Below are 72089 nucleotides of genomic sequence, written 5' to 3'. Positions count from 1 at the left end.
GAAAAGGTGTCCTCACTCCTTAAGGTTTACCACAAATGCTGAGTTGACACTTCGTTTTTTACAAACATCACGTTTTATAAACATCATGCTTTTACATATCCAATTTTAATGCTTTTCAACAAACTCAAGATAGACATATGCATTACATCTCATGAATTCATTATTAAACATATTTTGCTACATAATTTCAAATGTTAGCATCGGAAAGAATCTGCACAGGGTACGACTAATGACTAAAAATCATCTCGATAGACGAAACTATTTCAGCAGCAACATCCCTTATAATTGACTCAGTTGACTAGAAGTCAATGAATACAAGGGGCGTGACATACTTTGCCCAGTCAATCTGGGGCAATCAAGTCAAGATTCCGAGAATCTTTCAAAGATGCCAAAACAATCAAAGGTATTTGAAGCTACTTCCCGATCAGTCAAGGGCATCATCCTAAGCTTGTGATTACTACGGGCATGTCGCCCATAGTACGCATCTCATAAAGTCCTCGCGAGGCGAATCTTTCCAAAGTCCCTACGAGCAGGGGCAAATCTATGCAAGTCCAGTTTGACATCGTGATCAATACTCAGCGGTGTGTCCTAATCAATATAAAGAATGACAAGAGCTATAAATCATTGGGGGAAATATTCAAAGCATTCATGTCTCCCCACAGAGCCGGTTTCACTAGAACATATCCCCACAGAGTAATCATTAAGAAGATATCTTCAAATGCTCTCGTCCCGACAAAGACATGGCTCCCCAACAGAATTTACATCTTCAACACTACCGGTTCTCCAACGCTTTGCTCTTCTCCAACATGGCTTACTAATGTCTTTTATCTCCAGTCAGGATACATCAAGATCAATCATTCAAATGGCTATCCCCAAGCAGAAATCGTAAATCCCCAGCTGAGCATCTTCAAAACAAGAACAAACAATAAAATCACAAAGACATAGAGATTTATTTTCTCAATCAAGACAACATAAATCATATTCACATATCATATGTCATAAACATATTGCATACATTACCTTATAATAATTCATACATAACATGCAAGTTTCTCATTTATTTTGAGAGGCTCGTCGCATAAAGCATACACCATGACATTGCATAAAAGACTAACTTTACATTTTTCAAGATACGAGTACAAGCAGATGAACAAAATCTCCAATTTTCAAAGTCTAATTCAGTTACTACGAACGGTGCTGACACGACAAGAGATCTAATTCTACCATCACGAACAGTGTAGACACGATCATCTTTCCAGGATCTAATTCAGCTACTACGAACGGTATTGACACGGTCAATGCTAGAAGATCTAATTCATTTACCACGAACGGTGATGACACGGTCATTCTCAAAGATCTAATTCAGTTACTACGAATGGTACTGACACGATCAACTCTCAGAGATCTAATTCCATCATCATGAACAGTGCTGACATGATCAATAATCCCAAATAAAATTCTATCATCACGAACGGTGTAGAGACGATCATCCTTCAATGATCTAATTCGGTTACTACGAACGGTACTGACACGATCAAAGAAAGAGACACACTTAATCATGACACTCAATTCAGAAAAGACCACGATAATGGAATCACTAAAACTGAGTCGCGATAATGGAATCACGACAACTGAGTCACGATAATGGAATCACGACAACTGAGTCACGATAATGGAATCACGACAACGGAGTCACGATAATGGAATCACGACAACTGAGTCACGATAACGGAATCACGACAACTGAGTCACGATAATGGAATCACGACAACTGAGTCACGATGATGGAATCACGACAACGGAGTCACGATAATGGAATCACGACAACTGAGTCACGATAATGGAATCACGACAACTGAGTCACGATAATGGAATCACGACAACTGAGTCACGATGATGGAATCACGACAACTGAGTCACGATAATGGAATCACGACAACGGAGTAACGATAATGGAATCACGACAACTGAGCCACGATAATGGAATCATGACAACGGAGTCACGATAATGGAATCACGACAACTGAGTCACAATGATGGAATCACGACAACTGAGTCACGATAATGGAATCACGACAACTGAGTCATGATAATGGAATCCCGACAACTGAGTCACCTTAATGGAATCACAATAGTAGATCCATGACAATGGAGTCATGACAATTGAGTCACATATCTAATCCCGGTATTCAGTTCAGAAATAACCATGGCAATCGAGTCACGACAATACGACAACAGAGTCATGACAATAGATTCACTACAATTAATTCACTTCACACTCCCAACGTCCATATGGCATCTATAAGCCCATCTCCGACACGCGCCTTTCAATACTTCAAGCTCAGATATAGTCTAACATACGACTTATCTTGAATTTCGTATTTATCCAGATCAGATGGCACCTTTAAGCCCGTCTCATACATCTTTTCCAACACTTGGACAACATCTTCAAGCCCGTCTCCGGTAAAGGTCCCTGCTTCAGCCAGGGCAAATTCTTGGGTATTCTAGTGTTCAATCCTCTTCTACCTTCAGATTCTGACAGGCACACGAGCTAATCTACATCCTCAGGTATAAGAAGATTGAACAGGGGCAGCTGTCATACCCCAAAATTTGCCCACCACATTTCATACTCAAGCTCATTTGAATATCAAAGTCTCAATACTTGACTGAATATACACTCTCCTAAACAACGGCCCTCCAACTAGGGTTTTGCCTTTTTCAAAGAAAAGTCAGGTTTTGATACTTCCAGTGGACTCCATGACCTCTCATATGATTCAAAGTACCCTCATGCCAAGTTCCAAGCCTCGATTCAAAATATTGCTCACTCAATGGCCCAAACAATCAATAATCGACTAGTTGACCTAAAAGTCAAACTATGGTCAAATCACAGTAAAAGTTCCTGGTTTTTGGTAACCATCCTAACTTTTAAGTATCATTCATCATTTGATCAATATTTGATCAATATTTGATCAATATTTGATCATGATTCATCAAGAAAATTTCCAAAATCATCAAAAACCTAAGTTGCTAAATTAGAGTTTTTAGGTGAAAGTCAACCCAACTTTGACCAGCCATAACTTTCACATGGAACATCATAAATTTCCCATCCAAAGCTCACTTTGAAGGAAATTGAATACTCTACAATTTGGTCTCTCACAAGCTAAGTCCAGAAATGCACCATTTGAGAGATATGACACAAAACATTACAGGTCCTTCTAGAAGGTCGCAAAAAGCTGTTTTTTGTCAGGAGCTATATCATCAAGATAAAACCTCCGAATGAAAAAAGTGTTCCAAAGTGGCTCAAAGAGGACATCTTGGGATTTCCAAAAAGTCTTAGATCATCTCCATATGATCAATATTGATTGAGTTATAGCTTACGCAAATTGGTCGATTTTCAAGAAAAAACATAAAAACCAAAAAGCATAGTTTTATGTTTTTAGGTTAATGGGCCTAGAACTTTGATGCCAAACATGTTTATGACCCAAGATATGATCCCTAAAACCCATCCACAAGCTTTCATCATTTTATTTTATTTTTATTTGAATTTTATGCAATTAAAAGGAAAATAAATGAAATAAAAAGTGAATTAAATGGATCAATACCTATAGCTTTTGCTTTGGATCATATTAAAGGCCCATGTATGCATCCATAAGACTCCAAATTCGTGGCCTAGGGTTATGGAGAGAATATTTGCTAAAATTAGAAAGAATTAACATGTTTCTTTTCAATTATTTTTCCTCTCCTAATGACCTAATATCCAAGCCCACAAATAAACCTAATTCGTTCTCATATATATGCACAAGACTTCAGTAAGGAAGGGGACGAAAAAGAGGAGAAGAAACACTAGGGTTTCCAAACTTCCAAAGTCAAAGAAAATAGGGAACAACCAAAAGTAACTCTCCAGTCACTTTCATTCAGATCTAAGGATTGATTCATCTTCTTCAACCTTCCAGCAACTGCCTCAAGTTCTTAAGCAAGGAAAATTGTGCCCAGGTTCGTCCCCACGAAATTACACCGTTGTGTAATTTTCTTGATTCTCAAACCTTCATATTCGGCCATATAAATTATTTTAATGCATATATTGGTGTTCATAATGATGTTTGTGAATGTTTGGAACTATCGAGCATGAGATTTAACGCAGGTACGAGTCGACGCCATTGTTAGGGAAAGTGTAAGCTTTGCCTCGGGTTCATCATTCCAAGCCTTTCCAGCACAAACGAACACCGTTATTGGATTCAGGAGATCATGATTGATAGATCTGGGTACTTATACCATGCTGCATCACGTGTTTTCGTTAGTTTTGATTTTTTGCAGAAACCAAAGGAAATTCCGCAGGAAAATGCGAAGCTAAATGCGCAGCAACCAAGGAGGAAGATGATGAATAGTGGATGTTGGAGAGATCACTGTGTGCATGGCACGCATCCCTTCACAGGTCATCTGCTCGTTATCCTTCTGTCTACGTGTCACCATTTAGCTTGCTTGTCAACATTCTTCCCTTCCTCCTATTGGCTCATTCACGGACCAGTGGGACCCGCGCTGACTCCTCCAGCTAAGTGATTTTGTTTTGAATATATTATATTGAAATAAATATTTAATCAAAAAAACTAATCAGCATAGCTGGAAATGGCGTTCTTGAGCATCATTCAAAACCTGGGTTCGATCCCAGGTTAGGCAATTCTATTTTTACAATTTATTTCATTACTTGATCTAACGCAGGCACTCCATGGGCTTCACGGTGCACCCCATCTCTCCGCCACTGGATCATCATGAACCTCCATCTAAACCCACAGAATACAAGCTCATGGTGGACTATCTCAAAACCAACCACACAGGATCATGAGCGCAATTGACTTCTCCTTAACATTGGGCTCAGTATTGGGCTTGCTATTTACAATCCTCTTTCAGACTGCACCCCCAGGTATATGTAAATTCATTTATTTATTTATTTTTATTTTCCTTTTATCCTTTTTGTTTCTTTTTATTAATTTGTTTAAATTACTTTTAATTAAAATCAACCAAGTAAAATCACTAAAAACATTTTAATTACATTTCTTTTGATTAAATATTTTTTATCACTTAAAGTTTAATCTAATTAGGATTATCCTTTTGCTTAACAATTATAAATTAATTAATTAGACAATTAATTTAGACTCAATTTCTTTAATAGTTAAATTAACTTAGTTTTAATGTTTTCAAAAATGTAATTTTCTCTTGATTTCTCTTCTCATCTCCAAACTCCGTTGATTGTCGCATGAGTGTTTATTTCAGTTATTTATTTTTCTTTTTCTTTATTTAAATTCTAGAAACGATGTATAAGGTGCAACATTTTTTGATGTAATAGTAATTAGGGCTTTACTTTCCGCATTTTACTTTCCGCAGACTATGACTACTATTTTATTATCTGTATGTATTTGACTGCGTGGTTAGTAATATTAGGGTACGCATTTCATTTAGTCACATGTGGAATTTCATGATCTTCGAAGAAACAACCGGTTGTTGCGCTTTCTACTGCTGAAGCTGAATATATTGCAGCAATTAGTTGTGATACTCAAATAATATGGATGAGACGAATTTTAAAAGTGATACATCAGAAGCATAATAGTCCTACAAAGATATATTGTGACAACAAGTCAGCTATTTCACTGAGTAAGAATCTGGTTTTCCATGGACGGTCCAAACATATTGATATTCTATTTCATAAGATAAGAGAATTGATAGCTGAGAAAGAAGTGGTGATCGAGTACTGCCCAAATGAAAAACAAATTACAGACATATTTATGAAACCTCTGAAGATACTTGGAGTTAGTTGTGATACAAGTTTGATTTAAGGGAGACAATGTTGGATATTTAAATCAAGTCTAGAAGGATATAGAAAAATACTTGTTGACATTCTTATTGATTAAGAAAGTGATATCATTGGACTAAAAGAAAAAATGAAGAGGTGCCTTAGCAATACTTTCTTAATACATAAGTTTAAACTACCTTTGCTAGTAAGAATTAAGTATAGTTGTACCACCGTATTGTATACCAGTGTCGCCGTATTGCATGTGAGAAACTTATTTAATATCTAAGATTATTTACTTAGTGGTTAAGTGTTAAAAGCCTATATAAAGGCATGTAAACTTGCTTTGTAAAACAATAAGTTCTAGAAATAGAAAAAAAACCGTTGAAATTCCACTTCTTCATATTCTCTCTACTAGTCAAAGATTTGTGCCGTCGCCTGAGTGCATTATTTGTTGTGTAGTATTTTTTTGAACGATAAAAAAAAATGTGACGTAAAGAAGTTTGATCAAATTGCATATGTAAAAAAAAATAACCATTTAAAAAAAAGTTTTACTAATAAAATTTTGATTGTTAATATATATTTCAATATAGTTATAATATAATAAAATTTTGTCGGATTTTGAGAACCCTTAGTTCTCTACTATATAATATCCTTGCTTACACAAAAAAAAATTATAAAATAAATAATTATTATATAAACTCAATTGTGTTAAATAATAATAAAAATCTTGTGAGATGGAAAAAGAAAAAAAATTGACATTTGAAAATAAGAATTTTACCTTCAAATAAAGGTAATAATTTGATAGTGACCCGTAAGATAAAAAAAATTAATTGTTTGATTGACTATGTAGTTAAATAATAGATTAAATAGTATTTTTAATGATAATATTAAAAAAAATATGATAGAGTTACAAAATTTATTCTCACAGGAAATATTCACAAGAGAGAAATAACTTCTACTTCCGATGTATTTATTCCTAGAAAAGGTGGTGGAAAAAAAGGTATGCATGAAATGTGCAAATAATGCACAAGAATATTGTTGAAATTGATGTACATTTTTAGAGTATTCTAGCAAAAATATATGACAAAGTTTAGAGAAAACTAGAATAGTATAAAGTTGCTACATGTTTCTAGAGTATTTCAATAAATCTTAAATTAACTAATAGTCTAGAAAGTTGTATGTCAATGTAATAAAGACAAATAAGAGCCTAGATAATTCTATTCTAGAAACATCCTCAAGCACCTATAAATAGACAAGCATATGTGTAATTGTATTTAAGCCTTTAAACCTTTAAGGTCCAATATCAATAACATTGGAGGCTTCATCATTTTATTACTCTCGTCCTATAATAAGTTGATTACTTACGTGTTGCCTCTTGTTTCGTGTTACTAAATGCTCCAATACTAGCTCTCACACTACTTGCTACTATCTTTCAACTATCTACTGAAGCTTTTTACACCATCCAACTACATTCTAAACTATCACTACTACCTCAAATACCAACATATATATTAAGTGTTAATTAAACATATGTTTCTTAGTGTGAAACTTTTATTACAAAGCAATGTAAAACATAGGCACCTAAGCAATCAAGCTATGTCTACAATCTCTTAAGAAAAGACTATGTTCTTTCAAGTGGATGTCATAGCCTTTCTCTAATAATTGTCCCAAGCTCAAAATATTATTCTTCATGTTAGGCACATAGTAGACATTGGATATGAATATGACTACCATTCTTCAAGCGTATGAGAATTTTACCTTTGTCTTTGATCGGTATCTTCGAGTTATCTCCAAATGAGACATCGCCAGTTGCCGCTTCATTGATCTCTAGAAACATACTTCAATCGCCACACATGTGGTTGCTTGCACCAGTGTCGAGGTACCACTTGTTTCTTTTCTCTTAAACTTGGTTTTGACATGCGAGTAGCAAAGTTTCTTCTTCTCCACCTTTTTCTTCTACAAAGTTAGCTTTCTCTTCAACCTTCTTCGAGAATCTACACTCGGATGCATAGTGACCAATCTTGTTGCAGTTGAAGCACTTGATTTATGATTTTCCGTACCTCGACCACGAATTTCCTCTTCCACGACCTCTTGTCGCTTGTGGATTCCAACTTCTTTCTCCATTGTTGAAGTTGTTTAGAGTAGTTGTTGTAACCTCCTCTTCCTTCTCCTCCACGTCCTCGTCCATGTCCACGATCTTGGTCACTACCTCGTCCTCTTTGGCTCTTGTAGTTTACATAGTTTGCTTCCTTTATATTGAGTTGTAGTAGTTTCTCTATAGCCTCCTTTTGTTTAGTTTTTCTCTTGTTTTTCTTCGTATGCTTGTAAGGAACCCATGAGTTGCTCAATGGTCATGGTCTTTAAATCCTTTTTTTCTTCAATGTCGGTAACAATGAAGTCAAAACTTGGATTTAAAGTGCGAAGTATTTTCTCCATGACTTACACATCATCAACATCTTCACCATTTCTTTTAAGTTGATTGACTACGGCCAATACTCGAGAAAAATAATCAGAAATTAACTCGGACTCCTCCCTAAACAAACGTTCAAAGTCACCTCTAAGAGTTTGAAGAAGAATCTTTTTTACCTGCTCAACTCCTTTGTTGCAAGTTTGAAGCTTGTCCCATGCTTCTTTGGCCGTCGTTGCGTTGGATATCTTCTCAAAAGTATCTTCATCCACCGATTGATAAATGAAGAAGAGAGCTTTCTTGTCTCTCTTTCTTGACTCCTTCAATATATCTTTTGCACCTTGACTTATTGAGGCTTCATCTCGCTCCTTGAAGCCTTTCTCAACGACATCCCACACATCTTGAGATCCTAGTAGCACCTTCATCTTGATACTCCAATTATCATAGTTGTTCTTTGTGAGCATCGACATTTGAAAAGGGAAACCTCCATTTTCCATCTTTTGAGGACCTTGAAGCTCTGGTACCACTTTGTTGGAATTAAGATTGTTTTTGTGTGTAGGATAAGTGTTTAGAAATATTGGAGGCTTGAATAGAAACTTGATAGGTAGGAGAATTCTTTATGAAAGAGAGAACTTTGTATTTTGCTTGATGCAAATGTGTGAGATTACATCTCTATTTATAGTACTCTAAGGAGAACTCTAGACTCACTAATTCTAGAGAGTTCTCCATCCTAGAAATTAAAAGAGAATTCTAGAGAATATTACAATATTAAGAAATATCTAGACATTCCAAACACTACAAAAATTCTCTAGAAACACTACCCAAAATTATCTAAGCCTAAAATAACTAAGCCTAAAATACCAAATAATAAAGAGGCCCAAATCAAGTTTAATATTTCAAAACTCTTAACTGGTTGGCTAGCCCCAACAACAAAACCAACCATTGGAGGAATAAGATTGTTGATGATTTTGTTATTGTTTCTCTTGATTTGAGGACTGAGATGTACAATCAATATCTATTGCCTCGGGTTTCTAATGAAGTGCCGCCTACAAAACCAACCATTGGTGTTTTAGGGGGCTGCCTTTGTTTATCTTATTCTTTGAGGAAAACTGATTTTGTTATATGGCAGATGAAGAAATTTGGAGTTGAAGATTCTTGGACTCAATTTCTTAAAATTAGTTATCGCAATCTTCAAATATATTATGATAACTTTAGTTACTCTAAGAAGCATTATTTTCAATTGATACCGTTGCTTCTTTTTGAAGATCGTGATACACTTATGCTCAGTAGCAATCTTGAATCCCAAGCATTTCTCTATAATTGGAAAGATAATAGAGTACAAAAAAATAAAAGTTACTGCAAGTATAACGAGAGATTTTTACTACATGGTGAACGTTTATTCGCCTTGTTGTTTGAGAAAGAAAAAATTACTTTGGAAGAAGTTGTTGGACTTAAAGGAGAAGTTTTCGGATGGTGAATGGTTGATAGGTGGGGATTTCAATGCAATTAAACATTGTAGTGAAAGAAAAGGGCGTCGTTCGCAAGTGAATGATAGTGAGGTTTCTTTATTTGCTGACTTCATTTGGGAAAGTGGTTTGGTGGATGTTCCTTGCAAAGGAAATAAATTCTCTTGGTATAGCGATGATGGCGGTTCGATGAGTCGGATTGATCGTTTCCTTTTGTCGGATGTGATCGTCGATAGATGGAATGTGATTGGCCAATTGATCGGGGCTAGAGATATCTCGGATCATTGCCCGATATGGCTAGTGTTGGATAGTAACAATTGGGGCCCTAAACCGTTTAAGTTCAACAATGAGTGTTTTTCCTTCAATTATTTTATTTCGTTTGTGGAAAAGGAGTGGAGGGAGATGGCGGTGGAAGGGAGAGGAGATTTCGTCCTAAAAGAGAAGTTTAGAATCTTAAAAGAGAGATTAAGATGGTGGAATAAAGAGGTGTTTGGTAGGGTAGATTTGGAGGTGGAGGATAAAGTGAGACAAATTAACCAAGCCGATGAGTGCTTGGAGCAAGTTAATTTGGATTTTGATCCTAATTTAATTTTTAACTGTAAATAGGCTACAAGGGGCTTTTGGATGTCTTTGAGAATTAAAGAGGGAATGCTTGTTCAAAAATCCAAAGTGAGGTGGATTAATGAAGGAGATTGTAATAGTAGATATTTTCATAATGCCATGAAGGAGAATAGAAGAATGAACCACATTGGTCCTATCTCTTCTCACTCGGGTACTTTACACGATACGGTGGAAGAGGTGAAGGAGGAAGTTTGGAGACATTTTTCGAACAAGTTCGTTGAAGCCGAAAGGGGTAGGTGGGAGGGAGTTGATTTAGATTTTGAAAGTTTAAATATGGAGGATACGTCTTTGCTTGAAGAACCTTTTCTTGAGGAGGAGATAAAAGAAGCGGTGTGGGGGTGTGGGAGTTCCAAGAGCCCGGGTCCCGATGGCTATTCTTTCTTATTTATTAAGAAATGTTGGTTTTTTCTTAAAGGGAATTTTATTCGGTTCTTTGAGAGTTTTTATGCTTTTGAAGGTTTATCAAAGGCGGTCATTTCTTCGTTTTTGACCTTGATTCCTAAAACTCTTAATCCGGTGTCTTTGGATGATTATCGACCTATTTGTTTAGTGGGTTTCCTCATTTCCGCTTTGTTTCTCCTTGCCAAAGCGCTTTCATCCCGGGGAGACAATTGCTCGATGGTGTTTTGGTTGCTAATGAGGTGATAGATTTTGCAAAGAAGGAGGGGAGAAATTGTTTACTTTTCAAAGTTGATTTCGAAAAAGCGGATGATAACGTGGATTTGAATTTTCTTAGATTTCTTTTGGTGAGAATGAGTTTTTGTACGAAGTGGCGGAGATGGATGGAGTTCTTAATTTTTCAAAGTAAGATGTCCGTTTTGGGTAACGGGAGTCTTACTAAAGAGCCTACGGTGTCTTAAAGGTTTGAGACAAGGGGATCCATGATCTCTTTTTCTTTTCGTTTTGGTGACGGAGGGGTTGGCGAGGCTTGTGAAGAAATCAATTAGCAACGGGGATTATGGAGGTTTTGCTTTTAATAAAACATGTAAGGTGGATATTCTTCAATTTGCGGATGACACTCTTTTGGTCGGGGAAGCATCTTGGAAGCAAGTTTGGGCTTTTAAGGCGGTGTTGAAAGCGTTTGAATTAATTTCGGGTCTAGGCATAAATTATCATAAGAGCAAGTTGATTGGTATTAATGCTAATGCTCATTTTGTGGAGGCCGCGGCTTGTGTGCTCTCTTGTAAGATTGAAGATAGCAAGTTCCTTTTTCTCGGCATTCCAGGGGATACAATCCGAGGAAGTATTCTACTTGGTCTCCTCTTTTGAACAAAATTAAGAAACGTCTTTCGGGGTGGAAGAAACGCTTTCTCAATCTTGGTGGAAGAATTACTCTTTTGAAGTCTATCCTTAGTGCTATAGCCATTTTTACCATGTCTTTTTACAAGATGCCTTCGAGGGTGGTTAAGGAGTTATCGAGCATTCAAGATAATTTCTTATGTGGTGGTTTGGAGGAGAAAAGGAAAATTCATTGGTTGAGTTGGAAGAAAGTTTGCCTTCCACGGGAGAATGGAGGATTGGGCATAAAAAATATTGAAGACTTCAATCTTGCTCTCCTTAATAAGTGGAGATGGAAAATTCTTAAAGGTTCGGATTGTTTATGGTACGGTGTGTTGAAAGCTCGGTATGGTCATGTTTCTATGAGTATTTTTCAAGATAGTAAGAGGGGTAAATCTTCTTCCTCTTACTCTTCTTGGTGGAAAGATATTCTCAAAGTTGGTTATAATTCTCTAAAAGATCCTATGGTGGCTCATTGCAACTTTGTTATTGGAAATGGTTTTAACACTCCTTTTTGGAAAGTGAAGTGGGCAGATGACGTTTCATTGAGGGAGAAATATCCGGTGTTATTTTCTCTTTCTAGTTTGAAACTAGTTTCGGTAGCCGGTATGGGTGGGTGGAGGAAAGGGGTTTGGAAGTGGGGGGATTTAGGTGTAAATCTTTCTTCCTTGTCTTTGGAGCATAGGATGGTCTTTAATGCTTTGGAGGTGTTCTTAGGCGGGATTGTGGTGGGAGGTGTGGGTCGTGACTTAGTGGAGTGGAAAGGAGATGAAGGAGGCGAATTTACGGTTGCTTCTTGTTATGGTTTTTATGCTTATTTTCGTACTCCTTATGGTCCTCCAAATAAGTTTGATTGCTCTTTGGAGAAAATTTGGAAGACGGAGGTTCCTTACAAGATAAGGACTTTTGGTTGGAGACTTTGTGTTAACAGGCTTCCTTTGAAAGTTCTATTGAAGGTTAGAGGAATTGTGTTTCCTTTAAACTCTCTAAATTGTGTTTTTTGTGGGGTTGAGTTGGAAGATAGAAAACATTCTTTTTTCTTGTGCAAAATAGTGAAGTATATTTGGAAAGAAATAGCACTTTGGGTGGATAAACCGTACGTTTCGGAGGAGGAGTGTCTTTCGTGTTTTTGGGATTGGTATTCTTTTTGTAAAGGGAAGAATTTAAGGGAGAAAAAGAGGGGAGTCATATGGCTTGCAACAACTTGAACCATTTGGCTTATTCGGAATGGGGTGTGCTTTCGAAACGACGAGTGGAATGTCAATGACATGGTTTGAAGTATTAAATTTTTGGTGTGGAAATGGAATTGCATCGGTGATATTACTTACCCTAATTCTAACTTTTACGAATTTAGTAAAGACCCTTTACTATTTATGTCGTAATTATTAAGTTTGTAATTGGTTTGTAATTTCATCTTTTTGTTGGGTTCTTTCCCGTTTCATCGTATAAAAAGGTCCGGGAACCCTTTGTTCTCGCTTTAATAGTATTCCTTGATTACACAAAAAAAATTATATTGGGATTCGGTCAAAGATTATGTAGAAAGCCTTGTTCCAATTTCTTAAAAGTAAGTTCCTCTTTTCTGATTTTCTTGTTTGAATCTTGTGATTTGCTTGTTTGAATTCGTGTTCATTTATATAGGTTGATAATAATGGATGGTTTGAGTTGTGGCTTAGGTTAATTGTATTAATATGATTGGTACAACTATATGACAGTTATGCATTTTTCTCCCCTAGAAATTGAGCACTCTTTTAAAATTAAAAAAAAATCCTATTAACTTGCTTTTAGAGCAATGGAATTATTTCAACATTTCATGTGGACACTAGATGAAAAATTGTTCTTTTTGCATACTGTATAACATCAACACTGAAAAATAAGTGTTTTGTTATGTTTTGATTGAACATAGGTTGAACAACATGAGTATTGAGAATTGAGATATCAGGGGTAGCTATGCAGCCCAAAATTTGCATACTTTTACTTAAAACATTGATTACGTCTAATTCTGAATCTTTGGTGTTGGTGATATTCAACAACTTATAGGGTGTCAAAGTGGAACAAATCTTCCATATTGACAACGTTCTTGGAAGTCTAAAAGCGCTCATAGTTTTACATGTTGAAATTCAAATCAATCCGGGGCAATGAGTGAGTGATCAAATGAGAATGTGATCTGCTGTGTCTGAAGCCTTGGAGGCAATTAGTAATGAAAAGATGTTTGTTTTTAATATTTTGTTTTGCTTTTGAAAATTAACTTGATGCAATTAAAGAATTCTCATCCATTTGCATTTTGCTGAACTTCAATTTACCATTTTTTTTTGTTAAAATTCAATCGCTGAGATTTCTACAAAGTTATAATTAGGTTTCATGTTAACTCAAAGAGAGGTATAGAGGCCAACCCAAATAAATGTCATCCATCATTAATATGAGGAGGCTGAATTCGTTTAAGGAAATCCAACGGCTGGCAAGGCAAGTTAGCTAGTCTTTTGGGTGTAATACAAAATGTGAAGAAAGTCTTCGCATTTTATTAGTGAAGTTGAATACTTGAAATTCAACTGATCCCGGATTTTTTAGTGTTCATCTGAATATATTTTTAAGCTACAATAACATAAATAAAAAATATCATATTTTTTAGCCATTATATATTCTGAAACAATTATAAAAAATATTTTCATAAACAAGCATTTTACAAATTTTGCTCTAGCTACATCTTAGTCTATATAAATTCAAGTTTGTCATGATAAAAATTATATCCTATATTTTTGTGCATTTACATTTTTTTATCTTCCAATTTCTGCTACATCACCATCATTGGTGTTTAGGGTTTTCGGTCACACTCACTTCTTCATTTTGTCAGTGCTCTATTTCACTTTGCTTCACCAAAAAATGAATTGGATTCATTGTGCCTTTTCCAAGACCTTGTGCTTCAGGGACTATGTATTGAAATAATTTTACTAAGCCATAAGAAAAAAGATCCATAAATGTAGAATACAAGTCAAGTGTCACAACATTAGGCAAGCACCCTAAATAAGGCACGAGGTCGCTCAGAATTAGGCGATGGGTGACCCAATTAGGCTTGGGATGCGTAAGTCGATCCATCCATTCACCATACATGACTGACATGGTGTTCAAATAGCTAGTGACCGGTGGGAGAAAATATTCAAAGGGGAAAAAAATCCCCCATTTGTGGAAAAGTCAAGTCTTCTCACGTTGTTTTATCGAACGGACAGGGAAACTACCTTTCTAGTCCTCTAGTTCAAGCCTAAGAAATTTTGTATATATACTCCATTCCAGAATTAGGAAAGAAATCTCTAATTTATCCAAAAATAAAAATACAATAGACATAACCTCTCACAATACACCATAAATCCTAAAACCAGACAACTTTACACAACATGATTGTTATCTTTTTTTTTAATAAGCAATTTTATAAGATACCGCACTAGGGGTGCAACCCTTACAAAGAAACTCTATAGAGAATTAAAACAGTTTAAAGGTAATTTATACCAATCATAAAAGGAGGTCCTAGAAATAGAATCACTACCACCTAACCATCTCCAAGAGTAAAACAAAATGTTGGAGATTATCGTTTCAAAGCTAAAAGTAGCGTTCCCGAAGATAATAACATTTCTCATCAACCAAATACACCAAATTATAGCTAACCAAATATAATTTAATTTAATTCTAATATTGTGTTTCTTCACCTTTTCTTGAATGCAACCGAAGCTCTTGAACTCGTCCAAGTTACACTCCACTTCATCTCCCAACCAATTGTAGACTTTCTCCCACACCACAGGATTGTCATCTTATTATACATTTTTTAACGAGTAAAAGTTTAGCACTCTTTAAAATTATTTTTTAAAAAGAAAATTTCGAAGGTCGAGTTTTAAAAAATAAGACTAAGTAAAAATTTAACACATTTCTAAAAAAATAATAATAGACCAATAAGATGTTTAAAGATTTTATTTATTTATTTTTTAATTTTATATCTTTCATTTTAATTAAATATGATCTATTTAAATAAATAAAATGTTTAAAAAGCACAAATATCTTGAAGTAAGTCTGACCTTAAACCTCTAATAATAGAATAAAAATTTAATTTTTTCTATTATTAGAGGTGTTTTATTTTACGGTTAAAATACGTGGGTTTTTTATATGAGATTAAAGGTAGTGCACTAACAATGTAAAATAATTTTAAACTGTCATTCAATTGGGATTCATCAATCAACCATGTCACATAACTTTTTTAAAAAATAACAGTGTAATTTGACACTTAACGTTGTCGTGATTGGTTGACAGTTTAAAATTATTTTACACTGTCAGTATATATTCTTTTTTCTCTTTTTATATAATCATAAAAAACATTCGATAATAAAATATTAAATTTTTTATAAATATTTGAAAAACATAAGTTTTATTATTTTTTCCATCTTTAAACCAACTTTTAAAAATAAATGGCATCAAGGTTAGCGACAATTTCTCCGACATTATTACTAACTATTTATCATGTAGGAGAGAGAATTTTTTTTTCATTTTCCTTGGTATTTCAATTGGATTTAATCCTAGAAGAATATCATCTTGGAGTTTGATTTTTAATAAGATTAAGTCTTGGCTTATGAATTAGAAGACTCGTTTGTTAAATTTCGGGGGAAGATTAACTCTTCTCAAGTCGGTGCTTTGTAGTCTTTTGATCTTCATGATTTCTTTTTACAAGGCTCCCGTGAAAGTTTTAAATGAAATTACGAGGTTGCAAAGTAACTTTCTTTGGGGCGGATCGGTGGAAGGTAGAAAAATTCATTGGGTAAGTTGGAAGAATGTTTTTCTTCCTATTGAGAAAGGTGGTATTAGATTGAGAAGGATTCACAATTTTAATTTGCTCTTCTCCACAAATAGAGATGGAGAATTTTAGGAGGTTCGAAAGTTTTATGGTACAAAATTTTGAAAGCTAGATACGGTGATATTAATTTACATGTTGTTTCCTTTATTGGGAATAATAAGAGAATTTCTAAGTCTTCTTGGTGGATGGACATTCTTTCTTTGGAGAATATCTACAAGGAGAATTTTTTCGTCAACAATTGTAGATTTTATATTGGTAATGGTTTCATCACTGCCTTTTGGCATGCTATTTGGTTGGATGATAAGTGTTCAATGGATTTATTTTCAGGTGCGTTTAATCTATCGGAGCTAAAGTTTGTGGCAGAAATAGGCGGTTGGATCAATGGTGTTTGGGAGTGGGGTGAGTTTGGCATCCCGACCGAAAACAGTTTGGTGGCTGGTACTACAGTGCAGTGCCTTAGGCTGTATTTGCGGCTTGTCCAGCCCGATGTCACGGGTAGCAGCGCGGTTTTTTGGTCGGCGGAAGTCGACAATGTTTTTTCCGTTAGGAGTTGTTATGCGCTATCGAACTTATACCATGTTCCTTATGGACCGGAGATGGAGTTTGACAAAGCTCTTTCTCTAATTTGGAAATTGGAGGTTCCTCACAAGATTAAGGCTTTTGGTTGGAAATGTTTCATCAATAGAATGCCAATAAGGGATTTTCTCATTACTATAGGTATTTTTTCCCTTCTATTATCGATTGTGTGTTATGCGGTATGGTTGAATCACTTTTTTTTGGTGTTTCCGCTATAATTTGGAAGGAAGTGGTTAGTTGGATTGGGTTTATTGACTATGAGTCTGATTGCATCATGAGTAATTTTTTGAGATGGAATTGTTTTTGCAAATTCAACAAGGTGAAATCCAGTACGGAAGGGAGTATATGGTTGGAAACTTGTTGGACTATTTGGAAGCTTTGGGAACGGTATCATTTTTCGGAATGATTCTTATAATGTCTTTGATACCATTTGGAATATTGAGATGCTTGTTTGGCATTGGAGGGAAAATTATCCATACCAATTATAACTTTTACGAGTTTAACAAATCCCCTTCGTTTTATTTATCTTAGGTTGTATTTAGAGTGTGTCATACCCCAAAATTTTTCCATCACATTTTTATACTCAAGCTCATCCAAGTATCAACAGCTCAAGATCTAAGTGGATGCACACTCTCCTAAGCAATAAGGACCAAAAATAGGGTTTTGTTTCTCTCAAAGAAAAATCAACTTCTGATGCCTTAAGTGGACTTCATGGTCTCTCACATGCTTCAAAGGATCCTTATGCCAAGTTTCAATCTCTGATTCAAAAGATTGCTCACTCAATGGCCCAAACGTTCAACAGTCGACTAATTTGACCTAAAAGTCAACTGTGGTCAAAGTACAGTCAAAACTCCTAATTTTTTGTCAACATCCTTATTTTGAAGTATGATTCACCATTTGATCAAGAATTGATCATGGTTCATCAAGGAAAGACCAGAAATCAACAAATTCAAAAGTTTCTAAATTAAGGTTTTCATAGGAGAAAGTCAACTGAACTTTGACCAGCCATAACATTCACATAGAACATCATAAATTTTCCATCCAAAGCTCATTTTAAAGGAACTTGATTTCTCTACAATTTTGTCTTTCACAAGCCAAGGCCAGAAATGCACCATTTGAGCCTTAAGACTTGGACTTTGCACGTGATTTTGAGCTTGAGGGAGGCCCATTGGTCATATAAAATTTATTTCATAATTTTATTTCATTTATATTTGATTTTATTTATTTAAATTCAAAATTAAAAACAAAATCAAGTTTTGTTGAGATAAAATTCTATGAATCAATTCTCCCAAATATTTGATCCAATTAAATCAATCCAATGGCCATGATTAAAAAGAAAAATGCATGGAATAGCATAATGTTCAAGAATAGAAAGATTTTATACATAATCTTTTCTAATATTCATGTCACTCATTTGATTGATTTTTTCTCAAAGATTCAACCCTAAATCCTTCAGCTATGAATTCAAAACTAGGGCACGATGCTTAACAGTATCCAGCGAGTTTTAGCTAATTCCAAGCAGTCTATCATCCTCTTGAGGCTTCCTGGAGTCATTCCACATCATCACGCAAGCTCGAACAGTATTGGAATGCCCTCCCTCGATCATACTCGATGGTGATATTTTCTCAATCTCAAACTTTTCATGCATCCCCTTTAAATTAATTCGACGCGTAGCTTAATGTTCAGGTTGATGATTGGAATGTTTTAGAACTATTTTTTGCAAAGTTTGACGTAAGGATGAGGTTATGCCATTGTTATGGTGTGAGGAACTATGAGTTCGAATGTCACGATACAAGGGCTTTTAGGAGAAAAGAACCTCACCATGAGACTCACAAGTGTCCAATTATTGGATCTGGATGTTTTTCTTTTGTGTTGTGATTGTTTTTGCAGGGTTGGCCGTCGCGATACGCCTGAGAAGATAACCGGAAAAAACTGTTTTGGTGGTTGCACAGGTTTCAGACGTTGGGTCTTGCAGGGGCGGTGCGTTGGCGAAGTGCTATTGGTTTCTCATCATCCACACACCCTCTCTCCAACTCTGATTTGGCATTCAACAAGTCAACGCCACTCTCTCTCCATTTGATTGGCCCATGCGTAAATACGAGGGTCCCACGTTTGACCACTGGGTTTGGCATTGTTTATTTTCTTTTTTGTTATTTTGACGTGTATTCTATTAACAGATGAAGACAATGGTTCAGAAGGAAAGCAAGGTTTTCGCGTGACTTAAAGGGCATGGGGTCGATCCCTAGGATCCACACTTTTTTTTAACAATTTTCTTGATTTCAGATCGTGTGCGCCCTTTCAACGCAGGTTTGCGATACACCTTCAACCACCACCATTAGATCCTTTCCAAAGATAATCCGACGCCTACCAATCTGAGTGCACACTATACACCATCAGATGCGCCACATGAGATCACAGTCAGGTTTCCTTAGTTATTTTCTTGTTTTTTTATTATTATTATCTATTTCTTTTTCTCAATTTTAATTTTAACTAAAACCTTTTTAAAATCAAATTGATTTCTCCTTTGCATATTAACCAAACCTTTTTTTTAAAAAACAAACTTAGTTTTTTATTAGCTTAGAATAATTAATTTGATAAGGTTTAAAATTAATTAGGTTTAAAAATAATTAGGGTTAATTTAGGTTAATAAAAGTAAATCAGGATTCATAAAAATAATTAATTAGGTTAAAAAATCAAGGATTAATTTTAGGGGTTTGACTAGCCTTGATTAATTTAGAAACCCTAGTAGCCTTAGGTATTTTAGGTAGGTGTTGTCCGTTAACGCACCCCGTTCAAACCTTCTTTAGGTCACAACAAGTTCTCTTAATAAACCTTTAGGGTTTAGGGTTCTCCTTTTGTAATCAAATTGAATTTTCTTTCAAAACGCGATTTCTCTCCACACCTCATGTTCTATGATTGTCGCATGCCTTTTTAAATTTATTTGCCTTTATTTTAATTTATTTGCCTTCATTATTTTTATCTTGTCTTTATTTTATTACTACTGCTGCATTATCTACTTAATTATTTCTTTTAGTTTTTCAATAAATTTTTACTATATTATGTAACTGCTCACAGGATGTAATAGTTTAATTAGGGTTTATTTTTCGCCTTTTAATCTTTGTCCTTTTATTTTATTTTTCTGCCCGCAAGTGTTTATTGTAATAACGTAGGAACTTTTAATTCTGCCTTTATTTTTCTGCCATGGTTAGTAATTTAAGGAGTGCGAGACTATTAACTGAACCTAGGTCACTAATTTACAAGATAAATGTCCTCGAAGTTAACCACATGATTGTGCACCCACACACCTTTAGGGTAATCTCTCTGGTTGCCTGTTGCCTTATGTTGTTTTCTTGTTGCCTTAATGTTGTTGCCTAAAAATAGTCAAGTCCCTCGATTCCGAGGATACCTAAAGCAATGTTGCATGTTGCCTTCAAAGTTATTGAAACTCACTCGAGGTTGCCTTATAAAGAATAATTGTCCCAATTGCTAAGGTATCCTCGCCTGATGCCTAAAAAGATAAATGACTATTATATCCTTCCCTTAGACTACCTGCCCTCTTTATGGTAGGGACAGTCTTATGGCAAACGATATTCTCGACGACCCTTCAAACATCCATTTGAAAGACTTCCTGCCCTCTCATGGTATGAATAGATCCTTTCGCCCGAAAGACTTAATGAACAAGAAAGACAACTTAGGGTAGATAGTTCTCAATTGCTTGCTCATATTCAAATCAAACTTTCAGAAATGCTTTTCACACTTCTCTTTCCAAAATAAATTCAAAGCAAGGCTACGCTTATTTACAAGCTAAAGTCCTTAACAAAATCTTTTTACTATTCACACACGACACTTCAAACTTTTCAAACAATTCAAATATTTTTGAAAACAAAGTGAGCTAAGCCATTAAGAGCCCATGGATAACCATGGATGCAAAGGGGGCCTAACACCTTCCTTTTGTATAACTTACCCCCCGAACTCAAAATCTTTTAAAAGGTCTTTTTCTGTTCTTTTAACCTTTTTTATTGGATAAAATAAAAGTCGGTGGCGACTCTTACTTACCGCGACATTTTCAATAAAATCAGTTCACCGTATTACAGAGTGTAATTCTTTTTTTGTTTGAGTTTTGTCTCGCCCTTTTATAATCTTGTTCTAGAACTTTTAATTCTATTATTAATATATCTTGATTAAAAATAAATAAATAAATCCCAAAGAGATGTTTATTTTACTTTTAATTTTAAAAATCATTTTTAAAAATTTATTTAAAAAGTAGTTTAAAAAAATTATAAATAAAAGCACAATAATAAAGGCCTTAAATATTTCAAAACCCTAATAAATAAACAAATAAATACTTCATCGTAACCGCAGTTATATTGCATTCCCAATTTCCCATTACTAGAAAACGTTGCGTTTCCACACCTTTAACTGTTGAATAAACCCATTAATATATGCTTTAGCACCGTTTCTCAGTAAATCATTCCTTGCCGGTTATTTTTTATGTTTTGTTTTGTTTTGTAAGGATTCATATTTATCTACCTCTTGATTAGTTTCTTAGGGTTTCGACCTTCAACCACTGAATCTGTCTACTATGAATCCGTCGCCGATCATCCTTCCTGATGATCTCATCGCCGAATTACTTTCTTTTCTTCCGGTCAAATATCTTCTTCGATTTAAGTGTGTCAGTAAATCTTGGAGGACTCTCATTTCCGACTCTGCCTTCGTCAAATTGCACCTCAAGAGATCAGCAACACAAAATCCCATGTTCGCGCTAATCATGCTTCGCTTGAAGATTATTCCCGTAGAGTCTCCCAACGGTTATGACGAGGACTACGATCGGGGTTCCAGTGTAGTTCCATATACCATAAGTACTTTATTGGATAGTCCCTCATTCGCCCTTTTTGCCAATCCTTACTATCATGTGGAAAACAAAGGCTGCTTTAATGCAGTCGGTTCCTGTAATGGATTGATTCTTTTGGCTGGTGGTTCCTTCATGGGTCCCCGTAAAGAGTACTGGTTTAGATTGTGGAATCCAGCCACCAAGACAATATCTGAAAAAATTGGATATTTTTGTGATTTTATAAATCAATGTTTCCGCTTTGAGTTTGGTTTTGATGATTCAACAAACACTTATAAAGTGGTGGCATCCCGTTATATTAATCAACTGAAAATTGAGGTGAGAATATTTAGTATCAATGACGATGTTTGGAGAAATATTGAAAGTTTTCCCGTTGTTCCTCTTCATTTGGACTATGGTGGATTTTATATCAATAAATATGATTATAGTGGTGTGTATTTGAATGGCGCTGTTAACTGGCTGGCTATTCATTCCAACATTCGCTACCATAGTCTTACCAATAAGAATATCACAAATAATAAGGATATTGCAGTTGAAGATTTTGTTATTGTTTCTCTTGATTTGAAGACTGAGACGTACAATCAGTATCCTTTGCCATGTGGTTTTGATGAAGTGCCGCTTACAGAACCTACCATTGGTGTGTTAGGTGGCTACCTTTGTTTTTCTTATTCTGTTAAGGGAATTGATTTTGTTATATGGCAGATGAAGAAATTTGGAGTCCAAGATTCTTGGATCCAGTTTCTTAAAATTAGTTATCAAAATCTTGAAATAGATTATGCCTTTAGTGACTATAAGAAGTATCATTTTCAATTGAAACCGTTGCTTCTTTTCGAAGATCGTGATACACTTATGCTTAAAAGCAATCGAGATGCCCGAGTATTTCTCTATAATTGGAGAGATAATAGAGTTCAGCGAATACAAATTACTACAAGTAGAACGAGAGATTATTTAGGTTGGGATTGTGTCAAAGACTATGTTGAAAGTTTGGTTCCAGTTAATTAAAAGTAAGTTCCTCTCTTATGATTTACTTATTTGAATTCGTGTTTTTTTTTAGAATAATGGATGGTGTGAATTGTGGCTTAGGTTAAATGTATATTGAGCATGTTGCTAGTATTGAGAAAATCAATATGATTAGTATAACTATATGACGATGTTCGAATAGCTGTTCTAGATAATGGTTGCACGGTATAACATTATTGTGGACAAGTTTTGTTGCCTTTTTTTCTCATGAGCTTGATAGTTTAATGTTTGAAGATAGGAAAGCACAATTTCTTGTTTATTTCATGGAAAGTGTGTGGCATTGAATTTGTTGTTTTTGGTTTCGTTGGTTTTGGTGTTTGTTTGGGTTTCAGTTTTGATTTTCAACTACTTATTACCGGTTGCCGGAGCAGAACAGCTCCGCCATATTGAAGAGGTTCTTGGAAGTCTATAAAAGCACTTATGGTTCTACAAGTTAAAATTCAAGTCACGGTGAAAATTCACAGTAGCCTAGAAGCTCCTTTTCAGGGTGAAATGGCATTTAAAGGCACGTTGGGGGTGAAGAAAAAGCTATTCCAAGCAGGGGAATTAGATTATTGGTAATCCATTCTTCTTCCGTGGCATAATCAGGGGAACTAGATTATTGGTTCTATTAGCTAAATGTTAATCTACAACACTGCTACACAAAAGATAATGTTTTGCTTTTGAAAATTAACTATGATGCAATTTATGAATTCTCATCCATTTTCATTTTATGACATTTCAATTTGCCACTTTTGTTTGTTAAAATTCAATTAAAGTGCTTAGGTGATTTCTGCAGTCATAATTGTTTTTATATAAAAGTTAAAGTGAGTTTGATCTTGAGCTTACTAAAAGAAACTATGGTTTTAAATTGCGGTCGCCTCTGCAACCACATCGGACCGCAATTGCAATGTGATTTTAAAATTACACCTTCGGCTAAATTAAAAACCACATCAGACAATTTCAATCACGTTTCTTCGAGTATTTTTATCAAAAAAAACAAAATATTAGAATCCTAAAAGTCAATTTACAATTTACTTCTTATGAAATGAAACAATTTAATATTAAGTATTTTTCAACATTGTATTTCAAACACCTCCCTATAAAAATTCATACTGGAATAGCCACATTGCGCATCGTAACAACACCCACAACCGCAGCCATAATTTGAAACCATGAAAGAAAATTCATTAGATACATCATTATCTATAATAATATATTGGATACATTAGAGAGATTTAAGTATGAAATAAAAGCAAATAAAATTAAGCAAATATAGATGACTCTCTTGGATTTAATTTCTTTAACAATTGATCACATATACATTTTTATATATTATACCTTATACATTTTTCCTATGTCATGCTAATTTTTTAACCAATAGACTTTGTAGTCCTACCATCCAAAACCAGACTCCTTGTGTTTATTGTGTGAACTAAACTTTTAGGTATTAAACTTTCTATACTAAGTAATATGAATATTTTTGTCTACTGTGTTAATTTGAATTAATGTTTGAAGATCTTATAACCTAACTTTTATGGAACATTCAATTTATGTTTGGGAAAATTCTTGTTTTATTTCTTTATTCTATGAAAAAAACAATAAACAATAACCCTTGCAACTAGTAGATTAGACAACAAATTTTCTATTGTTAGACCACGTTTTAGGAGAGCGTAGCCAAAGTGGGAAGAAAAAAGTAGTTTTAAACAATAAACAACATTGGTTGAAAAACGTCTCGCATTCTTTTAGACAATACTTTTCACAGTTTTGAAAACAAAATTTATTTGCTGTCGAAGAGGAGAAATGTTGTAGTGCACCTATAAAAAAATATAACTAAAGGTGGCATATAAATTATAAAATCAATCACATGAAAAATATGCTAACCATGACTTTTATAAATATTATATATATTATAACAATCAATCACATGAAAAAAAAAACATACATTCAATAAAACTTGAGATACAGATAAAATAGTTAATACACCGGTTCACAATGTAGTGGAAATTTCAAATCTGTAATGAAATTATATTGTCGAAACTCGGGGTACAGCGGTTCGGTCTGCCGCGGGTTGAGTTCTTGAGTTGTTGTATCTGAATTTCATTATCTTCAATGGATCGTACGTCACAAAAATTAAATAAACAATCATGAGCAACACAATTGAATACATAGGGATGGAAAGAATAGTGGTGTTCTCACGTGTAGGAGATATCGCCGGCATAGCAATTAGAAAGCAACCAAGAAACAAACTGACTGGAGCTATCACCAGGCGGGCTACTGCTCCACCTGGGGTCAGAACCAATATTGCTATAATTGATACGCAAAAGGAAAACATATTCATTAATGAAAACAGCATGAAACTATCTTTTGTCAAGATCGATTTCCCAGCATTTCCTCGTGTAGAAAAGAAATCATCTGTAATATTATGAGCTTCTCTTCAAAACACCTCCATCTTATGACACCCTCAAAACCTTTGGTTGTCTTGCATATGCCTCTATTTTTATTACACAAAAGAGACAAATTAGACCTTAGAAGTACCAAATGCTTATTCTTAGGTTTTACCATGGGAATTAAAAGATACCTGCTATTCAATCTTAACACCAGATCTATTTTTACCTCAATCAAAGAATTGCATTTTTCATGAACACATCTTTCCTTATACTCCTCATCCTCCTACTCACCCTAATGGTGCACCTAACCTTACCACAAACCAATCTAACAATCCTTTTCTTTTTTATCATCTTAACCTCATAAATTCATCTGCCAACGACAATAACACACCTGACCACAACACATTACCCTTCACTCCTCTCACCAGCATGCCTGCCCAACAACCTAAATTTACACACAATTCTGATATTGACGGTTCCCCTGATATTTCTACCATCAGAAAATCTACTAGACATAAAAATGCTCCTACTTATTTAAAAGATTTTGTATGTCATGCATCTCATAACTCCATCCGACATTTCAAAATATATTTCACATAATCATCTTTCACTTGCATACCATTCTTTTATTTCTGCTGTCAATATTGCTTGTGATCATCTTTCCTAAAATCAAGCTAGTGTTGACCCTAATTGGTCAAAGCCATGGAAACTGAAATTCAAGCCTTAACAGATAATAACACATGGTCTTTCACCACTCTTCTTCCTGGCAAGACAGCCATAGGATGTAAGTGGTTATACAAAACTAAATTCGACTCTGATGGTACCATAGAACGGTATAAAGCAAGGTTAGTTGCTCAAGATTTCAAACAAATCCAAGGTATTGATTTTCTTGACACTTTTTCACCTGCTGCGAAACTCACATATGTAAGGTTACCCGTTACTTCTTGCCCTTGCCTCTTCTTTGACTTTATATTTACACCAATTGGATGTGCATAATATCTTTTAACATGGTGATTTTGATGAGGAAGTGTACATGACTTTACCTAAAGGTATAACATGCACCTTTCCAAATCAAACATGTAAACTTCTCAAATTTATCTATGGTTTAAAACAATCCAGTCAACAATGGTTTGACAAGTTATCTACAATTTTACTCAAACATAATTTCAAGCAATGCTCTTCTGATCATTCTTTATTTATTCAGCACTCTCATGATTCCCTTACATGCATTTTAATATATGTTGGTGATCTTCTGATTGCACGCTATAATATACACATAATTAATAACACAAAATTCATTCCGCATCATCAATTCAAAATTAAGAACCTTGGCGGCACATTGAAGTATTTTTTTTAGGACTTGAAGTAGCCAGGAATGACTCTGATATAAACATTTGTCAGAGGAAATACACGCTTGATCCGCTCTCCAACACTGGCTTACTCAATTGCAAACCAGCTTCTACTCCAATGAGTTGTGACACTCGACTACAATGCACCCTTTTGCAAGATCCAACTTATGGCACCTCTTTGCAAGACCCAACAAAGTATCACAGGCTAGTTGGACAACCTACATAGCACACCATTAGCAACTGCAAATACCTCACGATCTAGAAGCACAAGTTTGGTTTGCATACTAAGGCGCTTCTCATCATATAACATCTCACAACTTGCATTTATAAAGTATTGCATCAAGTGTAGGACCAAACAAGTTATAATTGGTAATAGACAATGTCTAGTGGCCAAGTCAATAGGATGTTCTTAGTTTGCTTCTACTCTTATGTCAAATCATTTATTAAAACTCAATGACTTGCTTTTTTTTTTCCTTCATTACTCGAAAGTCGAAACTTAATATCTGTTTCCAAGTTCTCTTAAAAAAATATGGTCTATCTTAAATTTCATCCTAACCATTGCTTTATTAAATCCCGAGCATCTAATCAAGTGCTCTTTGAAGGCGAAGTAACCTATATTGTTTTACTACAATTTTTTTTTGTCAGTCAAGAGATAATGTGTATTATAAGTTACGTCCTTTGAATCCTGTAGGTAAAAGAGATGAAGAATTAAATTGTAAGAGAAAAAAATTAGAAAAGAAAAAACAAAACAAAAAATCAATTTACTTTTGTATTTGAAAAAGAAAAATTGATAAAAAAAGTTATTGGTAAATAATTATTATAAAGCTTAATACTATTTTTTTTTGCATCGTGACATTCATATGTCACTATTTTTTACGTTAAGAAAATTTTTTTTCACATCAGCCATTTTATATATTTTTTTTGCCACAACTACGGTGTGATTTAACTTTTTAAATGCCGCATAAACAAAATTTAGTCTTCATGTTATTAAAAACTTTTAAATGCATAAGGAAGCAAATTTGGGAGAGGAAATGGAAGGCCAAAATTAAACAATTGAAAATTGTGAGAGTAAAACCTGCATTTAAGCCAATGAAATAGTTAATGTGAAAAGAAATGGAAGCGTCTAAAGGGAATAAAAGTGGATAGTGAATTAACTGCAGCATAATTTCCCATTATATCCTTGTTTATACTACTATATGTATTTGGGTTCAGAAAGGTTTAGGGGTGGCCGGAAATGAAGAAAGTTAGGGAGAAAACCGATGTTGCATTATTTACCTAACGGCATTTCTCTTATTCATTATAAATTATTTAGGTTTCAACCACATTTCTACGTTCATTGCAAATAAGAATATTCAATCAGCTGCATCTCCGTCGCCTGTGGTCCTCCCGGACGATTTCATCACCGAGATATTTTCCTTTCTACCCGTCAAATCTCTTCTTCGATTCAGATGTCTCAGTAAGTATTGGAAAACACTTACTTCCCATCCCGATTTTGTGAAATTGCATCTTAAGAGATCAGCGACACAAAATCCACTCTTCACACTAATCACGCATCGCGTAAAACATGTCCCCGAAGATTCCTTATATGGTAGTGACGAGGAATGTGAGCACAGTGTTGTTCCATACCCTATACGCAGTTTACTTGACAACCCTTCATTTACCCTTTTTGACGATCCTTACTATCATGTGAGAGACAAACGATGCTCTGATATAGTTGGTTCATGCAATGGACTAATTCTTTTGGCTGGATGCTTTCTTGATAGTTGGAACGGCAATCAGGATGATAACTATTGGCTCCATGTTTGGAATCCAGCCACCAGGACAACGTCTCAAACTTTTGGGTATTTTAATGATTTTAGTAATTCTCCATCTCAAGAATTTGGTTTTGCATTTGGTTGTGATAATTCAACAGGTATTTATAAAGTTGTGACGTCTCGTGTTTGTCGTTATGAAGGGACGACCGAGGTGAGAGTTCTTAATTTGGGTAGCCATGTTTGGAGAAATATTGAAAGTTTTCCTGTCATTCCTCATAATTTGGACTTTGGCGATCTTAGTATATATGGTAGCATGTATTTATGTGGCACTCTTAATTGGATGGCTATTACCATAAGGATATTACAGTTGAACAGTTTGTTATTGTTTCTCTTGATTTGGAAACCGAGACATACAATCTGTATCCAGTGCCACATGGTTTTGATGAAGTACCACCTAGAGAGCCAATGGTTGGTCTATTAGGGGGCTGTCTTTGTTTTTGTTATTCTTATAGAGAAACTGATTTTGTTATATGGAAGATGAAGAAATTTGGGGTTGAGGATTCTTGGTTTCAATTCCTTAAAATTAGTTATCAGCAGCTTCAAATAGATCATGACTTTAGTGTTGATTGGAGAAAGAATTATTTTGAATTGGTGCCGTTGCTTCTATCTGAAGATGGTGATACACTAGTACTTAAAAGCAATGAAGAAAACCAAGCAATTCTCTATAATTGGAGACATAATAGAGTACAGCGGACAAAAGTTATTGTAAGTAGAACTATTACCGATAATAGCACTAGCGATCATGTATTTTGGAAGGATGCCAAGGATTTTGTTGAAAGTTTAGTTCCAATTTTTTTAATGTAAGTTTCTCTTCTATGGTTTACTACTTGTTGGAACTTTTGTTCATTTGTATCAACAATTTTAATCACGGATTTGAATCTAAGTCGCTCGTACTTAATTAACTCAACTAAAAAATAGGTTGAATTTAGGATAGAGTTAAAGAAAAATAATAAAGCTTATTTAATATATATATATATATATATATATATATATATATATATATATATATATATATATATATATATATATATATATGTATATATATATATATATATATATTTTTAGGATATTACCAAAAATTTAAAAAAATGTATTGAATAAATTTTTATAATTATTAGAAAAAATTAGAATTTTTTAATAATTAAGGCGGCATTTACTTAAAAGAGAAAAGGGGTGATGCACTGACAGTGTAAAATAGTTTTACACTGTCAACCAATCACAACCATGTATCCAATTCCATCACACTTTTAATTTTTTTTTTTAATGACATGACGAATTGCTTGTCCATTAAACCCTACTTAAAATATGACTAAGTTTTATTTATTCTTTAAAAACTAGTTTTAAAGAGAAACTCTAACCCCACTCCTTGGTTCTCTTATGCATTATACGCGTTGTCGAAAAAAAATTCTGCTGTCGTAGATGTATCTCCGTAAAAATGATTGAATATTTTTAGAAACATAGTTTAGAGACAATTTTAGGTATTTTTGGATGTGTAAAACGTACGATCAAGCCGGTAAAATGGGGTTTTTTAAGCCTTTGGAACAGTGACAAACGTCATTATTGCGTCCTTGGAGTTTCAGAACGTTCTGTAGGTGCATCTATGAAAAAAAATGAAACATTAGGTAGTTCGGTAGATGCAACTATAGACCAAACCCAGTTTTTTGAAATGTAAGCTTGTTCCGTAGATACATCTACAGAAGATTTCCGTATTTGTACGTACGAAAGTAAATTTGTTTTTTTCTTTTCTTTTTCATAACTAAATTGCATCTAACTCAATTTTATTTGTAATACAATGCAGACATTATGGCCTACCATCCAGACCACATTATATCTTGGTGGATTTCACAGCATGCCTCTGTGCGACATGCACAAATTAATGCAGGTCTTGTCATAAGTAACGGATGGATCTGTCGTTTCAGCAGATGCACCTAATACCCCCGTTCCAACAGAGGTACATGTTACATCTGTTCTAGCAAAGGGGCCTTCCACATCTACTCTCTCATCCTGGAGGCCTCGGAATGATGGCGAGGGTTCCTCACAGACGCCCTCTGCCTGCAGAAGTTGCCGGAACACTTCTTCTACTCCTATGCCACCACCGGAGAAGGGTGCTAGATCTCTGGTGCCACCTCCTGATTTGCACGAGGAGACTGATGCGGCTGAGGCGCCTGTCGTTTACCCAGGGGTCCTTTAGATTTATCCTTGTTGACAGGGTATGCAGATCATCCAGCCAGACATATCTGAGACGGAGATGTAAAACTTCTTAGACTTATTACTTATTACTTTTTTGTCCTCGGTTTCTGATTAATTATTTATAACTTTGCTTATTATTAACAACGTTTTTTTGGAAAATTTCAGGATAGGGATCCCCAGAAGTTCTACAACCACGGCCGAAAGATTGCCTCTCTCGTGCTGCCTACCGAGCCATGGTTCCAGGATGTCCTCGCTGTAGCACCTCTTTTCTAACCTCAAATAATAGAATACGTTCACAGAGTAATATAACATGCATATAATAAATGGGCATCACATGCTGTTTCCATAACAATGAAAACCAAAGAAAAACGTACAAACGTGCACCTAATTATATTTATAACATAATTTGAAAATTTTATGTTTCATCAATATGCATATCGCAACGGAAAATAAATTCTCAAGCATATTTCAATGATCATATCTCATACTACAATCATCTACCAAAATCATAATAACATTATCATCTCATTAAATGTCATATTGTTGCACCCCAAAATTTTCCCTCTTTATTTGAGCTATAAGTTAATGATGACGTTTATTTCGGCATTCAAAAATTGAAGAAAAATAATAAAGAGTTCTTGAGGTGCTAAGGAAGTAAGGTGTGAAGAATGGTTTAAAATAGTGGAAATACGATAAAATTCATAAATACCATGTGAAAGGTGATATGAGCTAAGTTCCCGCGTTGTCTTCGCTGTTTCAACGATATCTACAACTTTCGTGTTCGGCTTGGAAGCCAATTCTTTGAGGAAGGTTGTCAAATATGCAAATTATTTGAGGTTTCGCAGTGAAAAATAGTGCTGAATGTAGGGTTTCGGATCTCAGAAAATTCGTATCTCCTAATCTGCTCGTCGGATTTGCTTGAAAATTTAACTGGAGATTCGTATCATCATTACCAAGATTTCATATGTTCGGACCGAAGGCCAATTATGCACTGAAAATTCCCAGAATTTTAAGGATCGTCGCGTTGTTTCGGTAAAAAGTGTGTTTTCGAGTATGTCGCGCCGAGTTCAAAAATTCATAACTTCTTCGATTCTTATCGTATGAGGTCCATTCCGGCGGCATTATCTTAGAAATTTCGTTAGCTTCGATTCTTCGTCTCACATGCTTGTTCAGATTCGTAGCCGAAGTTGGAGTTTTATCGAGTTCTTTGAGCGGTACTCACAAAATTCTGCACAGTCGCGCCAGATGAATCGACGTTTCTCGTCGTTCAAACGGGCGTATTTTCTTCATCGCTTATCGGATTGAGACGATTCTCGCGGCGACGGATCACAAATTTGGTCATCTTCACAGTGGCATTGGTTTCGTTCCGGAATTCAGAGCCGAACCGAGTTTCCTTAAAAACGAGCCAGAATAAGACGCACCGAGGGCAATTTGGACATTTCGCGTCGACAATATATAAACATTTTGCTCTTCACAAATCAGGGGGGACTCTCATAATTTCAATTCACCAATATTTCACAAACACTTTCTCTCAATTCTCTCTCAATTCTCATAGATCAAAACCACATATCACATAAAACTTTCATCAATATTCATCAATTTTCTCGAAGATCAAGAACGACATGGATTGAGAATCAAAGCTCGGAGTTCGAATTTCTTCTTCTCCTCTCTCCCTAGCTCGCGCGCCTCTCTCTCACTCTCCTTGGGATTCGCTTTTCGGCTTCGTTTCGTGTTCGCGTACGAGTCGTGTTCGTGTTCACGCGTCGACTTAGATCTTCGTTCGGTAAGCTTTCTAATCATGAATTAAGTGCTTAATTGATGATCATTATATGAATTCGAATGTAGATCTACTTCTTGATCTTGTTTTAATGGATGTGTAATGATGATTGATTGATGAATTTGCGTATTGTTAATCGTGTTCATATGAATTGTGGCTAGAATTATTGTTCGTTCCGTATAATTGATGCACATTGATGATGAATTACGCTATTTGTGTTTGAATCCATGGTTTGTTGGTGATTATGTGTGCAATATTGTTAACATTCATGCATGTGGCTTGCGACACACTCTAGGTGTTTGTATAAATGCTTGTGTATAATTTTTGCTTGGTAATTGCCTAGTTTAATGCTTAGGTTATGACTTGAGTATATTTGTCATAATTGATCATCTTCACATGTGTTAATTCTTGCCGTTGGTGTCATATTGATGTGATCGTTGGTATTAATATGTGTGGCTTGTGATGTACTCAAGGTGTTTGTGTCAATGCACGTGTTGAATTTTCTTGCTTGGTATTTGTTTTGGTAGATGCTTAAATCGTTACTTGAGATATTGTCATAGTTTGATTACCATTGCATGTGTTAATGTTCAATGTTTTTTACAATTACGTAAGTGTTGGTGATGATGTTGGAGTTGTGGTTTGGCTCTACGCGTCGCACTTTGATTGGCTTGTGGTTGTTTGGCCTAATTGACTTGTGGATTCATGTCTATCTTTTGCCAATATGTGTCATTTGTGCTTAATCATTGAAACCGATATATGTTTGGCTTTGTCGCTTTGAAGTTCTAGTGATTGCCTTCTTATTGCAAATGTCTTGCTTCGCATTGATATTCGGTTTGCATATTTGATATTCGGTTTGCATATTTGATTTTCAGTTTGCATATTTCTTAGTGTGTGATCAAGTGGTGCCTTGATATCGTGTCTTGCCTCCATGAGTGTTTCATTGTGTTTCGGTTGTGTTTTGACTTTGTTCATGTTGCTTGCGAATTGGTATTGGTTTAGGTTGAGTGGGAATGGCTTCCAAGCCTTTAAAAATGACAAAATTTGGTTTTCCTGCAGTGGAACTCGGTTCCCAAAATGGAGGAACCGGTTCCCGCTCAATCTAAAGCGTGTTGGAATTTGGCAGAGTGCTCTGGAACCCGGTTCCCAGTTTGGGAGAACCGGTTCCTGCTATGTGGTGTCTTGTTTTGGTTTGGGCATAATGCCCTGGAACCCGGTTCCCAGTTTGGGGGAACCGGTTCCTGCTATGTTTTGCTGGTTCGTGACTTGGGCAGAATGCCCTGGAACCCGGTTCCCAGTTTGGGGGAACCGGTTCCTATGTATGTTTTTGTGCTGGAACCCGGGTTCCTATATAGGGGAACCGGTTCCCTTGCTTGTTTTTGGTCCTTTTCTTCTTTAACTTCTCTCTCGCATAACTTTTCGCTTCTAGATTCTTTTTGCACGTTCCTTATACCGTTGGAAAGCTTGAGAGGTGTACTATCTAGTTAAATGCTTGTTTCTCGTTAATTTGTATACCATTTATGTCTGATTTCCCTTGGAGGTTTTATTATCCATTTCATATTCATGTTACTCGTCCGTTTCCTTTCGCTTTGCAATAATAACGCAATCCCGATTGTGATGTTTGTTATCTCTAACTTGTGTGCTAGTGTGCAATGTATTTGGAAGGTAACCGATTGATACTCATTGCTTGAGTGTTCCGCTTCACTTGCGGAATACGATTATATCTCATTGACTCGTATCGTGCTCTCGACTTGGAGACACAATCTTATTGCTTTATATCTGCTTGTTTGGTTTGCTTGTTACTCTTGCAGGTGTATCGTGATTATGCTCGACATGCGAGTCGACATTTGTGCGCTTTATGGCTAATCGGTGTGCTGACTATTTGCTTTTGCTTTGCTAGCTCGCTCGCGGGGTTCTAGTTTCTTCGCTTTGCTTCGCTTTAGTTTACGGGTCATCATCCGTTTGGTATTGATTCCGTTTCATTTTATTTCTCTCGCACTTTATCGCTTTCTCGCATCATCCTTTAACATGAGAAGTATGACCTAGACATGCATCTGGCCAAGCCCTCGAAAGAGGCTCTGTTTTTGTTGGTGTGTTTATATTTGTGCTTTGCGGCAGGTAGTCACGGTGTAATAAGTCCTATATGGCACTCCGTTAAGTCCTCATGGAAGGCACGCGGAAAGGGTTAGCAATCAACCCCCGCCTAGTCTCATCGAGTTTGTTCATTATGCGCACGCCTCGCGTCGCTTGCTTCTGAACCAGCACAAGATCTTGTTATCGAGTATGTCAGGAAAAGGGTTCATGTAGCCGGACCCCCGCCTTTCCTATAGCTCGCGTTGCTCGACGTTGATGCTCGGTGTACGCACGCACCGTTTTCCTTTACGATCCGTGACGGCTTGGTTGCTGAGAGGGGTCCGCCCTCTTGTCTATGGCCCGATCATTTTCACGAGGTCTAATGCTTGGTTGACTTGGGTTGAGCTGCTCCCCTTGGCTATGGCGGGACCACTTTTCTACCACTCGGTCAGTACCGTTGGTTTTGTTTGCTTTACGAGCGGATGCTCGTTTGTGTGATATTATTGTGTGCTTCCCCTTTTTCTCGTAGGTTGTTAGCTTAGACTTGTACCCTTTGTATGATAACATTAGATAGCAAGCTTTCCCCCCTTAGCTTAGGTCTTCCTCATGCATTCTTTAAAACACAAACCACACTCTTTGATCTTCTTTTCTTAAGAGCTTGTTATTTCCGCTCCATTCCCAAGCATAAGTCTCCAAAGGTCGAGCAGCGGAGTGTGAATGTAACTCGTTCACCTAAAAAACATAAAACAAACAGAAATTAGTTAGCCGAGCTACGGTAGCTCTGATTCTGCAAAACAGATACGTAGGCAGCGGGGTAGGGCCCGTGCGAGCATAATCCTTTCTTTTCCCTACATTCTGCATTCATTTTAGTCCAGATTAGCGTAGATTTTCTTACACACCCATAGATTTAGACACAGGCGTGGATACCATCGAGTACGATGGGCGCGAGGGGTGCTAATACCTTCCCCTCGCGTAACCGACTCCGTTACCCTTTTTCTCTGGTCGTGAGACCGTTGTTTTGTTTTGTGGTTTGCTGGCATTCCCTTCCTTTTCAGGATAAATATGTTAGTGGCGACTTTGTTAATTTTCGCGGTAGCGACAACTGGCGACTCTGCTGGGGACGTCTTGACCTGTTGCTGGTCCGGACTCAGCGAGTCGATCCTAGCGCTTGTGTGTTTATCTTTGGGTGTTTTTACTGCTTTGCATATTTACCTGTTTGCATTGCATTCTATGTGCGCTTTTACTTTTCTGCATCATATTCTGGACTGTCTGGATCTCTGTCTGTTGGGTGGGTGTTTCAAGAGGTAAAAGGCCCAATACCCAGGCTATGTGTGAACCATAGGAACCCTAGGATAGAGTGGGAGCATGGTTTGTCTCGAGGTGTACGTCTCGGGATGGATTATGTGACCACGAGCAGAGTAGTGGTTTCAAACGGACGTATTATCGTCACCCGCTTACGCGCTGTGATGATGCTTACCTTCGGGCGGACCGTATACTGCGTTTCATGACCTTACCTTGGCCTAGATTTTACCCTTGAGTGGGGCGGGAATCAATGATTATATAAAAGGTACATTGTTGGTGACCGCTGTTCTTGTTCGTGGGTTACCGCTGTTCTTGTTCGTGGGTTACCGCTGTTCTCGTTCGTGGGTTACCGCTGTTCTCGTTCGAGTGTACTATTGGTTCTTGTTCGTGGGGTAATATGGTTCTTGTTCGGGTGGTAATATGTGTTCTATTCCAGTGTGTTATTGACTATGGGCTTTGGTTCCGTGGATTGATATTTCGTGTTCCGTGTGGTATACCATTTGGGGGCCGAACCTTTGGCTTTGTATTGTGTGTGTTACCGGCAGTCCAGAATGCCTGGTGGGCGGCAACAAGCCCCACCACGTTGCATCATAGCATATTTATTTCCAAAAGAAACGCAAAAAAAAAAGATATGTATAATAAGCATTTGCATGTCATGTTTTTCAGGGACATTCAGGAGTTCATTCAAGTTGAAGATGGACACTCCCATTGATACTGTCAAGGAAGCAAAGAGAAATACGCATACCTACAGTTTCTTCCGAGAGCCGTTGACCGCCTTAGAGGGTTTGAGTTCATTAATGACCGCTTTCTGTTTAAAGAGTTTCACGGATGATTATGGGAATATTTTGACTCTGTTGGAAACCGCGGTTGAGACGCCTGTTTTGCAAACATTGATGCAATTCTATGATCCGGAAATGAGGTGTTTCACGTTCCAGAATTACCAGTTAGCTCCGACATTGGAAGAATACTCTATCATTCTTAATCTCAAGATAAAAGGTGAAGTGCCATTCATCGACATTCCTAAAGAAGTGAATTTTAAGTTGATCGCTGCTGCTCTTTATTTGAGCATAAAAGAAGTATCTGATAATTGGAAGTCGAATGGAGGTGTCTCGGGGTTCTCTTTGAAGTTCTTGGTGAGAAAATCTAAAGAGGAATTTGAGAAAAAGAATTGGAACACGTACAATGCATTGCTTGCTGTGGCTATTTACGGGATTGTGATGTTTCCGAATGTTCCCAATTTTGTAGACTCGGCCGCGGTTCACATCTTCATGGGAAAGAATCCTATTCCTACTTTGTTGGCTGATACTTACTATGCTGTTCATTCCCGATATGAGAAACGTGGCGGTGCTATCACTTGTTGCCTTCAATTGTTGTTCATCTGGTTCCTCTCTTTGTTGCCCAGCAAAGGACCTTTTGTGAAGACAAGGGAGACACTTAAGTGGACCCACAGGATTATGTCACTTACCTCTTATGACATCCAGTGGCCAAAGTATCGAATTAACGTTTCTGAAGTGATTGTTGGGTGCGGTAAGTTCGATAATGTTCCTTTGGTTGGTACTAGAGGTTGCATCAATTACAATCCCGTGGTATCCTTGCGTCAGTTGGGGTATACATTGAAAGACAAGCCGGCAGATCACTTGATAGCGGAGACAGTCTATTTTGAGAAGGGGTCAGATCCAGAAAAGTTGAAAGAGATCATTGTGGCTTGGAAGAAGATCCGTAAGCATAATGGAGCCCATTTAGGGAAGAAAGAATCACTTGCCTTGACACCGTATGTTGAATGGATTGTAAAACGGGTCGGAAACTTGTTGCTGCCATATGATAGGGTTGCACCACTTCAAAAGCAACCTCCTTTGATTCTATCTGAATTTGTGCCAACAGAACTTTACAAGGATGCTTTGGTTACCAATTACAGGTTGCATGAAAGGGAACAGGAGACCAACTTGAAATTCTTTGAAGAAAGAGATGCAAAGATGAGGTTGATGCACCAGCTCAAGCAAGTCGAAGGTGCAAGCTAAAGTCAGGCAAGTGTCCAGAGGCGTCCTTATGAGTTGCTAAAGGAAGATTTGCATCACAAACAACAGGAGTGTCTACAGTTACAAAGATCAGAGAGTAGCCTCAAGAGGCAGAAGCGGGATTCAGATAAACAGCTAGCGGAAGAGAGGGCTAAGTCTGCTCGACTTGAAGAAGAATTAACAAGGCTCCGAGCCCAACGGAGAGGAGATGTGGGAGCTCATTCTATTACCAGGCTGTGGTGTCGTTTTCTTTTACCTCCCCGTTTCACTTGGGAGGACGGCACGCTAGACCCTTCACGCGAAATTTGGAAGGAGAATGCGCCCGTGGTGGGATGAATTTTATTTCAGTTCTTCCTACGATATCACACGAACTTTCTTATTTGTCCTACGAGTAGGAAAGGGGAAAAAAGATCTCAACTAAACCCTAGGAGTTTGCTAAGTGTGGGGATTTACACCTAGACTAGAAATTCTGGAGTCCGGGAGGTCGGTTACACATAGGGAAGTGTTTAAACACCCTACATATCTGTAGTACTCTACAGGAACCTTCTCTGTGTCATTGTGATTGTGTTTGCTGCTAATGATTGGGAAAGTTTCTCCTTTGTGTTAGGAGAAGGAATTGAATTGATTTAAAGAGACAGACAGATAGACAGACTGACTATTTTTGGTATTTTATTAGCTCGCTGAGATTCCTTGTGAACCTCATGCCTACATATCCCTAGTGGAAGTCAGAGCTTAATGTAGTTCGGGGAACTAACTAGGGAAATTAATTGTTTTTGTGCCTTGCTTGAAGCTCAAGGTTGAAGCTTGGAATTAAATCTCTGTTTACAGTAAAGAGACATGAAATCATCTCTACAGAGAGGTATTTGTACTATTCTACCACAAACATTTTGAAAGTGTGACAGAATAACTGAATTCATTTCATTCAAGAGGGGGACCTTACTTGTGTGTGTGTGCAAGTATGCCAGTCAGATGCCTCTTAAATGAAAGAAAGATGCTCGTCCAAATTAGGGAAAGTGTACAAGTCTGGGGATGTGCCAGAGCATGTCTTTCAGAGTCCTAAATGGGAGACTTTGATTGAAATTGAAATTGAAATGTTTGTTTGTTTGAATGTGGTAGAGTAGTAAAAATATCTCTCTATAGAGATAAGCTATGTCTATCTACTGTATAAAAGATTTGAATTTAGCTGGCTTGTATGAGGCCCAAGCTTGAGGCTTTTTGATTGATTAATTAATATTATTGACTCTGGGAGATGACTCCATTGAGGATTAATTACAGGGTATTTTAGTGTTCTGTACAAAGCCCAGAATTGAGGCTGACTCTACTTAGGGAGACTCTATTTGTGTGCCTTGTACAAAGCCCAAGGTTGTGGCTAACTGCTGAGGATAATTGAATGAATGACTCTATTTTATGTGCCTTGTACAAAGCCCAAGGTTGTGGCTGACTCTAGCTAGGGAAAACATTATTTTCTGCCTTGTACAAAGCCCAAGGTTGTGGCGGACTCTTAAATGAATCAAGTATGGATGACTATATGGGGAAAGATCCTAAGTGTTAGGAATCTTTGACACATGAAAGATATGGTTTGTCTGCCTTGTACAAAGCCCAAGGTTGTGGCTACTGAGTGATGAAGGACTCACTGGGGAGACTCTATTATCTGCCTTGTACAATGCCCAAGGTTGAGGCTGACTCTTGACAGGGGAATTTTATTGTTTGGTGCCTTGTATGAAGCCCAAGGTTGAGGCTAACTGTTTTTGTTGGTTTTGACTCTACTGAGGAGGTTTTATTTATTAAAAGACTATTTTTTCTTTGGAAGCTAACCCTTTCCAGGGATTTTGACTCAGCTGGTGAATTTGTCTGTTAAAAGACTGACTTTATCATGTTTTTTGGAGGCTGACCCTTTCCAGGGGTTTTGACTCTTTTGGGGAAATTATCTCCTAAGAGAAATGAATCTATTTATTGACATTTATTAATTGACTTTGGAGGCTAACCCTTTCCAGGGGTTTTTATTGAAATGAATGGCAGAAAGATTATCTAATGGAGACTTCTTGTTTAAAGCCCAAGATGAAGGCTGACTCAATGCTGAGGATGACCAAAACATAGATCCTAGACTCTACTAAGGAAGATTGATGAAGATAAGGGTGACAGAGACTGTCCATGTCTCTCATTCCAAAAAATGTACTCAATGTGAAATTGAGACAAACTTAGCTTGTTTTAAGTCTGGTTTAAATTGGAAGAAACTCACCAGGGTAGGCTAAAAGGTGACTAAAGACCTGTTCCTATGTTTATAAGAAACCTGATGGGTCCTTGTATACAAGCTCAAGAGGAAGCTGGAAATGCTTTTAAGAAGCCTGTGGGTCCTTGTACAAAGCCCAAGAGGAGGCTAATCGAGGGTCCTTGTTATAGCACAAGAGAAAGCTATGTAGTTTTGAACTTATTTTGGCTCTAAGCAAATGGGTAAGAGGTTTCACCGGGAATAATTCCTCTTTGGGTGGATGTGTCCTATATTTTTGGATTCTAAGGTTTTTGCCAAGATGTTTCACCGGGAATAATTCATCTTGGGGGTTTGAACTACAGATCTCTAATTAGGAAAGAGCCTTCACCGGGAAGACATTCTCAATCCTAGGCCATATTCCTATAATATATATAGTTTAACTGTCCTAAGGTTTATACTCAAACGCAGTTCTAAACTAATGTATGCATAGTTTATATTTGACAGTAATTTAAATGAAGACTGTAAATTGAAAGCTTGTAAAGCTTAACCTGGATGGAGTGGAGGCCATTGAAGAAGTATGTACAGAGCCTCAACAGTATTTTTTGTTGTTTTGTTGATGACAGTTGAATGTATATGATAAACAGTTAATGGATTTTTGAAAACAGAAGAAGTGAAGATGGACAAAGGTCACATAGGTATCTGAAGAGTTTCACCGGGAATAATGCCCTTCAAATACCAGAAGAATGTTTTGAAAATAGAAAGAAGATTTTGAAAATACAGTTTTGAAAACAAGCTAAGAAGAGAAGATTTTTGGGACTTACACTCTATTAGAGGCCCACTTAAAAATGATTTACTGTTTATGAAAACAGTTGAAGAAAAGATTGAAATGATATAAGGTTTTGTTGTTTGAAAACCTTAATCGTCTGTTTAATCGGAGATTGAAAACAATTTTATAGATTGACAAAAGTCAACTTGATTAAGGCAAAGATGAAATCTATACCTAATTAAGACCTAAATAAATAGGGTTTTTATCATAACATTATTCACAAAGTAATTAGGTTAAAACAAAATGAATATATATATTTTAAAGTATTTAAGAAAACATTTAAAACATACTATTTTAAACCTAATTAAAATACATGAAATAAATAATATTTTTATGATTTTTTTGATTATTTATAAAATATATATATTAATCAACAAGTGTTTAAAAAATGAAGTCAAAATGAATTAATTTGATAAGTTAAATAATTGGTTAAAGTTGTGAAGGAATTAAGTTAGAAAAGTGATAAAAAAATAGGTTTTGGTCCTAGCAAGGCTTGAACTCACGCCCTTATAGCCACACACTCAAAACAACACCACTGAGCCAAACGCCAGTTGTTGACTATAACACGCGCGCATTTGGTTTTGTTTTAAAACAAGTTAGAAAAATCTGAAAAAAATAAAAGGATGAAAAAAGTCTGGGGCGAGGGGGATTCGAACCCCAGACTTGTGGCATGATGATACTAAGGGCGCATGTGTGGCCACTAGGGCAAGTTGTTTAGTCGTTAATAAAACGCATACCATTCAAAATAAAATAAACCCTGTTCTGAGAATTTCAAATTTGCGCGCCACCACCATCTTCGTCTTCAACCTCAAGCTCTCCATTTTTGGATTTCTGAACTCACTCGTTTCTCAACCATTTGTCATGATGTAAACACGAAACTTGCTCTAATTTCACTCACGATTCTAAATATGTAACTAACATGAACTATCATTAACTACATCTAACTAATTTATCAGAAATCGTGAAGAACCCTAGAATTTCAAAATCAAATTAAATGACTATACTGAAAGATAAATGGATGATGATAGAGGGTTTTCAATCCTCTGATGATGCTGAACAAGATAGAATCGAGCTATTTCACAAAAGGTACTTAAATTAGAGAGGTGAAGTTCAGAAACTTACCTCTGAAAATGGAGATCGTGAGGATGATTGAGAGCACCTGGGTTTGAATGAATGATCTCAATAGCTTCCCTGAGACTCAATGATGCTAACTGGATGCTTATTGTAGCCTGAATCCTTCTGAATTGTTCTATGGACCTCCCTCGATTTGAGCTTCAAGTGGACATGGAGGTTGTTGAATCCTGAGTTACAGATGAGCTGCAGCCATCTGGTTAGCTTCACTATGACCTGAGGAGTGTGTCTGGATGATTGGCTTGCCTTGAAACCTTCTGAATCACTCCATGGACCTCCAACTGCAAGTGCTCCAAAGTGAGAGCAACAATGGTGTTCCTCCACCTACAGAAGTGATCCAGGTGCTTGGATCACCTCAAATGACCTCCCTTGAGATGTTAGAATGCTCACTTCCCAAAGATAAGCTTTGGTTTGAAGAAATCGATTCTTCTTGCCAAAGAACTTTGAAAAACAATGAACAAGAGGAGAGAAAGAGAAAGCAAGTAATATGGTTGCTTTGGTGTGTTTTTGAATGAGGAATGCATCTGTATTTATAGGCAAATGGATCAGTATAGCTGCAGAGGAGTGAGCTTCCTTAGTGAAGTTGATTTGCTTTCTTAGCCATGAAGGAATTTTGCAAATATCTCTTATGCAATGATGAGAATTTTGATTCCATTTGATCAATCCCCTAGCCCTCGATTTTGCTTGATCTTAGGGGACAATTCTGAGCCAGAAATGAGCTCTAATTGGTTGGTGAGAAGATTCCTTGGGTGATTCATCAATTTGCCATAAATTCACAAATGTAATCATTACATAATCACATGTTCTTGTTTTTAGAATCTTCTTCAATCCTTATGGCATGGTGAAAATGAATGCATGGCATGGTTTCAGATGTGTTATGGGTCGTGTAGCATCCATAAGAGAGGTTATTTGCACAAAATTTGCAAAGTCCAAAAGTGTCCATGACCTATAATTTTACTTCATGAGGCCAACTTTGAACAAGCATAACTCCTAGCTCAAATTGAATTTGGAGAAGGTTGAACACAATTTGGAAAGCCCTAAACATCTACTTCAAATCATTAGTTTATGTCTTCTTCAGAATCATTTAGGAAATTTGTGAAAAATGAGCCCAAAGTTGGATGAAAACTAGGTTAAAACACTTAGAAAAATTTCTAAGTGTTTATGACCTAAACTTCAAAATTTCCAAAACTTCATAAATGGTTGATCTTTTGAAAAAAGTTCCTTTGTAAGATGTTGTTTTATTTTGCAAGATCTACAACTTTCATGTTGGAAGTTTTTTGAGTTGTGTAGGTGAAATTTTGAGATCTCACCATGCCTTCAAAAACCCTAATTCCCGACTTTTCGCTCCTTGATGAATTTCTTTGAATTTCTTTGGCCAAATGACTTTGACATCCATATATTGATGATATTGATCTTTGAAAGTCATTTTTTGACCAAAAACCTTAAAAGTCAATGATGATCCTTCACAGTTGACTTTTTCCTGACAAAGTGAATTTTTGGGCTTTTGTGTAGAAATAAGATCTTCTCCACAAATGGATGATATAAATGGATTATATGGAGGTAGTAGAGATCCTTGAATCATGTCTTGAGTTTTGGATTCATGCCCTGATCAGAAGTCAACTGTCTTGGTGAATTAGGTCAAAACCCTAATTTGTCGACCATGTGAAAGTAATGACTGTAGACTTTGAATTGAAGTGTGATGTCCAGTAGACCTTGTAATATGAGTTATTTGAAGATGATTGATGTCTTTGAATGACCCTCTGAGTTTTTTTAGGGTTTCCCAAATGTGATCCCTGATTTTCAGTCCTTGATAGGCTCAAAACCCTAGTCTGGCGACCTGAGTAAACCTGTACTCATATGACTGGATGTCTAATCAATCATAGATGAGAAAAGTGAAGTCTTTGAGCCTCATGATTGTATTAGGGACTAATCCTTGTATTGATTGATCCTTTGCCTGAGCTTTCTTGTCTTTGAGCATCCTCGATTAGGTACCAGATGGAGAAATGACTGCTCTGGGTACTTGTCTTGACCTGATGAAAAATCCTGAAGATATGTCATCTCAGGGGGGTCAAAAATTAGGGTATGACACAGGCGATCCTAGTGTTGCTGTGGAGTAGATCTGTTTGGTCCACGATGTCGATCTGCTGTTCATTTTGATATTTGTCGCCCATGTCCAGGATTGTTGGATGGGGTCGCATTTTGTTATGTTGGATTTCTTTTGTATGCCTTAAGAGCGCTTTGTGACGCGGTTATGTGTCTGTTTGTATGAACTCAAAATTGCAATTATGTTTGAATGAAGTATGCTCAGTTTGCTGAATTATTCTCGTGTGTGGATTGTTATTCAAATATATTCGGTATCAGGGTTGCTATGTCCTATCTGAAAGTGGGATGAACTCTTGGATACCTGAAAATTGGCAAACATTTCATGCATATCATTCATATATCATACATGTCATATATTTGCAGGTTTTTGCAGGGCTTATATCTTATGTCTCGCTATTTTGTTACCAGAAGGAGTTCTAAGACGGCTGTCGCGGGGAAAAATCGTATCTTTTTCTGGATGAGACACCTGATGCCTTCTTTGGGCTCGAGTGCTCAAAAAAATGATTTTTCTTTTGTTCCGACCAAACTTTTTATTGTTTCCAAAGGAGGAAAAGAAAAAAAGTTGCAATAACCTAAAAAACAGGTGCAAAGCCCAAAACTAAAAGCAATGCACAAGTGGGGAGAGATTCCGGGTAAGAGGGTTGGTTATACGAAGGGAAGGTATTAGCACCCAACGTATCTATAGTACTCTATAGGTTTCTTTGTTTTGTTTTTTTCATTCTTTGTGGTGGAGGTTCTTGTGAAATAGGTGGGACCTAAGGTGTTTGTTTGATTATGCTCGCAAAGATCATCGCGATCCTCTGCATACATATCCCTTAGAGGGAATCAGAGCATCTGTAGCTCGGGGTCTACGGGTGCTAAGGTTTGAATGGTTTTTTTTTGGTTTTGTTTTGCTCGCCAAGGATACGACCTTGTGCCTACGTATTCTCAAAGGGATGTTGAGAAAGTCAGAGCAATCGTAGTTCCCACTTATGCTAGTGGAAGCAAAGGATAAGAGACAAATGTCATCTAAATGCTCGATGTATCTAATCTATATCATCACATACATCTGTTTGATTTTTGTTTGAAAATCTTTTCATTATAAGCCCTGGGCTGTGCCACTTATGGCGCTTAGAATGATAAAGATGTTTTTGTTGTTTAACCAGCCTTGTGGAAAAAACTTTCAATGAAGTCAGCCTTGTGACAAAAAGTTTTGATTAATCAGCCAGCCTTGTGGCAAAAGTTTCAATGAAGTTAGCCTTGTGACAAAAACTTTAATTAATCAGCCAGTACGGTGGCGAAACGGTTTGATTGATTAGCCAGCCTTGTGGCAAAAAGAAGTTTGATTGATTGATTGTTTGTGATGATATAGAAGAGATACTCCTATCATAGAGATGAAAAATGTCTAATCTCCTAGGGTATTTGATTTGGATATTGGGGATGCTTATAAGAAGCCCGTGGGTCCTTGTACGAAGCCCAAGAGGAGGCTATCCAGGGTCCTTGCATTGTAAGCCCAAGAGGAGGCTATGGGAGGGACAAGCCAGGGTCCTTGCATTGTAAGCCCAAGAGGAGGCTATGGGAGGGACAAGCCAGGGTCCTTGCATTGTAAGCCCAAGAGGAGGCTATGGGAGGGACAAGTCGTTTGTACAAAGCCCAAGAGGAGGCATGGTATAGTTGGTTTGAGCTCTTAGAGCGATTTCACCGGGAAACCATACTCTATGTCCTAACCTAAACTAGGGGAGATTCTTTGCACGAAGCCCAATAGGAGGCTATGGGGAACCTAGTGTTGTACTAAGTTGAACAAGTATACACAAACACAAATACATGAACAAGTATGAACAAACATGTACAAACATGAACAAGTATAAACAGTTATATATATGACAAAGTGTGTATATAATGGAGTTTATGAAGGAAATATACCTGTAAGCATGATCCATTTGTATACACGGGGGCTCGGGACTTATACTCGGGGAGAGGTCCACTTGAGTTCATTCAAAGCTATGCAAACAAATATTTACAAAAGGCTTGGGACTTATACCTATGTGGAGGCCCATGTTTTATTTTATAAAACATGGTTGATTGTTTTATTAAAAGATGCGAGGTTTCGTCGTTTTGAAAACAGTTTGAAAGTTTGTTTTGAAAGAAGTTTTCTGTACAAAGAAAAACTGTAAAAAGAAAGAGGAAAGGGACTTATACTCTCTAATATTCGAGAGGCCCCACATCGTTTTGAAAATCAATTGATCAATTAAAAAGATTTAATTAATAGTTTCCTTTGAAATCAAAAAGAAATGGTTTATCGTTTTTGAAAAGAATCGCGATCGCTTGTTCTTTTAAAATGGTTTGAATTTGAAAGAAACCAACTTAATTAATATGAAAACAAATTTGATGCTTAATTAAGACCTAAGTGATTAGGGTTTGATCACAAAAAATATTCACAAATGATTAGGTTAAAAATCAAATGAAAAATAATATTTAAAGTATTTTAAAAACATTTAAAAACATGTCATTTTAAACCTAATTAAAATATGTATTAAATAAATATTTTTTGATGATTTTTTTTGGTATTCATAAAATATGTATACTAAATGAGAGGTGTGTAAAAAATGAAGTGAAAATGAATTATTTTGATTGGTTAAATAATTAATTAAAGTTGTGTAAAAAATTGAAAAAAAACAAGTGATAAAAAAATGGTTTTGGTCCCTATGGGTGTTGAACTCGTGACCTTAAGGTTATTACTCAAACGTTTAACCAACTGGACCAAGCGCGTGGTCTGTTATTCATTTGCAACGAATTGATTATGTTTTGAATCAAGTTTCTAAATTCAATTTCAAAAATATGGCGCCAAGAACACAAACCCCATTTGAATTTGAATTTTCTTAAAACTGAACCAATTTGATCAAGTGAATAGCCTATCTTGCTCGAATTTTCATAAGGAACACGATGGTATCATTTAATTGCATTTATTTTCACTCTAAGATCATTGGTTTTCTGATGAACACGAAGAACCCTAATCTTATGATTCAATCTGAAATTGTGTATAATTGATGAATTGTGAAATTGATTGAGGGCTATTGATCAGTGATAGTGCAGAAACATGATAGCAACTCAATTTTTCATTTATGATGCATGTATGTATGAGTTTGAAGTTCATGAGCACTTACCTCAAAAGTGGCAAAGCTGGAAATCGAATTTGAGCCTGGAGGTGTTACAGATGTTGTTGCTCAATCTGGACAGCTTCAATGGACCTTATAGAACATGTCTGGATGCTTGGAGTGAATTGAGAACCTCTTGATCACCTTGTGGTACCCGATCTGCAGTTTAGCTCAAGTGAGGATCAAGCTAGTTGATTTTGATGTTTCAGATCATGGATGATGGTTGGAACAGTTCATATGAAGTATATGGAGTGTGTTTGGATGATTAACTTGGACAGATATGGCCTGATATGAGAATTGATATGTTAAGGCTCATTTTATGCAAACATGGTGGTTGAAGAGTGATTCTGAGATTTAGGTGTTGTTGGGGTGTGTGGATGGATCAAACACATCACATTTGATGTTTATGAGATGTTAGAACCCTCACTTTGGCCAGAACTTCAAAGGTTTAGAGGTTGAGAATTTTACCTCTTTGAAACTTAAGAAACTTGCATTCTAAGAAAGAAGAGAGAAAACCTATAATTGTGAGGTTTTGGTGTGATTTGAAGAGTGATTTGCACCTCTATTTATAGGCCAAAGTTTCTGAATGAAGAGCTTTGCAAGTTGATGCAAGAATGGTGATTTGGCATTTGGAGATAAAATGGAATCTTTACATTTAATGCATAATGGTTAAAAGTGACTAAACCATGGTTAAACCTCAAGCTTCTTATCCTCTTCCATTCTGATCTCAAATCAGAAAAACATCTTCAATTATTGCATCTTATGCATCATTATTTGGATCATTTGGCAAATTGGTTCATAACTTAGTGAAAATGGCATGAAATTTCAAGTGAAAAGTTCACTAATGTCAAAATTCAAAACCATGGCTACACTCCATATTTTTTCATGCTCTTGGACATTTTGGAAAGCTCATATTACACACTTCAAAACCCTAGTTGAAAGTTTCTTCAAGACCTTTAAGGAAGTGGGTGAAAAAAGTCCATGAACTTTGAAGAAAATGAAGTTTTAAGTGAAATTTTCAAAAGATACCAACTTTGAAGCTCCATATCTCTTAAATGGTTGATCTTTTGGAAAATCATCATATGTGACAAATTTGTTTATTGGATCAAAATCTACAACTTTCATGTTGGAAGTTTTTTTCAGTTTGTAGGTGAAATTTTGAGAAATTCCCTTCCAAAGTTTGAAAAAACCATTGAAAAACACTTAGAAAATTTTTCTAAGTATAAAAGTCAAACTTTGACTTTTTGATTCTTGATTGATTTCCTTGATTTTTCTTGATCAAATGACTTCATATATCATATATTGATGATTTAAAACTTCAAAAGTCATGGTTGACCAAAATTCTCCAAAAGTCAAAGGTGATCTTGTACAGTTGACTTTTTCAGACGAATCGCGTTTCTGGAGATTTCAAATGAAACAGGCTATCCTCATCAAATGAATGGTATGAATGGATCATATTGAGGCATTAGAGGATATTGAGCCATGGTTTGAGTTGTGGCATCATGTCCTGATTAAAGAGTCAGTTGTTCAGTGATTTAGGTCAAAAACCCTAATTGTCGACCTGATGAAATTGATGACTGTGGATCTTGAATTGAGACACAATTTCCATTGGATGTTGTCATAGGGATTATTTGAAGATGATTGAAACCTTTGATTGACTTCCTGGGGATTTTTAGGGTTTCCCAAATGTGATCCCTGATTTTTAGTCCCTGATAGTTCAAAACCCTAATCTGAAGATTTGAAATTTCACTGTTGATCAATCCTTGTGTAGGAGATGTTTTGAGCCAATGGATTAGGTCAAAATTATGCACTTGGGGTCTTGAGGTCATGTCCCAAGTCATTAGGTCAAATCCTGAGCAAAAGTCAGGAGTATGCTATCTTCAGTCAAAACCCTAATCTGATTGGTTCAGAGCCTTTGAGCTTGTTGAAATGAATCTCTGAGGACCAAATGTTGATTGTTGATGAAGATGATTCATTTGAAATGAAGGGGGGAACAAAACCCTAATTGATTGTTACTTGTACTGATGAGTGATTTCCTGATTAAATCTTGCTGAGTCACAAGTAGCAAACACAAGCTATGCAATTTGTTAGAGATGCAAATGATGCATATGCAAATGATATGAGGTGGTATCTTAGGTCAAAAATTGGGGTATGACAGATGCCCCTATTTAAGTTTCTTCAACCTGAGACATGAAGATTGAAAATCTTCGTTTTGATAGGGTGGAAGAGACTTAAATATCAGAAGACGCGAATTTTGGACCTAAGATACCAAAATTGCGAATGATGCAAGGATATCTTTACCGAGGGATATCAAGAACTGACTCCACTGAGGACAAGAGATCGGGAAGGATGTCTCAATCCGTTTCAGGAAGAGAATCCATTTTTTCTTTTTGGGAAAGCAAGTGTATGCTTCACCGGGGAATGATAGCTTTGTAAGAAAAGCTTACCTATCGACATTATCGACTATCAGCATGGGGATAGACTTGTTAATAATGCGAAGGTGAAAGGTATGCAACTGTATTACCGACTATCAGCATGGTGATAGACTTGACAAGGTAAAAGAGTTTCAAAGGTTCGGTTAATATTACCGACTATCAGCCTGGTGATAGACATGTTAAATAATATAACCAGAACAAAAGGTTACCGACTACCAGCCTCGTGATAGTGGTTTTGAAGACATGATCAATTATCAGCCGAGTGATAAAATGATCCCGGAGACTTTGTTAGGGAAATTACTGGTTATTCAGCCTTGTGAGCAGTAATAAGGCCCTGATTGTCAAATGGTCTTCATAATTGATTTCCTAGAGAGGAAAAATCTTTTGAAAGAAACATAAACTGCTCAGATGATGAGGCTATTGTTTATGGTTCATTTTTTACGACTCTATTTGAGGAATCGGAATTTGAATCTCTGGTAAAGACAAGGTTCTAACCAAGAATGAATTGGAAAGAAATAGTCAAACAAGACTTTGTACCCATGAGGAATGAACTCAACTGGGGATTTTTCTCCTTTGTTTTGAAAGGAGAAACTGAAGCAACCTTCTTCCACGAGGAATGATCTCAGTGGGGAACTGGAGAAAGAAGATGTTATTTCTGCTTACGGGTGACAATCTATTGGAGAGATGACGCGCCCATACCTGTTTCTTTTTCTTTTTTTCTTTTCTTCTTTTTTTCTTTTTGGGATAGATATATCCTGAACAAGTGATTTTGAAACAAACATTGAAAAATGCAAGAATGCATAAATGATGCAAATATGTATGAATGATGAATGTCATGAATGTAGCGTGCATGCTGACGATACTGACAGATAGAGAAGTGTATACTGGAGAGGGACCGACGTCGCAATACAACCAGATACTTGGCAAATGTTCTTCAACACGGTGTAGATAACACGGGTGATGAATGGTGTTGCGTGCTTTCAACTTCTCTAGGGAAGATAAGCATCTTTTCTTATTTGAGATGGAAGAACTTTTTCACTGGAGATGGAAAATATTCGTCACTGGGGATAAAAGACCTTCTTCACTGGGGATAGAAGAGTTTTTCCTATCATAATCTTTGATTCATCCTATGGAGATAGCTGTTGATGTTCCTCCTGTTGTTCACAACCCAAAGGAAAGTTTCGCTTTTATTTTGAAAAAGTGAAAGTAAATTCATTTAAAACTTTTTTTCTCTTTTTTTTTCAAAAGTGAATAACACAATTAAAGCGTCATTTTGCAAGCTAAAAGAAATTAGAGATTGCAAACAAATGGGCACAAGGCTCAAATTTATTTAATAGGATGGAAATCAGCTAAAGGCGTGATTCCATGGAGTATTTACAAAAGTTGGAAATGGTAATTATGCGGAAAAGGCTACATTGAAAGCAATAACCACTATTCCCTAACAACTTTGAGTTCCAACTGTGCTTGTCGCTTCAGATTGGCGATGATTTGATTGAAGATCCTTTGATGAAAAAGACTCTTCAGGTGACGAAGTACGGACTGATGCAGTTACTTTGTCATAAATCCTTAATTTTTGCCTAGATTGCCCTTTCAGGTTTTCAATCTACCAGGATGAATTTTTCAGTTTATTGTCTCTAATTTTTGCCTGGACCGCCCTTTCGGGTTTTCAGTCCACCGAGACGCTCATTTTTGCCTAAGTCGCCCTTTACGGGTTTTCGACTTACCGAGCTGTTCTTTTCTTTTTTAGACAAAGTATTTCTTGACTGCATCAGCATTCACAGGATGTGGGAGTTCATCACCATCCATGGTTGCAAGAGTCATGGCGCCGCCAGAAAATGTTCTTTTGACAACATACGGGCCTTCGTAATTAGGAGACCATTTGCCCCTAGAATCTGGTTGAAAAGACAAGATCTTTTTAAGCACGAGGTCGCCTTCTTGAAATTCACGAGGTCGAACCTTTTTGTTGAAGGCTTGTTTCATCCTTGCTTGGTATAACTGTCCATGGCATAGAGCAGTCATACGTTTTTCTTCGATTAAGTTCAACTGATCGTATCTGCTTTGACACCATTCAGCCTCTGATAACTTAGTCTCCATGAGGACTCTCATTGATGGGATTTCAACTTCTAAGGGGAGCACAGCTTCCATGCCGTATACTAGAGAAAAGGGAGTTGCCCCTGTTGAAGTACGCACTGAAGTACGGTACCCATGTAAAGCAAATGGCAGCATTTCATGCAAGTCTTTGTAAGTGACGACCATTTTCTGGACGATCTTCTTAATGTTCTTGTTGGCGGCTTCAACGGCGCCATTCATTTTTGGTCTGTAAGGAGAAGAGTTATGATGCTCAATCTTGAATTCCTCACACAATTCTTTCATCATCTTGTTGTTTAAGTTCGAACCATTGTCAGTAATGATCTTGCTGGGAATACCATATCGGCAAATGATGTTATTCTTGATAAACCTCACAACCACTTGTCTTGTAACATTGGCGTAAGATGCTGCTTCGACCCATTTGTTGAAGTAATCAATTGCTACCAAGATGAAACGATGACCGTTTGAAGCTTTCGGTTCGATCATTCCAATCATGTCGATACCCCACATGGAGAAAGGCCACGGAGATGAGAGAACGTTGAGTAGAGTCGGTGGCATATGGATCTTATCTGCGTAGATCTGGCACTTGTGACATCTCTTCACGTGTTTATAACAATCAGATTCCATTGTCAACCAATAGTATCCTGCTCTTAAGATTTTCTTGGATATTGCATGCCCGTTTGAATGAGTTCCAAAGGACCCTTCATGCATTTCATGCATTAACATGTCTGCTTCGTGTCTGTCCACGCATCTGAGCAAAACCATGTCGAAATTTCTTTTGTATAGCACATCTCCATTCAGGAAGAAACTGCTAGAAAGTCTCCTTAGAGTTTTCTTATCTTTGTTTGATGCCCCAAGCGGGTACTCTTGAGTTTGAAGGAAGCGTTTGATGTCGTGGAACCACGATTTATCATCGATGACTGCTTCAGTTGCAAACACATAGGCAGGCCTTTCAAGGCGCGTAATTCCGACTTTGGGCATATCGTTCCAATGATTGACTTTGAACATGGAAGATAGAGTAGCCAAGGCGTCTGCCATTCGATTCTGATCTCGAGGTATATGATGCAACTCAACCTTGTTGAAGAAAGTCAACAGACGTCTTGCATAATCTCTGTAGGGAATCAAGCCAGGGTGGTAAGTTTCCCATTTGTCTTTGATTTGGTTGATCACGAGGGCTGAATCTCCATATATGTCGAGGATCTTGATCCTTAAGTCAATGGCTTCTTCGAGACCCATGATACAAGCTTCATATTCTGCGATGTTGTTGGTGCAATCAAATAGCAATCTGGCGGAGAACGGGATATGAGTACCCTTGGGAGTGATGATGACTGCCCCAATTCCATTGCCAAAAGCGTTAACTGCTCCATCAAAAATTAGACCCCATCTTGATTCAGGATCGGGACCTTCTTCAGGTAATGGTTCGTCATAATCTTTCATCTTCAAGTACATGACATCTTCATCAGGAAAGTCAAACTTGAGAGATTGATATTCATTAATTGGTTGATGCGCCAAGTGATCGGCGAGAATGCTTCCTTTGACTGCTTTTTGAGCACGGTATTCAATGTCATACTCGGATAACAGCATTTGCCATCGGGCAATCCTTCCTGTTAAGGCAGGCTTTTCAAAGACATACTTGATCGGATCTATTTTGGAGATTAACCAAGTAGTATTGTTGATCATGTATTGGCGAAGACGTTTTAAAGCCCAAGCCAAAGCACAACATGTTTTTTCGAGCATGGAGTAACGAGACTCACAGTCTGTGAATTTCTTACTCAAGTAATAGATGGCATGCTCCTTCTTACCGGTTTCATCTTGTTGTCCAAGCATACAACCCATGGATTCTTCCAACACAGTAAGGTACATGATTAATGGTCTTCCTTCAACCGGAGGAATCAATATTGGTGGTTCTAACAAGTATTCCTTGATACTGTCGAACGCTTTCTGGCAATCTTCAGTCCATACAACCCCTTGATCTTTGCGGAGAAGCTTGAAAATTGGCCCACAAGTAGCAGTCATTTGAGAGATAAATCTGGAGATATAGTTCAATCGTCCGAGAAATCCTCTTACTTGCTTTTCAGTTTTTGGTGCAGGCATCTCTTGAATAGCTCTGACTTTGTCGGGATCTACTTCAATACCTCTTTGGCTGACAATGAAACCCAAGAGTTTTCCAGATCTAACCCCGAAAGTACATTTGTTAGGATTCAAGCGAAGCTGATATTTCCTTAGTCGTTGAAACAACTTCAAAAGGTATTCAATATGTTCTTCTTCTGTGCTGGACTTGGCTATCATGTCGTCCACATAAACTTCAATTTCTTTATGCATCATGTCATGAAAGAGAGTAGTCATTACCCTTTGGTAAGTTGCGCCTGCATTCTTTAATCCAAACGGCATCACTTTGTAGCAAAAGGTACCCCATGGGGTGATGAAAGATGTCTTCTCCATGTCTTCAGGAGCCATCTTGATCTGATTATAATCGGAGAACCCGTCCATGAAGGAAAAGATGTTGAACTTAGCGGTGTTATCAACCAACATGTCAATATGTGGTAATGGAAAGTCATCTTTTGGACTGGCCTTGTTCAAGTCACGGTAGTCAACACACATTCTGACTTTGCCATCTTTCTTTGGAACTGGAACTATGTTGGCCAACCATTGAGGATACTCAGAGGTGACAAGAAAACCTGCGTCGAGTTGTTTTTGAACTTCCACTTTGATCTTGTTAGCCATATCAGGGTGAGTCCTTCACAATTTCTGCTTAACCGGCGGACATTCTGGCTTCAATGGTAAGTAATGCTGAACAATATTGGTATCCAACCCAGGCATGTCTTGGTAGGACCAGGCAAACACGTCAACATATTCTTTGAGAAGGTCTGTCAACTTACTCTTGATATCAGCATCAAGCAGTGATCCAATGGTCTCTTCTTTTTGAAGGATAGAAAAACACTTAGAAAGGGGGGGTTTGAATAAGTGTAGCTTTAAAAACTTGACAGATAAAAATAAATTGCACAGTTATTTTTATCCTGGTTCGTTGTTAACTAAACTACTCCAGTCCACCCCCGCAGAGATGATTTACCTCAACTGAGGATTTAATCCACTAATCGCACGGATTACAATGGTTCTCCACTTAGTCAGCAACTAAGTCTTCCAGAGTCTTCTGATCACACACTGATCACTCCAGGAACAACTGCTTAGATACCCTCTAAGACTTTTCTAGAGTCTACTGATCCACACGATCACTCTAGTTACAACTGCTTAGATAACCTCTAAGACTTCCTAGAGTATTCTGATCCACACGATCACTCTAGTTCCTTACAACTTAATGTAATCAATTCTAAGAGTATTACAAATGCTTCTTAAAAGCGATAATCACAACTGTGATATTTCTCTTAATCGTTTAAGCTTAATCTCACTAATATATTACAACAGCAATGTAGTGAGCTTTGATGAAGATGAAGATTCTGAGCTTTGAATTTGAACAGCGTTTCAGCAAGTTAATTTGAGTTATTTTGTTCAGGATCGTTAACCTTGCTTCTTATCAGAACTTCATATTTATAGGCGTTGGAGAAGATGACCGTTGAGTGCATTTAATGCTTTGCGTGTTCCGTACAGCATCGCATTTAATGTTATACGCTTTTGTCAACTACCTCGAGCCTTGTTCACGCTGTGTCTACTGACGTAGCCTAGAATAGCTTTTAACGTTCCTTTTGTCAGTCAGCGTAGCTTGCCACTTGTACTTTCTTCTGATCTGATGTTTGTGAATACAACGTTTGAATATCATCAGAGTCAAACAGCTTGGTGCATAGCATCTTCTGATCTTCTGACCTTGAAGTGCTTCTGAGCGTGATACCATCAGAACTTCAGTGCTTCTGTTCTCTTGTTCTTCTGATGCTTCCATAGACCCATGTTCTGATTCTGCTTCGACCATCTTCTGATGTCTTGCCAGACCATGTTCTGATGTTGCATGCTGAACCCTTGAGACAAAGCTTCTGAGCGCTGAATTATGCGTACTCTTTATATATTTCCTGAAAAGGAAATTGCATTGGATTAGAGTACCATATTATCTTAAGCAAAATTCATATTATTGTTATCATCAAAACTAAGATAATTGATCAGAACAAATCTTGTTCTAACAATCTCCCCCTTTTTGATGATGACAAAAACATATATAAATGATATGAATTTGCGATCAGAAAGAATAGACGGCAAAAGACAAATTACACAGCTATAGCATAAGCATATGAATATGTCTCCCCCTGAGATTAACAATCTCCCCCTGAGATAAATAATCTCCCCCTGAAATAAATACTCGAAGAACTTTAATAAAAGACTTCCCTGATTATTTCGGTAGAGACAATCATATAAGCTTCTTGTCTTCAGAGAATTCCTAGCTTCTGACTTCTGCTTCCATTGGACAGCTTCAGAACTAGAATTTCCTTAGATCCCTAGAACACTCACAGCTTCTGATTCCTGCTTCCATCTAGGACAGCTTCAGAACTTGAATTTCTTTGATCTTCTGAACATTCACAGCTTCTGACTTCTGCTTCCATTCAGGACAGCTTCAGAACTTGAATTTCTTTGATCTTCTGAACATTCACAGCTTCTGATTTCTGCTTCCATTTAGGACAGCTTCAGAACTTGAGTTTTCTGGATCTTTAGAACATTCGCAGCTTCTGATTTCTGCTTCCCTCGGATAGCTTCAGAGCTTTGAATTTCTACCAACATCACTTCATGCTAGATTTGTATCAGAACATTGTTGAATGTACCAGAGCATCATCAGAGCATCTCTACATCCTGAAATGTTACAGAACAAAAACTAAACGACAAAAGTCAGCATGAACGAGTTAGAACATAAAATGTATATTTGAACACATTATATGTATCAGAGCCATATAGGCTAAAATAATGTATCAGAGCAAATAATATATCAGAGCAAATAGAATTTTGTCAAATCAAATAGACAAATATGGATCAAATTCTATTATCAGTGCTTCTGATTCATTCTTCTTTCTTGCTTCTGATTTCTGAAGCTTGACAGCACTCAGCTTGCTTCATTTTCCATGGTTTTGCTTCTTGTGTTTGCTTTGAAGATTCTCTTCACTTCTTTATACCTGTAAAACACTTAAACCATATAGAACTTGCAGTTCTTGTTAGTAAATGTGTGGGAGCTGTACCCAGCAACTGATAGATTAAATCAAATCATTTATCATTTATCTTCTCCCCCTTTTTGTCATATCATCAAAAAGCATATTTCAAAAGATTCAGATGAATAAAACGACAAATAAAATTACTGGAATGTAAAAGCAAAGAAACTTTTTATTGATTATCAAAAGATATTACAAAAGGTTCCTATGTTTAACAAGATGAGAAACATTCCTAGCAAATACATAAAAAGTCATCCCAAGAGGAAATGACTACAAAAATTAAAAACAGCACCCTAGCAGGACACGCTCGGTGTCAACCCATCAAGAATCCCTGTGGACTCTTGTCTTCCAGACTAGAACCTCCACTGTAGGAGAGATCCAAGTGACCAAAGAGGAAGAGAGGGACAGTTCACAGACAGAGAGCTAATGTTGCAAACGGGGCTTTCCCTCAACATAGAAGTTAAGAATATCATTCTTAACCTCCTCCCATAACTCAAGAAAGTCTTCTGTCTTTGGGTGAAAGTTGATAACAACATCAAAGAAGAGGTCTGACTTGAGAGGTATTAGGAGAGCCATCCCGAGATATGCAGAGATCTGTCGCCTTTGAGTCATAGATCTTCAACAGGCTTAGGGTGAACGCTAGGTTTGAGCTAGGATTTTTTTTTTTTTTTTTTAAAAGAAAGAAAAAACTTGTTTGAGCAAGAGACGAAAACGGAAGAGAGAGAGAGAGAAAAACTTGATGAGGAATGCAAAGAGATAGGGAAAGAGAAGCGTTTGAAGAGTATTTAAAAAAAATAAAATGAAACGAATGTTGAATAGCATTTAATGTTACGTGACATGAGGAGAGATAATAAAGACGAATGAGGTGACTAGCACAGTTACCTATGGTCGGTGTCCCTTCAACTGCACGCGCGCTTATCCATGAATAGTAACGACAAGTTTACCATCCCGAGATAAAACGTTACAGCTGTTTTGCTTTAAAAGAGGTTCTGAATCAACTTAGACAATGAAACGTTAGTAATAACCGAATCATAATTTCTAAAAGATTTCAATCAGAACTTCTGATTAAAAAAAATTGTTCCACATTCATTTCAGAAGATACTCATACATGAGAACTTCTCATCTTCTCATTCTGGGCAAAAATCCATACTGATGTTTTTCAGAATGAACTTAAACCTATCTTCAGCCAGGGGTTTTGTAAAGATATCAGCCCATTGATGGTCTGTATCAACAAAGTTTAAAGATATAACACCCTTCTGAACATAGTCCCTTATGAAATGATGTTTAATCTCAATATGTTTAGCTTTTGAATGAAGAATAGGATTCTTAGATAAACATATAGCAGAAGTATTATCACAGAATATAGGAATGTTACTCTCAAATATCTGATAATCTTCTAGCTGACTCTTCATCCAGAGCATCTGTGTACTACAACCAGCAGCAGCGACATATTCTGCTTCTGTTGTTGATAGAGCAATAGTTGCTTGCTTCTTGCTGTACCAGGAGATCAAATGACTTCCAAGAAATTGGCAACTTCCTGAAGTACTTTTTCTTTCAATTCTGTCTCCAGCATAATCAGCATCGCAGAATCCTACTAAGTTGTATTCTTTAGATTTTCTGTAAACTAAGCCAACATTAGTAGTACCTTTCAGATACCTTAGAATTCTCTTAACAGCAGTTAAATGAGATTCTCTAGGATCTGATTGGAATCTAGCACACAAACAAACACTGAACAGAATGTCAGGTCTAGAAGCAGTCAGATATAGAAGAGATCCAATCATACCTCTGTATAACTTCTGATCTACCTTCTTACTTACCTCGTCCTTACCTAGGATGCATGTTGGATGCATAGGAGTTTTGGCTTCTTTGCAGTCTAGAAGATTAAACTTCTTCAGAAGTTCCTTCACATACTTGGTTTGGTGAACATACGTTCCTTCTGATGTTTGATTTATTTGTATTCCAAGGAAATACTTGAGTTCTCCCATCATGCTCATTTCAAACTCAGCCTGCATAGACTCAGCAAACTCCTTTCCAAGTGTAGCATTAGATGTTCCAAAAATAATATCATCTACATATATTTGACAAATTAAAATATCCCTTTTAAAGGTTTTACAAAAGAGAGTAGTGTCCACTTTTCCTCTAGTGAAACCATTATCCAGAAGGAAAGAACTTAAGCGTTCATACCAAGCTCTGGGAGCTTGTTTCAATCCATATAACGATTTCTTTAATTTAAAAACATGATTAGGAGACATAGAGTCTTCAAAACCAGGAGGTTGATGGACATAAACTTCTTCATCTATATAACCATTTAAGAAGGCACTCTTAACATCCATTTGATAGAGAGTGATGTTATGTTGAGTGGCAAAAGAAATTAATAGACGAATAGATTCTAACCTGGCCACTGGTGCAAAGGTTTCTGTATAGTCAATCCCTTCTTGCTGACTATAACCCTGAGCCACCAGTCTGGCTTTGTTCCTTACCACTTCACCTTTCTCACTGAGCTTGTTTCTGAAGACCCATTTTGTACCTATTATATTGAATCCATCTGGTCTAGGAACAAGATCCCAAACATCATTCCTTGTAAATTGATTCAGTTCTTCTTGCATAGCAATTATCCAGTCTGGATCTTCTAGAGCATGATCAACAGAAGTTGGCTCGATCAAAGATACAAGACCTAATTGACAGTCTGCATTGTTCTTAAGGAATGCTCTTGTTCTGATTGGATCATCCTTCTTTCCAAGAATGACATCTTCTGAATGACCAGAGATGAGTCTGGATGATCTTCTGACAGATGGTTCTTCAGATATGCTTAGATTCTCCAGAGAAATTGATACTTGATCTTCCGATTCTTTGCTTCTGAGAGGCTCTGCTTCTGATGCGTTGCTTCTTGGCTCAACAACTTCTGATATATCAATATCACAATCTGCAAAATTATCAAACTGCTTTGGTTTTTCAGAACCAAGCTTATCATCAAACCTGATATTGATTGATTCTTCTACAATCAATGTTTCAGTATTGTATACTCTGTAGCCTTTATACCACCATGGGAGTTTCTCAGGTACTGGTGGTGGTGCTCTAGTTTGAATGAGACCTTTTTCAACCAAAGCAGGATACAATTCTGTGTAGGTCATTGGAATTGGATCAAACTGTGGAGCTCTTTGCACACGATTCTGATTGCTGTTAAACTACTGAACCTGTTGTCGAGGATGTTGTTGAAACTGCGGGGTAAATCCCAGATTCGGTGCTTTATTAACGACTGGCGCAATAGCAGCAATCTGTTGTTGACGATTGACGTTCCCTCCTGGCTTTCCTTGGGATACCATGTCAACACTTTGTTCTTTCTTCTTTGGGAAACCACTTCCGAACTTTTTGGTTCCGCTTGAAGATCCACCTTCTTTAGTTAGACGTCCGGTTCGGACTCCTTCTTCTAGACGCATCCCCATGTTTACCATTTCGGTGAAATCACTTGGAGCACTAGCAATCATGTGTTCATAATAAAACGGGCCAAGAGTATTCAAGAAGATCTTTGTCATCTCTTTCTCTTTCAACGGTGGATTAATCTGAGCAGCAGTTTCTCTCCATCGTTGGGCATATTCTTTGAAAGCTTCATGATCTTTCTAAGCCATGGATCGGAGCTGATCTCTATCTGGAGCCATATCCGAGTTGTATTTGTATTGTCGGACAAAGGCCTCGCCTAGGTCATTGAAAGTCCGAATATTGGTGCTATCCAAGCCTGTGTACCACTTCAGTGCGGCACCAGTCAAACTGTCTTGAAAGTAATGGATGAGCAACTGATGATTATCTGCATAAGTAGACATCTTTCTGGCATACATCACAAGATGACTTTGTGGACAAGAACTACCTTTGTACTTTTCAAAGTCAGGGACCTTGAATTTAGCTGGTATTTGTACACTGGGAACCAAACATAGCTCCTGGGCATTCTTTCCAAACAAATCTTTGCCACGAATAGCCTTGACTTCCAATTGAATCTTGTTGAACTGTTCTTGGAGATCTTCCACAAGATTACGCTGATTTGTGCTATCACCTTGATCATGATAAATCTCATTGCCATCATAAGGAACTGTGTGAACCGTAGGGGTCGGAACTGTCATAGTGGGCTGAGAAAGTGCCATAGTGATTTGGGAAAAAGTTACCCCTGAATGCGGAATAAATGCTGAACCTTGTGTGGCAGGCGCTTCAGTTGTAGCTGTTTGAACTCTAGAGAAATTATGGCGGAAACCTGTACCAAAGCTGAAAGGCGTGCCTCAACCTTCTGGCATGGAGAAAGATGGAATACCGAATGCAACTGTAGATACTGGAGTAGTGACTTCAGATGTTACTATTGCTTGACTGTTGGGTGGTGGCGGCTGATTCTGTGCGGCCATTAAAGAGTCAACCAGAGTAGTGAGACTTTCCAACTTTTCCTGAAGGGTGGTCACTGTACCACGGAGCTCAATATTCTCTTGTTCAGAGTGTTCCATTACTCTTCTTCTGTTTGAACGAGTATTGTATCTGTGATCTGATTGCGAGCGCGGTCGAGAAACTTTGAGACGCGACAGCTTGACGATCTATTGGAGAAAGATCCAAAAGATGAGACTCTATACAACAGACTCGATATGCAGAATGATGTATGCAAAAAGAAATTTATGATTTTTTCAAACATTTTAAAGATTATTTCCTTGCAAACATTTGAACACAAACAATTCTTTTATTGAATAAATGGGAAATGTTACAACATTGGAGCGTAGCTCCTTACAGAAGCAAATGATAAAAGAAAATTTAAACAATCCTAAGCATCTTCATCAGACGAAGAACCAAATGCATTATGCAGCTTGAGCCTCATGATTTCTTTCCCATAGTAAGCTTTCAACTCGGCCTTTTCAGCCCTCAGCTTGTCAACAACATTCTTCCAATTGTCAGGCATCGGAGCGTTGCTTGTCGAGGCTTCAAAATTTTCCTTGCTTTCTTTGATGTATCTTCTGATTGCAGCGTCTTTCCGACGAATATTCTCATCTTTACTCATGAGCCATCCATCTTGATAATAGAGAGTTTCTTCGTGGTCTTTCACCCTTTTCTTCAACTTTCTATTTTCATCATCAGTTTTACGAAACTTTTCTTCCCAAGAGTCCTTTTCTAACCTCATCTTGGCTAAAATCTCCTGGTATTCTTCCACAGTGTTAATGGGAACATTGGGTAGTTGAGATACCACAGGGAACATGGGTTTTTCATAACCATAAGGCATTTGAAACTCCTTTGCTCTTTTCTTTACCCAGCAGGTGTAGGCGTTCGTAGCAATGCAGTTCCTTATCTCACCTTTTCCTTTTCTTCGGACGTCGTACCAAGCTCTCACCATTCTTGTTTTCAACCCTTGAGGATCCTCTCCTTCTTGGTAGAAGTAACTTTCCACTGCAAGACCAACAGGTTTAACTAAATTTGCATACCCGAGTTGTCGTCGGGCTAGGACCGGATTGTAGTTAATTCCTCCTTGTGTACCAATGAGGGGTACGTTGGCGAATTCTCCACAACTATCAATGATTTATGTACCGCAACGAGCCAGAGTATACCAATGGATATCATTATTAGTAAGGGACATAAGTCTTCGAGGCCAATGCAAACCTTCTCGGTTTTCCGTGAAAATAGGAGACTTAGGTAAGTGTGAAACAATCCATTTGTACAAAAGAGGTGCACAACATACAATGATTCCACCACCTTGGCGATTTTTGTGATGAATAGAGAAATACATGTCACCAAGCAAAGTCGGAACAGGATTTCCAATCAGAAAGATCTTTATGGCGTTGATATCAACAAAGTCGTTGACGTTGGGAAACAGAACCAACCCATAAATGAGCAAGGCTAATACAGCTTCAAAAGCTATCATGCTACCAGTTTCGATGAAATCAAAGGCTTTCTTTATTAGAAACTGCAAAGTCAAACCCGGAAGGTTTCCTTTGGTAGTCCAATTACTTTCTACTTCAGATTTCTTCAAGTGGATACCTGCTGCAATGGCTGGTGACTTAGGTATGGCTTCCAAACCATTGAAAGGTATTTTGTCAGACACAGGAATACCCAAAAGATTGGCATATTCTTCCAAGGTTGGTACCAACTGGTAGTCTAGAAAGGTGAAACACCGGTAGACGGGATCATAGAACTGAACCAGAGTTTTGAGAAGTCCTTCATCAACACGAGTGTTCAAAATAGGCAAAAGCTTTCCATGGCTTTTCCTAAAATCAGAAGGATCTTGTACAAAAGATGCTAACTCTTTCAGTCTTTCCACATTAGGAGCTTTGAAACCGTACTTCTTGGTATGCCTCTTTGCCCACTCCATAACTTAATCCTATAATGTTTGCAAGGAAAATTTTCTAATTTTTTTGGAAAAATCATGTTTTTATGGAAAAAGATGGGTTTTTTAATTAATGTATGAATGCATGGATGCATGGATGCCACATATTCAAACACGGTAAAGCAAACATGGTGCGACAAACATGGTAGCGCAAACATGGTAATTCAAACATAACTCTACAAACATGGTAACACAAACATGGTACACACAAGTTCAAAGGTCCAGCGTCACGAGCATGAGGTCAGAGAACCAAACATGGGATAGTACTAGGGTTTAATCACCTGCACAACATGTTCTACTGATACGTCAGAGTCTACATTTTTCTTTCGGATATTACCGGCTTGCACAACTGAACTTGTGAGCCAGCAATATTCTCAAGAAAAACTCGTCTGAGTGTGCCGCATGACAACTAATCCAAGTCTACACCTGAATAGTTTCTGCACCACAACCTAATAAGGCCAGGATGGGTTATGGGTTCTACAGCCAACTCAGCTTCTACAATTCAATGAAAGCAATAATGTCTTCGCAACTGAACTTGCTAAACATATACTACCAACAAGGAACCTCCACTGAGCGGAAGGATTCTCATGCTGACTTTTTAAGGACTGAACTCCTTGTATGCCATACATGACTATACCCTCCACCTAATTCTTATGTGTACTTAATCCGGGTTAGGATTTGTCCATAATGTATCACTTGTAACAGAACCACACAAGTAACAGTACCAGAGAACCACACATGTAACAAGATAAAATAAAAACAAAACAAATAGAAATAACCCTTTCTTTGGAAACAATAAAAAGTTTCGTCCCCAGTGAAGTCGCCATTTTTCTATCGCGGGGAAAAATCGTATCTTTTTCTGGATGAGACACCTGATGCCTTCTTTGGGCTCGAGTGCTCAAAAAAAATGATTTTTCTTTTGTTCCGACCAAACTTTTTATTGTTTCCAAAGGAGGAAAGGGAAAAAAGTTGCAATAACCTAAAAAACAGGTGCAAAGCCCAAAACTAAAAGCAATGCACAAGTGGGGAGAGATTCCGGGTAAGAGGGTTGGTTATACGAAGGGAAGGTATTAGCACCCAACGTATCTATAGTACTCTATAGGTTTCTTTGTTTTGTTTTTTTTCATTCTTTGTGGTGGAGGTTCTTGTGAAATAGGTGGGACCTAAGGTGTTTGTTTGATTATGCTCGCAAAGATCATCGCGATCCTCTGCATACATATCCCTTAGAGGGAATCAGAGCATCTGTAGCTCGGGGTCTACGGGTGCTAAGGTTTGAATGGTTTTTTGTTTTGTTTTGTTTTGCTCGCCAAGGATACGACCTTGTGCCTACGTATTCTCAAAGGGATGTTGAGAAAGTCAGAGCAATCGTAGTTCCCACTTATGCTAGTGGAAGCAAAGGATAAGAGACAAATGTCATCTAAATGCTCAATGTATCTAATCTATATCATCACATACATCTGTTTGATTTTTGTTTGAAAATCTTTTCATTATAAGCCCTGGGCTGTGCCACTTATGGCGCTTAGAATGATAAAGATGTTTTTGTTTGTTTAACCAGCCTTGTGGCAAAAACTTTCAATGAAGTCAGCCTTGTGACAAAAAGTTTTGATTAATCAGCCAGCCTTGTGGCAAAAGTTTCAATGAAGTTAGCCTTGTGACAAAAACTTTGATTAATCAGCCAGTACGGTGGCGAAACGGTTTGATTGATTAGCCAGCCTTGTGGCAAAAAGAAGTTTGATTGATTGATTGTTTGTGATGATATAGAAGAGATACTCCTATCATAGAGATGAAAAATGTCTAATCTCCTAGGGTATTTGATTTGGATATTGGGGATGCTTATAAGAAGCTCGTGGGTCCTTGTACGAAGCCCAAGAGGAGGCTATGGGAGGGACAATCCAGGGTCCTTGCATTGTAAGCCCAAGAGGAGGCTATGGGAGGGACAAGCCAGGGTCCTTGCATTGTAAGCCCAAGAGGAGGCTATGGGAGGGACAAGCCAGGGTCCTTGCATTGTAAGCCCAAGAGGAGGCTATGGGAGGGACAAGTCGTTTGTACAAAGCCCAAGAGGAGGCATGGTATAGTTGGTTTGAGCTCTTAGAGCGATTTCACCGGGAAACCATACTCTATGTCCTAACCTAAACTAGGGGAGATTCTTTGCACGAAGCCCAATAGGAGGCTATGGGGAACCTAGTGTTGTACTAAGTTGAACAAGTATACACAAACACAAATACATGAACAAGTATGAACAAACATGTACAAACATGAACAAGTATAAACAGTTATATATATATGACAAAGTGTGTATATAATGGAGTTTATGAAGGAAATATACCTGTAAGCATGATCCATTTGTATACACGGGGGCTCGGGACTTATACTCGGGGAGAGGTCCACTTGAGTTCATTCAAAGCTACGCAAACAAATATTTACAAAAGGCTTGGGACTTATACCTATGTGGAGGCCCATGTTTTATTTTATAAAACATGGTTGATTGTTTTATTAAAAGATGCGAGGTTTCGTCGTTTTGAAAACAGTTTGAAAGTTTGTTTTGAAAGAAGTTTTCTGTACAAAGAAAAACTGTAAAAAGAAAGAGGAAAGGGACTTATACTCTCTAATATTCGAGAGGCCCCACATCATTTTGAAAATCAATTGATCAATTAAAAAGATTTAATTAATAGTTTCCTTTGAAATCAAATAGAAATGGTTTATCGTTTTTGAAAAGAATCGCGATCGCTTGTTCTTTTAAAATGGTTTGAATTTGAAAGAAGCCAACTTAATTAATATGAAAACAAATTTGATGCTTAATTAAGACCTAAGTGATTAGGGTTTGATCACAAAAAATATTCACAAATGATTAGGTTAAAAATCAAATGAAAAATAATATTTAAAGTATTTTAAAAACATTTAAAAACATGTCATTTTAAACCTAATTAAAAAATGTATTAAATAAATATTTTTTGATGATTTTTTTTGGTATTCATAAAATATGTATATTAAATGAGAGGTGTGTAAAAAATGAAGTGAAAATGAATTATTTTGATTGGTTAAATAATTAATTAAAGTTGTGTAAAAAATTGAGAAAAAACAAGTGATAAAAAAATGGTTTTGGTCCCTATGGGTGTTGAACTCATGACCTTAAGGTTATTACTCAAAAGTTTAACCAACTGGACCACGCGCGTGGTCTGTTATTCATTTGCAACAAATTGATTATGTTTTGAATCAAGTTTCTAAATTCAATTTCAAAAATATGGCGCCAAGAACACAAACCCCATTTGAATTTGAATTTTCTTAAAACTGAACCAATTTGATCAAGTGAATAGCCTATCTTGCTCGAATTTTCATAAGGAACACGATGGTATCATTTAATTGCATTTATTTTCACTCTAAGATCATTGGTTTTCTGATGAACACGAAGAACCCTAATCTTATGATTCAATCTGAAATTGTGTATAATTGATGAATTGTGAAATTGATTGAGGGCTATTGATCAGTGATAGTGCAGAAACATGATAGCAACTCAATTTCTCATTTATGATGCATGTATGTATGAGTTTGAAGTTCATGATCACTTACCTCAAAAGTGGCAAAGCTGGAAATCGAATTTGAGCCTGGAGGTGTTACAGATGTTGTTGCTCAATCTGGACAGCTTCAATGGACCTTATAGAACATGTCTGGATGCTTGGAGTGAATTGAGAACCTCTTGATCACCTTGTGGTACCCGATCTGCAGTTTAGCTCAAGTGAGGATCAAGCTAGTTGATTTTGATGTTTCAGATCATGGATGATGGTTGGAACAGTTCATATGAAGTATATGGAGTGTGTTTGGATGATTAACTTGGACAGATATGGCCTGATATGAGAATTGATATGTTAAGGCTCATTTTATGCAAACATGGTGGTTGAAGAGTGATTCTGAGATTTAGGTGTTTTTGGGGTGTGTGGATGGATCAAACACATCACATTTGATGTTTATGAGATGTTAGAACCCTCACTTTGGCCAGAACTTCAAAGGTTTAGAGGTTGAGAATTTTACCTCTTTGAAACTTAAGAAACTTACATTCTAAGAAAGAAGAGAGAAAACCTATAATTGTGAGGTTTTGGTGTGATTTGAAGAGTGATTTGCACCTCTATTTATAGGCCAAAGTTTCTGAATGAAGAGCTTTGCAAGTTGATGCAAGAATGGTGATTTGGCATTTGGAGATAAAATGGAATCTTTACATTTAATGCATAATGGTTAAAAGTGACTAAACCATGGTTAAACCTCAAGCTTCTTATCCTCTTCCATTCTGATCTCAAATCAGAAAAACATCTTCAATTATTGCATCTTATGCATCATTATTTGGATCATTTGGCAAATTGGTTCATAACTTAGTGAAAATGGCATGAAATTTCAAGTGAAAAGTTCACTAATGTCAAAATTCAAAACCATGGCTACACTCCATATTTTTTCATGCTCTTGGACATTTTGGAAAGCTCATATTACACACTTCAAAACCCTAGTTGAAAGTTTCTTCAAGACCTTTAAGGAAGTGGGTGAAAAAAGTCCATGAACTTTGAAGAAAATGAAGTTTTAAGTGAAATTTTCAAAAGATACCAACTTTGAAGCTCCATATCTCTTAAATGGTTGATCTTTTGGAAAATCATCATATGTGACAAATTTGTTTATTGGATCAAAATCTACAACTTTCATGTTGTGGTGTCGTTTTCTTTTACCTCCCCGTTTCACTTGGGAGGACGGCACGCTAGACCCTTCACGCGAAATTTGGAAGGAGAATGCGCCCGTGGTGGGATGAATTTTATTTCAGTTCTTCCTACGATATCACACGAACTTTCTTATTTGTCCTACGAGTAGGAAAGGGGAAAAAAGATCTCAACTAAACCCTAGGAGTTTGCTAAGTGTGGGGATTTACACCTAGACTAGAAATTCTGGAGTCCGGGAGGTCGGTTACACATAGGGAAGTGTTTAAACACCCTACATATCTGTAGTACTCTACAGGAACCTTCTCTGTGTCATTGTGATTGTGTTTGCTGCTAATGATTGGGAAAGTTTCTCCTTTGTGTTAGGAGAAGGAATTGAATTGATTTAAAGAGACAGACAGATAGACAGACTGACTATTTTTGGTATTTTATTAGCTCGCTGAGATTCCTTGTGAACCTCATGCCTACATATCCCTAGTGGAAGTCAGAGCTTAATGTAGTTCGGGGAACTAACTAGGGAAATTAATTGTTTTTGTGCCTTGCTTGAAGCTCAAGGTTGAAGCTTGGAATTAAATCTCTGTTTACAGTAAAGAGACATGAAATCATCTCTACAGAGAGGTATTTGTACTATTCTACCACAAACATTTTGAAAGTGTGACAGAATAACTGAATTCATTTCATTCAAGAGGGGGACCTTACTTGTGTGTGTGTGCAAGTATGCCAGTCAGATGCCTCTTAAATGAAAGAAAGATGCTCGTCCAAATTAGGGAAAGTGTACAAGTCTGGGGATGTGCCAGAGCATGTCTTTCAGAGTCCTAAATGGGAGACTTTGATTGAAATTGAAATTGAAATGTTTGTTTGTTTGAATGTGGTAGAGTAGTAAAAATATCTCTCTATAGAGATAAGCTATGTCTATCTACTGTATAAAAGATTTGAATTTAGCTGGCTTGTATGAGGCCCAAGCTTGAGGCTTTTTGATTGATTAATTAATATTATTGACTCTGGGAGATGACTCCATTGAGGATTAATTACAGGGTATTTTAGTGTTCTGTACAAAGCCCAGAATTGAGGCTGACTCTACTTAGGGAGACTCTATTTGTGTGCCTTGTACAAAGCCCAAGGTTGTGGCCAACTGCTGAGGATAATTGAATGAATGACTCTATTTTATGTGCCTTGTACAAAGCCCAAGGTTGTGGCTAACTCTAGCTAGGGAAAACATTATTTTCTGCCTTGTACAAAGCCCAAGGTTGTGGCGGACTCTTAAATGAATCAAGTATGGATGACTATATGGGGAAAGATCCTAAGTGTTAGGAATCTTTGACACATGAAAGATATGGTTTGTCTGCCTTGTACAAAGCCCAAGGTTGTGGCTACTGAGTGATGAAGGACTCACTGGGGAGACTCTATTATCTGCCTTGTACAATGCCCAAGGTTGAGGCTGACTCTTGACAGGGGAATTTTATTGTTTGGTGCCTTGTATGAAGCCCAAGGTTGAGGCTAACTGTTTTTGTTGGTTTTGACTCTACTGAGGAGGTTTTATTTATTAAAAGACTATTTTTTCTTTAGAAGCTAACCCTTTCCAGGGATTTTGACTCAGCTGGAGAAATTATTTGGTAAAAGACTGACTTTATCATGTTTTTGGAGGCTGACCCTTTCCAGGGGTTTTGACTCTTTTTGGGGAAATTATCTCCTAAGAGAAATGAATCTTTATTTTTTTGACATTTTTTATTAATTGACTTTGGAGGCTAACCCTTTCCAGGGATTTATATTGAAATGATGGATTGATTTTAATTGACTTTGGAGGCTAACCCTTTCCAGGGGTTTATATTAAAAATGAAAGAATGTGTGGAAGCTAACCCTTTCCAGGGATTTTGACTCAGCTGGTGAATTTGTCTGTTAAAAGACTGACTTTATCATGTTTTTTGGAGGCTGACCCTTTCCAGGGGTTTTGACTCTTTTGGGGAAATTATCTCCTAAGAGAAATGAATCTATTTATTGACATTTATTAATTGACTTTGGAGGCTAACCCTTTCCAGGGGTTTTTATTGAAATGATGGATTGATTTTAATTGACTTTGGAGGCTAACCCTTTCCAGGGATTTTTATGATTGAAAAGTGGATGGCAGAAAGATTTATCTAGTGGAGACTCTTTGTTTAAAGCCCAAGATGAAGGCTGACTCAATGCTGAGGATGACCAAAACATAGATCCTAGACTCTACTAAGGAAGATTGATGAAGATAAGGGTGACAGAGACTGTCCATGTCTCTCATTCCAAAAAATGTACTCAATGTGAAATTTGAGACAAACTTAGCTTGTTTTAAGTCTGGTTTAAATTGGAAGAAACTCACCAGGGTAGGCTAAAAGGTGACTAAAGACCTGTTCCTATGTTTATAAGAAACCTGATGGGTCCTTGTATACAAGCTCAAGAGGAAGCTGGAAATGCTTTTAAGAAGCCTGTGGGTCCTTGTACAAAGCCCAAGAGGAGGCTAATCGAGGGTCCTTGTTATAGCACAAGAGAAAGCTATGTAGTTTTGAACTTATTTTGGCTCTAAGCAAATGGGTAAGAGGTTTCACCGGGAATAATTCCTCTTTGGGTGGATGTGTCCTATATTTTTGGATTCTAAGGTTTTTGCCAAGATGTTTCACCGGGAATAATTCATCTTGGGGGTTTGAACTACAGATCTCTAATTAGGAAAGAGCCTTCACCGGGAAGACATTCTCAATCCTAGGCCATATTCCTATAATATATATATATAGTTTAACTGTCCTAAGGTTTATACTCAAACGCAGTTCTAAACTAATGTATGCATAGTTTATATTTGACAGTAATTTAAATGAAGACTGTAAATTGAAAGCTTGTAAAGCTTAACCTGGATGGAGTGGAGGCCATTGAAGAAGTATGTACAGAGCCTCAACAGTATTTTTGTTGTTTTGTTGATGACAGTTGAATGTATATGATAAACAGTTAATGGATTTTTGAAAACAGAAGAAGTGAAGATGGACAAAGGTCACATAGGTATCTGAAGAGTTTCACCGGGAATAATGCCCTTCAAATACCAGAAGAATGTTTTGAAAATAGAAAGAAGATTTTGAAAATACAGTTTTGAAAACAAGCTAAGAAGAGAAGATTTTTGGGACTTACACTCTATTAGAGGCCCACTTAAAAATGATTTACTGTTTATGAAAACAGTTGAAGAAAAGATTGAAATGATATAAGGTTTTGTTGTTTGAAAACCTTAATCGTCTGTTTAATCGGAGATTGAAAACAATTTTATAGATTGACAAAAGTCAACTTGATTAAGGCAAAGATGAAATCTATACCTAATTAAGACCTAAATAAATAGGGTTTTTATCATAACATTATTCACAAAGTAATTAGGTTAAAACAAAATGAATATATATATTTTAAAGTATTTAAGAAAACATTTAAAACATACTATTTTAAACCTAATTAAAATACATGAAATAAATAATATTTTTATGATTTTTTTGATTATTTATAAAATATATATATTAATCAACAAGTGTTTAAAAAATGAAGTCAAAATGAATTAATTTGATAAGTTAAATAATTGGTTAAAGTTGTGAAGGAATTAAGTTAGAAAAGTGATAAAAAAATAGGTTTTGGTCCTAGCAAGGCTTGAACTCACGCCCTTATAGCCACACACTCAAAACAACACCACTGAGCCAAACGCCAGTTGGTGACTATAACACGCGCGCATTTGGTTTTGTTTTAAAACAAGTTAGAAAAATCTGAAAAAAATAAAAGGATGAAAAAGTCTGGGGCGAGGGGGATTCGAACCCCAGACTTGTGGCATGATGATACTAAGGGCGCATGTGTGGCCACTAGGGCAAGTTGTTTAGTCGTTAATAAAACGCATACCATTCAAAATAAAATAAACCCTGCTCTGAGAATTTCAAATTCGCGCGCCACCACCATCTTCGTCTTCAACCTCAAGCTCTCCATTTTTGGATTTCTGAACTCACTCGTTTCTCAACCATTTGTCATGATGTAAACACGAAACTTGCTCTAATTTCACTCACGATTCTAAATATGTAACTAACATGAACTATCATTAACTACATCTAACTAATTTATCAGAAATCGTGAAGAACCCTAGAATTTCAAAATCAAATTAAATGACTATACTGAAAGATAAATGGATGATGATAGAGGGTTTTCAATCCTCTGATGATGCTGAACAAGATAGAATCGAGCTATTTCACAAAAGGTACTTAAATTAGAGAGGTGAAGTTCAGAAACTTACCTCTGAAAATG

At 36.9% G+C, this 72089-nt stretch overlaps 2 protein-coding genes and 1 pseudogene across 2 annotated transcripts; all 3 read left to right on the top strand.

The window, feature by feature from the left end:
• The first annotated feature begins 21507 nt into the window (after positions 1 to 21507).
• Positions 21508 to 23378, top strand: LOC131612105 (F-box/kelch-repeat protein At3g23880-like). The gene has a single exon (XM_058883924.1). The coding sequence runs from the start codon at positions 21544 to 21546 to the stop codon at positions 22810 to 22812; it is 1269 nt and encodes a 422-aa protein (XP_058739907.1). The 5' UTR covers positions 21508 to 21543; the 3' UTR covers positions 22813 to 23378.
• Positions 23379 to 24956: 1578 nt separating this feature from the next.
• On the top strand, positions 24957 to 30825 carry LOC131614356 (F-box protein At5g07610-like; annotated as a pseudogene).
• Positions 30826 to 36396: 5571 nt separating this feature from the next.
• Positions 36397 to 37719, top strand: LOC131614355 (uncharacterized). Its single transcript, XM_058885950.1, has one exon. It carries the CDS (start codon positions 36397 to 36399, stop codon positions 37717 to 37719), a length of 1323 nt encoding a protein of 440 aa, XP_058741933.1.
• Positions 37720 to 72089: the final 34370 nt, after the last annotated feature.

The sequence above is a fragment of the Vicia villosa genome, linkage group LG6 (assembly GCF_029867415.1).
Source record: "Vicia villosa cultivar HV-30 ecotype Madison, WI linkage group LG6, Vvil1.0, whole genome shotgun sequence".
In the NCBI taxonomy this organism is placed as follows: Eukaryota; Viridiplantae; Streptophyta; class Magnoliopsida; order Fabales; family Fabaceae; genus Vicia; species Vicia villosa.
The sequence above is the reverse complement of the archived record's forward strand: the minus strand, read 5'-3'. Positions and strand labels throughout refer to the sequence as shown.

What these genes read in the sequence shown, in the direction of transcription:
- LOC131612105 (XM_058883924.1), top strand. Translation starts at nt 21,544, where the DNA reads ATGAATCCGTCGCCGATCATCCTTCCTGATGATCTCATCGCCGAATTA.
- LOC131614355 (XM_058885950.1), top strand. Translation starts at nt 36,397, where the DNA reads ATGGACACTCCCATTGATACTGTCAAGGAAGCAAAGAGAAATACGCAT.